General features: G+C 38.5%; 1 protein-coding gene across 4 annotated transcripts; it reads right to left on the bottom strand.

Moving 5' to 3' along the window:
* Positions 1 to 19,138: 19,138 nt before the first annotated feature.
* znf516 (zinc finger protein 516) lies at positions 19,139 to 66,297 on the bottom strand. Of its 4 annotated transcripts, XM_056250711.1 has the most exons (6): positions 63,758 to 64,026; positions 32,947 to 34,889; positions 27,194 to 28,432; positions 23,392 to 23,496; positions 21,506 to 21,569; positions 20,188 to 20,278 (listed from the first exon to the last, which is right to left on the bottom strand). In XM_056250711.1, the coding sequence occupies exons 2-6, from the start codon at positions 34,661 to 34,663 to the stop codon at positions 20,275 to 20,277; spliced, it is 3,129 nt and encodes a 1,042-aa protein (XP_056106686.1). In that variant the 5' UTR covers positions 34,664 to 34,889; positions 63,758 to 64,026; the 3' UTR covers positions 20,188 to 20,274. The 4 variants fall into 4 exon arrangements, with proteins under 4 accessions (XP_056106684.1, XP_056106683.1, XP_056106685.1 ...); XM_056250709.1 differs by lacking the exons at positions 21,506 to 21,569; positions 63,758 to 64,026 and adding an exon at positions 65,992 to 66,297 and having other exon boundaries at positions 19,139 to 20,278; XM_056250708.1 differs by lacking the exon at positions 21,506 to 21,569 and having other exon boundaries at positions 19,139 to 20,278.
* Between the last annotated feature and the right edge of the window lie 5,792 nt (positions 66,298 to 72,089).

Genomic DNA, 72,089 nt, shown 5'->3' with positions numbered 1-72,089 from the left:
TAGAGAAAAGTGAGTTTTGAACCTATTTTGAGAAGGAATTTAGAAAAAAGTTTGCAGTCTTTAGTAGTTTTTGGGCAGTTGGCAGAATTTGTGATGTAACATGATTATATATTATATTTTTTACATTTGTTAATGTATTTAAAATTATATATATATATATATAAAAAATGTAATTTTTAATTTGTGTATATATATATATATATATATATACACACACACACACACACACAATTTTTTCCCCAAAGGCTCACAGGAAAAAGCATACTTTTACTAAAACATAATCAGTTATTAATGTTTTGTTGGTTCTCTCTTGTTTTTGCATGTTCATAATTTTTTTGTATGACAGCATGGTTAAAAATGACATTTTCTAATAGCCGATGGATTTTTTTTTTACATTTCTTTATTCATATATATTTTCTTTTTATTTATTTAAAAAACTAAAATACATTTTTTAAATCTAAAATCTTTTGCTTATACTTTTGGAGTTGTAGATTTAAAAAAAAAAAATCCACAAGCTTGTATTCATAAGACACGACAATCCGGCACGTAAAAAAGCGCAGATTCTCCCAGAGAAAACTCTGTACCGTTTTGTCCTTATGTCCCTCAGTCAATACAATCAGCCGGTGTCATCCAGCGGTCAGTCTCCATGCAGGAGGGGCAGGTTTGTGAGAGGTAGCGGGGGCTTTAAGCGACGCTAATCACCGCGCTCGCTGTCAATCGCCTGCCAATATCAGCCGCCCCGTCCCCATCTGTCAGAAGCGGGCCTGATGGCTCCCTCGTTAGCGCCGATCACCTGCCCTCAGCCGGAGCGCCTGTGCTAACATCCATCACTCACCCGCGCCCATTTTTCCGCCGCCGCTGTCTAATGGCCTTCGTTCAATTGTCTCCTTTAGCTCGGGCGCTACAAAGTTAGTAGAGCGCAGGGGTGATGGGTTGGGGGGGAGGAATGTAGAGGGAGGGGTGCGACAGAAGCAGCTCAAACATTTCAGGCACGCTGCGGTGGTGTAATGAGCCATGGCAGCTGGATATACCTGTGCATGCTTTGATAAAGGTGAGCTGACACACCAGGGCCAGATAGGCACTTTGGTGTCGCAGACATATGTCTATCTATCACCGCAGAGTGCTGGAGGGGAGAGAGAGAAACAGGAAAGAGCAGCGTGAGCGGGAAAAAGCCAATAGGGAGGAAATGGTGTGAGAACAGCTGCTAGTATTTTGTAGTCATCAGTACGTACAAGCAGCGGTCTCCAAATTGGACATTCATGGCTAGAAGGCTCCTGATCTCAGTTTCCCCTCTAACAATCCTCTGAAAGCGGAGCGAGATGATAAACTGCGAAGAACGTCTCCAAGCTATTCCTCTTGTGTGGCCCTCTGCGTCTCTCTCGATTCCCCCATATTCTTCGCTGTTTCTTTCCTTTTGTCCGGAAAAGGAAAGGAGGGAAGCAAACATTTAGGGGTGCAGTGTACCATGCTGGACTGATGCAATACATTCTCTTTGTGGGACCGTAGTGGTAAAGCCGCTGGACTGTGGCTCTGCTCACCAGCCGTGAGATGATTAATTCAAACTTAACACCAGAGAAGACACTAATATTCATCACCTCTGCTGCATTCCTCTCCAACGCCAGCCAACAGCTCTCCTAATTCATCAGCACAGACTACTACACCCCAGCGAAGCTGCACAACAACAGTGTATGCTGATAGAAAACAATGCAGGAGAACTCAAATCGGTGTACATTTACATTTTTACTGCTTTAATTGTCTGCCTGCTTTAATTGTCGTACAAAAATGACCTGTATTGTAGTAGACACACCTGAATATATATATATATATATATATATATATGCAGTAAATATACAGTGTATATATATATATATATATATGTGTGTGTGTGTGTGTGTGTGTGCACATATACATATACAGTCAAACCAAAAATGATTCAGACACCAGATATACATTTTTTTATTATTTTCCTGTGTGCAGGACACTATAGTTCATTTATGTAAGTGAGGATAGCAAAATAAAGTAAACTGTGACATATTATGCTACAGTGGACTACAGTAAAATTAAAAACAGTAAAATGTATAAAAATTTGGGACCAAAAATTATTCAGACACTTTGATCTGACCATGTTTTGCTTAAGTGTTTTTTCTTTAATTGCTATTGCGACCTTTTTACACAACAGACTGAACAAAATTAAGCATTGCTTGGCAATTGGTTGACCTAAATTAGTATTATCTATGTGTACTTAAATTTACCAGCTGACAGATATTCAACCTAATTCATTTGTGAGACAGTCTAACAGAAGGATGGCAAAAACCAGTGAAATATCAACTGATTTAATAACTCTTGAGTTCTTGTCATATTGTATTACCATTTTCTAAACTATAGAGAATACACTGTGATAATGTGAGAAATGTTAAAGGTGTCTGAATAAATTTTGGTTTGACTGTATATGCACAGTGTACCATAATATTCTAAATAAATGAAAACTTTTCATATAATATATATATATATTTATTTTATTTTATTTTTTAATATTTTGTTGTTTGCTACAGAGCGCCCAAAGGGACATGGTGGTGAAAAAAAAAAAAAGAGATGTAGGGAAAATTATTTATCAATGCTTTTGCGTTCTCTCACAAATGTTTTGTGTTCCCCTGAGAAACTTTGTGAAAACTTTTGCTTTCTGACAAGAAACTTTGCATTCGCTCGCAAAGAGCATAAAGGGTTTTCTGAGCGAACGCAAAGTTTGTCGGGGGAAGGCAAAGGTTTTGTGAGCGAACACAAAGTTACTCGGGGGAGCATTTGCGAGAGAACGCAAAAGCATTGACTTATTTTATTGTTTTACTCCCATCACATATTTTTTTTTATGTCCCTTTAGGAGCTCCGTAGTTTGCTGACCTAAATATTAAAGTAATATTTTTACATTTACATTTTTACGTTTAGTCATTTAACAGTAAGTAATCAAATAACTTTGTTAGGAAACATTTTTATTAAATAGATAAAATAAAATACATTTATATAATAATAATAATAAATTATATTATATGTTTAAATGTTTTTTCATCCTAAGTTTACAGTAATTTATTTCTGTTCTAATTTATAACTTTCACACAACATTTTAAGCCAGTTCCATTTAAACCTTCGAGTCGTCTTCGGATGCAAATGCTAAAGCATTGCATTAAGGAAGAGTTGTCGATAATATTACACTATTGTAGCTCTATATATCTACCATTGTGACATCCAAAGATATTTGCAAATATGTGAATGTAAAAAACAAAAAAACAAAAAAAAAACATGCATCTGGAGTTATTTGCATTGACATTTATAAGATGTCCATGTTTGCTTAAAATTCCCATATTTTGGATGGCAGTATATAATTTGAATACAAAGGTCACAGCTAAAATAATCACAATGTAAATAATCGCGACAGGCCTAATGTGATTTCTTATTGTAGTCCGTCCCCTTTTCTTTATTTCCATATATGACGGTATGCTGAAACCAGTGGTCCTGTGCTTTTTGTTCTTTTGAAAATAAATCCCATTAGTCTATGCGACATCATACACTATTGTGTATCTCTTTTGTTTCATGCCATTCAGATGCCTGGCTCGAATGAGATATAGATCATCTGAATCGCGATAGTTGAATGGAAGGATTGTTAGCATGTAAATTCAGCTCTTAAATTAGCACCTTTCATTGTGTAATCAAGTTCTGCTGTATGCTGGAAAATAAGACTTTAAGGTTCTGAATCCTGCGTTGCTATAGAAATCTTTTTTTTTTGTCTTTCTTTTTTTCAGTACAATCCCTCTCCTCATCAGACGGAGAAAATACCTCACTTTGTTCTGTTGTGCTTTGCATTGTTGTTAGCCTTCCATTCAAACAAAGGAGACATTTTATGGTGCAAACGGTCTATTCAGTGTTGCCTCCTCTCATAACTCCTCTCAGAAACAGCCTTTTATGCTAGAGAAACACCCTCATATGTTAAACAGACAAAAAAAACAAATCCCTTCTTCCAAGACGGAAAAAAAGAAACGTGCATTTTGCCGAGAGCTATTTTTCTCGTTTTGTCACAGGGGAGCGAGAGTTTACACGTGCCTCAACATGGCGGCCTTGACCGCGTATGAAGTAGAACAAAAGTGCTGACTTCATCTCCACTTTCCTTTTCTCTCAGTAGCCAGACAATCTCATCAGCACTGCTTCTCTTCAGCATCTGTTTCGGTTATGATGGCCACCTGTCCTGTTGTCCCTCGAGACTAGCAGATAGGACAGACAATTCACACATGTAGAATGCCAAAATATGGTGTTGGCGTTCGCACCAAAATCTTTTGCTTTTTTTTGTTCTCAAAGACATGTATATTCACCTATGGTCTGCAGGCAGGGTGTTTTATTGTTCGCAATATGCCTCGTTCGCTTTTCACCTTGCAGGTTTAAGTGTTTATGCATTATATGGTGTATAACATGACTAAACGCTGCCTGAAGAGAGTGGGTTGCATCTTTAGAATAATTTCATGGTTTGATATATTTATTTTTTCAGATTTGAAATACTGTACTTCAGTTGCAGACAGTAAATATAATGGGATCCAAAAGCCTGAGACCATGGAAATCCATGCAGCATTCAAATTCCCACATAGTTTGCCATTTTCAAAGGTGGGACCAGATGAAATATTTCAAAACAATTCTCATACATTCCCTACGTACATTTTAAATATGTCCTCTTGTTTTAGACCTTTTGACAATTTCCAGCACTGGTAATTTAAAATAATCATCAGATAATGATCCAGGCAGTACAATGCTTTTTAAATAAATAATAATAATAAGGTTTTAATGCTTTTTCACAAGTGTTCTCAGAGTCTTGGGCCCCACAGTACATCCATGTATTTGTGTTTGAATGCGTCTCTTCAAAAGCGGTTAAACATACCTGTAAAATGTCTAAATCTAAGTGTTCCTTTGATACAGAGAGGAAATCAATTCCTGTCTGTCAAATTTCTCTCTTCCACAAGGTTTGTTTAGTAATTTGTTTTAACGTTGGCCGTCTTGACAGCCCAAGAAGGTGAACATGGCAAACTGTGGGACCAGCTGAAATATTTCAAAACGATTCTCATACATTCCCTAAGTACATTTGAAATATTTCTTCTCGTTTTAGACCTATTGACATTTTCCAGCACTGGTAATTAAAAAATCATCAGATAATGACCCAGCAGTACAATGCTCTTCTTATTTATTCAGAATAAATGAATAAACACATTTATTATTAAATAGAGAGTGATTCTCTCCATGACCTTTTTACAGTTTGAATGCAAAGTATCTTTAAAAAAAAAAAAAGAAGTACGGATGGTATTGAGCATTGCATAGCGACTGACTTTCACCTCTGGAATACTTGATTCTGATTGGTCGATCGCAGCATTCTACAATGATGTGTTTTGTATAATGATTGTTTACCTGTATATTTGAATTTGTGCCAGGCAACCAATTTCTTACCTGTAATTTCAAATGATTTTGAAGTATCTTTCTTCTCACATAATAAAAAACGGTTACACTTCATAATAATAAGGTTTCACTTGTTAAAGCTGCAGTCCGTAACTTTTTCCACTCTAGAGGTTAATAAACAGAACTGTATGTGTCTTGCGGAAGAACATTGTGTAGCCAGAGATACTTCTCTCTGTTTATGTCTATGACGAGTCACGCAGGTGGTAGGACCCGTACCAGTCTAAAATAGTCTGAATATAAACACTTATTATTGGTGTACCGTTAGTGATTCAGGATAAGACAAAAAACACTGTTTGGAAAATGGATTCTTGATGTACTCGCTTATTATATAAATTTTGTACATTTTGAACACAGTCGTTATTGCAAAATAAACCCCTCCATGTTGGTTTTATGATGCGAGAGGCTAAAGAATGGCACTTTGGAGCCTGAAGTTTCACTTGATCGCCTTGCATTTCACAACACCATTTATATCCAGTAAATGAAACAATTATCTATTATTCCTTACTTTAACTAGTTTTGTTAGTCTTTCATAGCAAAGCCTCGTACACCTGCTTTTCTCCATTGTTACAGATGGGTCGTGCGCTATCATTCGGCACAATAGCTGCCTTTTAACTCACAGAAATAGCTTGGGAGTGACACATTAACACAGGTGTTCCTCTCACAGCTAAGTGCTCCACGAGGTGAAAGGCCTTTAAGTACCTGTTGATAGGTGACAGGGAGGGACATGTTAATAAATACTGTTAGGCTGTGGAGAGGGGCCTGGTGTAATCGTGTGCAGTAAGTCAGATTGCTGTCTGGCTCTCCAGCAACAGTAAAGAGTTAATGACACGCTGTGCCAACCGCACGCCTCCTCTGCCTCGCCTCTCTATTGTAAAGGCCCTGCGCTACACAAAGCTGAGAAGAGGGATGAGCGGAGAGAGGCGGCGTGCCTGCCGATGAACAGGAAATGAAACAAAGAGAGAGAGGATGGCCTGATAGCAGTGATTATTACCCAAAATATCATATAAAGATGGCAGCGAGCATGAGGGGGAGGACTAGCGTGCCGCCCACTTAGCCTCGCATAATGAAAACGTGCAAGGTGCGAACGCGGGCCAGAATCGTTCTTGTGAACGTGTATGTGTGTGCGTGAAAGAGAGCGAGAGGGTGGGTGGGTGGGTGCGAGGGATAAATGCTAGGAATGCAAGTGTATTTTTCGTGAATCCGGCAGGATATCAAGGTTACTAGAATTCATTTGTCCTTTCGCCATTCTTCGGGTTTACCCTGGAGAGACGGACCGCGGTTCCACCTTTTAAAAAGGTAGTTAATCTGGAACTGAAACGTATACCGGCTCGACGTGCCCTTGTAATATGTTGCTCGAAATGAAGGAGCCGATCAATCTGCTTTTGATTCATGGACATATTTCTCAGATTAACTCTCCGCTGCCATTAGAGTCACCGGATCAGTAGTGAAACGAGGTTAAGACATGCAGGGATAGGTAGCGTTTCCTGTTTATGGTGATATTACCATGCATTAACAGCTCTCGCTCTTCCAAACAAATGAAATCCACAGTAAACTGACTTTAAATCGATAGTTTTCATCTGTAGCCTGCAGAAGTTGGACCGAGTTGAAACAATGCTGCAGTCAATGAGCAGGCTGAATAAATCTTAGGATTACGAGTCGGACGTGCACAAGCTGTGACCTTACTAAAACTGAAGTAAATGCAAGGTCTGTTATGGGGTCTGTTACATGTTACAAATCATTTTGTTTCTGATTGGACGACCTGCACCTGTGACTGTGCCGCACACTCTGTTAATGTGCCGCTATGTTGATTCTTAATTCTGATTGAATTATTCAGATTGATTAGTTTGGTTGATTCATTGAAAAAACAATAGAATGATTTGCTTCTATTATTTTAGAAATGTTTTCATAATTAGAAAAAAAATTGTATATTCACTACCTGTAAAAAGACTTCTAGTCGTTGACAAATTCCTGGCCTTTCCCGGGTAATTTATCAAGTCAAGTCACCTTCATTTACATTGCGCTTAGAAACATAGATTGTTTCAAAGCAGCTTTACAGTGATAATAGGAAATTAAAGTTACAGGGATTGTTTTGGCTTTACAACAGCATAAAGTTATTATCCAGCTAAAGTTCATTTTGATTTATTCACTTCCCTTGCAAACAACACTTCCACGTTTTGATTGATTCACTTCCCTTGCAAACAACGCTTACACGACACTGTTTTAACAGAAAACCCTTAATGATTATTGGAAAATCATTTATTTTTAATTCAGGCTGATTTTTATAATTACGTGAACCGATTTAGTCGATTCATTGAAGAAGAAGAAAAAACTGCCCGGAAGAATGATTCACTCACAGGCTGGAATTCACAATTGCTTCAAGCTATGAAATACAAATGAAATATTTTTAACAGAGCATGCTAGAAAACTATATTCACTATAGAAATTTCCATGACTTTTCCAGGCCTGCAAGCACCATTTCATAAAATGTACCTGATATGTCCAGGTTTTCCATGACAGTGAGTTTGGGAATGACTGACAAAAAAAGTTCCCTGGCTTCAATTTTAACCGTGACATTTTTAAAATTGAAACCTGAAAACTTCCATTTTAGCGTGAGCGTGAACTCCCTCTTTTACCTGCCGTCTGTTCCCGCAGTCTGACCTCCTTGTATAAGGTGTTCTATTATATTTTAAAACGATGGGCAGATTCTATTTCCTGTCCATCAATCAGCCACTTAAAATGTACTATGCTTGAGATTATGACGAGCAAATTACACATACAAGAGCTCTCAGCTTCAAAATGGTTATGAGAGTCGTTAAGAGTGTAATTAACCTTGTGTTAAGTGGCATTTACTAATGATTAATGTGCAGTATTATAAAGGCAGATTGTTTCCTAAAATGAATACCTCGAACATAGCCAGTTTAAGGCTAATTGATTCAGACATCAATAACCTGATGCGGGATCAATTACAGCGCCTATTATCAGAGCGACGGCAGAGCGAGCCAGCTTTTAGTTGACACAAATGGCTTACTTACTTAGTGATATAAATTTATTGTGCCATATTTGCTGACAACACATTGTAGGAAGTCTAGGTTTAGTTGTGACTTGAACTTTGCATCTGGAGAGTTTGCAATGCACCAAATACTGGAATTTCAGTGTCTTCAAGAGCCGTCATGTCGAATCTTGATGAAAAGGGGCAGTTGAGGACTTTGTCTCTCCCCTTGTTCTTTGTCCGCTCCGCTGACCCGCTGTTAAGCTCTGTATTTGTGTAGCTTCTGCTATGTGTTAGGCCTCTGCCCCTCTGTCCCTTTCTTTCTCTCATCCTCTCTGTCTCCCCCTTTTGCTCGCTCTAGTTTTACATGAGTCCGTGCCTGTGTGTTTGTGTGCGTGTGCGTGAGGCCCTGGCCTCTCAGTCTGCCTTTCACAGAGCGAGATGCCTGTCATTCTAATCAGCCGGCTGCCCATCTCTTCCACCACCAGCTGGCTGAGTCAACAAGAGAGAGGGCGAGTGTCTGAGTTGACTGGGCTGCCAAAGAACATATGCCCCTGTAACGGTATCTACTCCCCGAGCCCTGAGCGCTGGAACTCACGGTCTTCTCTAGCTGGCAGGGCCGTCTATGATCCGTGTCTGTTAAACCCATGTCTGACTGACACTGCCAGTGAGCTGGGTCCTGACACGCTGACGCTCAGCCGATCTGACACGCCGAAGCTCGCGCTGGATGATTCCTCCGTCCGGAGAAGCGCGGGTTTTGGAGGAAGGAAAGGCGCAGCGATATTTCAGACACGGGTTTCAACAGGGATGAGATAGAGATGGATGGGTAAAATTACGCTCTACAAACACGAAATGAAAAAATAACCACCTTTAGATGTGACGATAAACTGTTACAGCTATCCGACCATTTTTATTCATTGCTAAACGTCTGAATAATCAGCTAATTTCATGCAGTGCAATTAATGGAAACTGTAAAAGGGATAAAAAAAAAAAACAACAACTGAAAACTGCACAGCGATTGCTGACCTCTCTGAAAATAAATTTCTGGAGGCAGTGTTCTCTGAAACTACCTCCAGCCCTCAGAAATAAGCCGCTCCAGGGCGCTCTGCTTGCCGTTGCGCGCCATCTGCTGGTTGCCTTAGTAACTGTCGATAAGACGCTGCTGGCTCGTTTGATGGAATTTCACTCATTACAAAAATAATTTTCAGTGAAATATTCAGGTTTACTTGATTATCATAGATTAATTTGATAACGTTTCTGTGTTGAAAAACTGTTGTATTTTTGAGAAGGATACAGACTGTGATGGCGCATTCTAACAGTCATCAACATCGTAAATCCTGCAAAGTTTTTTATATTTTCATTATTATAAAAAAAAAATTATGTGCATTTATAACACCATACTTTGGATTATATTACCTTTGCATCAAATTACAAGAAACTAGTTAACGCTGCTGTGAGGGTGATGGGAAGATTGACATGTTTCTCTCTTCTGACTGCCGTTATCAGTCTCTCTTTTTGAAAGTTGTGAAAACAATAATGTGGAGTTTTTCTTTTGCTATTTAAGCAAATGGGAACACACAAAATGTAGTCTCTTAATTCACCGCTAAGTTTACCCAACTACACCTTCGCCTCTGACAAACCCGGAAATGCGAAAAGGGTCTATAGAAAAGTTTTGCAGTAAGTCTAAGCTTATGTTTCTTTGACAGTTTCTCTATACTGCATTTCATATCCCATTACTTAGAACCTACCAGGAATGGGGCAACATATTTTAAGAAGTTAGACCGTCATGTTTGTTTCATAAACTTCAGCTTTGCAATTTAATGTACGTCATTTAGGGAGCATTTAATCCGCTGAAGACAACTGTGTAAAACTCAAGTGCAATGATGGTCGTTATATAGCCGTAGGTTCATTCACCTTCATAAAGTCACTCTTGGCTCATTAAAGGTTCTCCCATTAACAATAATCCTTCAGCATTTGGCTTAAGGTATTTGGGCAAAGGAGAAGCACGCAAATGCTCCGCTTTGTCGACTTTACGGCAACACTGGAATACATTAAACTCCTGCGCCCTTCTCCATAACTGTTTCCCGCTGTGAGTAATTAGCATTTCTGGGGTAAAAGATTCCAGCATGATTGTCAAGTGTATTACAAAAGACTCAAATTACTCAGGTTTTTTTTTTCTTCTTCTTTTTTGCGACCATTTATCTAAGGACTGACAAAGTCTGCTTCTGTTCCTTGTAAAAGAGAAGGGGGGTGGGAATAAGTCTAGGACACATTGCCATGTTATGAGAATGCATACGAGGAAAAGCATATGAGAACCCTAAAATTAATGATATTTTGTACCTTTGGATATATATAGCCTACTTTTGAGGTAATATATAGGCTAATGTAATACTAAATTATTTTATATAAATACATTTCAAAACTAAAAATAAATAGTAATGTTGAAGTAAATACAAACCTTAATGGTGATCTGTGAAAATCAAAACATTGCTCTGTTTGTTTGAGTAGCCTGACATAGCAACACTGGCCCAATGGTGTGAGTTTGGGGGCGGGACTATCTGTTTGTTGACCAATGACTGATGGGGGAGGGAGTGTTCTGTAAACATGTTTGAAAACAGTGTTTGCAGTTCCGTTTGGTACCCCTTAGTTGTGGACAACTTGCTTTTAAGACAGTCACCATGAAGATACTTGGTTTTATTACCAGAGGCCATTCATCATTTGTCTACTAAACATCTAGTTAAATACATCAGCACTTCTACTTATGCTATTGTTAACATCACTGTTTGTTTAGAGAGCTTTCCTCCTTCTTCTAGCCCATTATCAGCTCAATGCATGGGAAGAGGCCTAATCAGAAATTCCACTCCACTTGGTCTGTGAGAGTCGAGTCTTCCTATCACAGTTGCCAATACTGCGGGCTGTGCCTATAAAGAAGTCCCTAAAGAAAATTACACAAGAGTTTAAACCTTCAGGCTAATAGCATTGGCACAGACACTTTGCCAATATACATTTATCACCTTCAGCTCTGGCTGGGCCAAAGGTAGTGGGCCAGAGTCATGTCCTTCTTAGAAGTGTCTGGTTGGAAGATTGGACTGTCCGTCATCATTGGCTCTGCCCATTTCCCATGAGTGTACAGAAGGTTGAAGAGTTGTTTGTGTTGAAGGCAAAGTGATTGAACCATTGTCCTTACACTGTTCTGACTTTGAGAACATCAGTACTAGGACATTGTTAGAGATCTTTGCGGCTCCAGTTTAGAGACCACCGTTGACAGAAGAGGACAAGAGAGTTATAAATGGTACATGAGAATGTTTATAACCGCGCTAGTCCATTCATCTTAACTTGTACTGGTCTAGATGAACAAATGACACTTGAATCTGTTGGGCACACTAGAAGAGCTGTAGAATTAGCACTTTTGACTAATCCCATGCTAGTCGCTTTAGTCGAACACTGGGCGGTTTGTTAAGAGGGCCTGACTGATATCCCGGGCCCTGTATTACAGGATTTACTTTAAACGGCTTCTTTAAAATGTTCTGTGACTGTTTCTCTTTGCTGTTTTGTCCTTTTGTCAAAGAATAGACTATACTGGTGCTCTTGCTATACTTCTGAAGGATTTCTGCCAAAAGCATAGCATTAGTTTAAGCTGTAGGATCCAGCTACATACATCAACTGTTAAGTATCAGTAAAAAAAAAAAAGAAGAAAATTAATGGGAAAGGGGGATGTATGAAATGTCCTTAATGTTAATGCTAATCACTTTTTGCCTATTAAGCACAAATTAGTGAGGGCGATGTTAAATGTCACTGGATGTCCTGGGAACCATTTGCACTTTTGAGAGTGCAGACCTACTGAATAGCTTCTGATTAGCATACTTTAGATATGGTTTAATTCTCTCCTCTGCTGATATGAGTCACGAATCACACAGAGCCATAAAGCTTTGACAATGATGCTAAAAGACAAAGGCTGCTGGCTGTCGGAAAATATGCCGGACAGGTTAATATGTACGATTGGAGTTGTTCTTCTTTAAGGTATGTGCCTGACTAGTTTAAGTGTGCTAGGGAAAACAATGTGATTTATGTTCAGCTTTAGAGAGCAGTTTAGAATGGGTTACTACTGCTGATAATTTGGGGGTGGAAGTACTGTGGCAGTATGATATATACCATGATTATCATTAGTGATGCAATAATATTAAAATTCTGGCTGATACAATAATTATTTTCATGGTATGGCTGATAACTGATAAATGGCTGATATTAAAATTCTATGTTATTTTATCAAAATAAATAACGAAATATTAAAAACTTTTAAATAAATGTAGGCCATACCACGTTATATAAAAATGGATGTTAATTTTGAGATTTGCTTAAAGATTACATTCAAAAGTGCTATTAAATTATTAGTGTTTTTAAAGATTAACTTTACTTGAGCATTCTATGATAGCAAATGTAATCTAAAGATACAAATATATAAAATATCACACTTTTAACATTTAACAATAATCGATTTGGTCCTAACATATTTGTGCATCATTAATAACCATTTTGGTATTTATGTAACTTCAAGACAAGTTAAAGAATATGATAGTACTACCGTGGTATATGTCCAAAAAAAACAGGTATACAAAATCTTTTCTTTTTTCATTTTTACAACTAAAGGGTATAAAATAAAAATGTTAAAAGTTAATCAGACTTTTCAATGTCTTTTATTTAAAATGTCATTCTTTTTGTCATTTTAGCCAGCACGTTTAATGTTTAGAGAATTTCCGTCGATCCATAACCGAGAGCCTCTACATCGAGAGACTTAATTTTCTTGGCCGCCAGCCTCCTGCATTTGACAATGGCGATGCGAGGCGAACAGAAGAGAGTGTCTGCGTCCCTGATGACTAGCGTTCGCTCTTTCAGCTGTTTGGCTGTAAATAATCGTTGATATGCATAAACAGCTCTCTCCATTCATTACTGTCAGCATAGTGAGGGGCCTGCAGGCAGAGGTCGTCCGCCAGGGGTCCGCTCTCCGCTCTCAACCCCGCGGTACCCGTCACTCCAACCTGCTCCGCCGGTGCCCTAAACCCTCCATTAGCAAGGCTCCGGGTCGCGACCTCGCTGTGGCATTTGCAATTCCAGATCGTTTGATTAGCAGCGTATTTACATATTTTCCGCCGCAGACACTGTTGGGGTGTCGGAAACACTTGAAGTGTTGTAATTTTCTCTGGCCTTTTTGTCGCGTGGCGATCGGGGCCCACGCTCACACACAAATATGCACATGCACTTCTTTTCTACTCACCTCCGATGACAGTGACAGCGTCCTTCGCTTTCCTGCACCAACTCTACGTTCCTGCTCTGACCCCCAGAGAAGTGCCCAGTGAAGTGGATCACAATCCCCATCTGAATCCCCCAAAGATGGGTGGCCTCTTGCCTTTTAAAATTTAGTCTGATTAAAGGTACTGAGTTTTTAATGCATGATTCATATTTTACCAATGACTGCACCAGTCAAACCAATTCATGTAATCCAGCTGCAGAGGCAGTTACATTTCTTGATAGGAAAAAAGATCACAAATGAGATCTGTTTAAAGCATTTTCTTTTTTTTCTCCTATTTTATGAAAAAGTATAAATGAAATAAGAACTACGAAGGAGTAGATACTGTATTAGGTAACTGCTTGTTCCAGTTTACAGTAAGTTTCTTGAATATATATATTTACAAGACATGACAAACTTTGTCATGTCTTGCTTTTACCCATTTCAATCCCTTACAGTGCATTCACACAAGGCGTCGGCGTTTTAAAGCTTCTCATTTACTTTGAATGGGTGACGTTTGAATTGTGGGTTCCGTCGCGTTGTAACGGCAGAATTGAAAAATGTTCAACTTTTCAAGTGCAAACGCAAGCGTCAGCCAATCAGATTCCCTATGCAACACCGGAAAAGTAATGTGATTGGCTGTTGTCACTATGACGGTCGGGTCAGCACCAAGCTTCAGACACGCCCTTCGTCAAGCGTTGACGCCTATGCTCCATGTGAATGCAGCGTAGCGCTTGGACCAAGATGGGTCTTGCGCATGTTGTCCAGTTGGGACCCACCTAGTGGCAAGTGCAATCCTGTATGAAATCCATGTGGGCAATTGGCACGGGGCCATTATGGAACCCATGGACAATCCTATATAATGCCCAGTTTTTCAGCCCATTTCATGCCAAATGTACATTCATATATGTGTTGACTGGGTAGGTTCAACTGTGAGCTTGAACAGCGCCCCACAGAGGTTTGTTTCTGGTCAGAGGTCTATTGTGTGGTTAGTAGATCAGACAGACTCCTCCAGTTGTTTAGCAATGTAATCCCAAGTCATTTGTCACAGCACAGAACAGCAGCAGTAGCTATGCATGCACAAAAGGAGATCAATGCAATTAGCAGCCATTTCAATGCAAAGGACTTCAATACTAATGTAAGTGAACACACACGACAGAGAGAGGTCAGAGAGAAAAAGAGGGAGAGAAAGAGATATGTCTGATTAAGTAAAATGCAATTTAGACCATGTTATAATTTGGTGCTTTAGACATTTAACACTTACACAAATAGTAAAGATGAATCTTTACAGTAGATTACAGTATTTGCACGCTGCAATGCAGTATCTTGGATGACAGTGTGCATACATTGACTTTTTATCTGCTGTCTAGAGCAGTGTTTCCCCTGCCACAGAAATATATTCAGAACAACCACTCATTTGCAAGTGGGTTTTTTTTTTTACCCAACGCCTCTATTAACAAAAATTAATATAGAATTATAGCTACCCGCAACAGGGAGTCTTTCCAGGGACTTGAATATTTTGAATCTGGTTGCTAAAAAAATGCATTGCACTGAGTAGGTACGACATTTTAACAAGAACTAACCTTGCGACCATTAAAAAAGTGTGTTCTACATAGTATGAATGCGTGTAGTATGAATTGAATTCGGAATTAGTACATCTGCCATGATGTCACCATCATGTGACTTATGACGTCAGTTGCGTTGCTTCACTGCCATTCAGATCTCCTCTCCCGTGGCCTCATGGGATAGTAAAGTGTCCATTAGATGTGCACTTCGGGAATCTCAGCAGATCTAGTGGGTCATCCGAGTACTTTAGACCTATTTTTTTATGAATATTTGGACATTCTACTATTTTTACAAACTGTCTTTCATCTACTTTATAGTAGGGAAGAAGTCATATTCAGACACAGGGCGAGTTGTTCATGACAGAAGAGCAAAGTCTTTACCTAAAATTGTGGTGTTTCTTAGAAGATCTGTAGATATAAAGAGTTTAAGCAACATAAAATATCACACTATAGAAAAAGACTAATAAGTTTCAATAACGTCCTTACATCATTTTAATTTTGGTCATCATTCATTTTTGCACATATCATCTTTCCATTTGTAAACTACAATGACACGTGGCAAATTAAGCGCATTACATGCTTCCTCTTCTTTAATTGGTCAGCAAAATTGTCCCTCTCCTTCAGTTGTTTAGTTATAAAACAGCGATTAGTGAATGTTATTTCACAACTCGAATGCTATTGGCTCTTACTGTCAGTTTTTAAAGCCAGCAGAGCAGCCATACTCTTCAAAAAGTTAAGACTTTAGTCAGAGCCGATCCTGGCCTTCCTGGGGCCCTAAGCAAAATTCTGTTAAGGGGCCCTCCTGACCCATGTAAACCATTTGCTATTGCCACACAGTCACACCTGACACCCCAGTGCTCCCACTACAATCCTCCCTCCTCTAACTTGTACTAATGAAAATCTAATTCATGATATCAGAAATAGACATTGTTACTAGAAAAAGTACATTCTTAATAACAAGAATTCATATTTTAAATAGTACAAATTGAATTATTGATATCAAAAATGCATCATGAATGAATAAAGGATAAAATGGCTTGCCATAGCATGTCACTGTGTTTTAAATGATAAAAGCAATACTTGATACCTGATTGTTATTATTTACTGAGGGATGTGCATCCATATTGACCAGTATGTCCAGCCAATCAACATTTTAAATGGAATATAGCCTATAAATCAATAGTCAATGTCAATAAATGGCTTTCCATCTTGCTTTATTGCAGAGTTGTAACTAAACTAACTTGGAGACTAGATAATCATTGTTTTGTTTTAAAAGTATGTGCGCCTAATGAGGAGTGCCATCACTGGTCCCCACAGATGTTTTGCTGGAAAGTGCGCGTTTCATTTCGTGCCACGAGCATATGAACGCATGTTAACGCGCGACCCGGTTATCTTTTCCGAGCTGCAGTTTACAAACAAACACCGTTGCCCGTTGTCGTTTATCAAACGTAATAAATAGTTGTATTTCACCCTCACTTTTTTTTTTTGTCAGGCACAGTCACCGAACACAGCCCTGGAAGTGGCCGGCATTAGCAAGCAAGACACAGAAAGACCAAAAGATGCACTGCTTCTAGGTTAGACAGACAGACTAAAGAGAGATGCACATCAACTTAATTTTACTGTTCTTTGCTGACATCATACTTGGAGAGGAGAGAACACAAGTCTACCTCAAGTCTAAGGCAATTCACTCTCATTGTGTTTTTTTCCCCCCTCTCTATTCTTGACCAGAAGGATAATTCCACTTAATTTTCTCATGAATGTTGTAAACTTTGATTGACGCACTTTGACACGAGGGGGAGGCGAGGCCTTGAGTAATTTGCGGGGCCCTACGCAACTTGCGTAGGCTAGTGTGCGTATAGGGCTGATCGGCTCTGACTTTAGTAAATGAAATATGAGTCATAAAAAAGTCAGAATCATCTACGAATGAAATGTCAAAGTCCCAAAGATAGTGGTCTAGCGGCCTAGATCACTGGTTTCCAAACCTGTCCTGGAGGACCCCCAGGTCTCCCTTATCGGACACACCCAATTCAGGTCTTGCAGTCAAAGCCACTTTAAGGCAAGCCTCCAAGGTAAGCAAAAAATAGCGTAATGCTGTGGTACGCAGGGAAGGGGACCAGAGGCTGTTTTTTTTTTTAATCTAGGCCTACTCTTCAACATGTTAGCTCTTAAACATTTGGATTGATCTCTTGAGTTTACATCGAGAAAAAAAAGAAGCTGTTTTATAAGAGAAATCACAGACAATTGTGCGACAGGTATGATTCAGTTTATGGCACTTCTCATTAAATTATATGGTATCCGCAAACAGTAATTGACTGTCGCACAACTCTGAACAAAATTCAATGACATCAAGGCTGGAATGTGATTGGTTATCAAGGCACACGTGATCCAAGTTGGCCGTTACGCTTTCTCCAATGGTAGAGCCAATAATAAGACAATCACAGGCTACATCCAAAATTGCATACTTCCCTACTAATATATATATATTATACATACTATATAGGACGTACTTTTTTAAGCGGCGGTCGTGAAGTAATTGCTTATTCACAATAAGTACCTACTCAAGAGAGTATGCGATTCCGGACGCAGCCACTGTTGCAGTCTCTACTAATAAGCTGATGGTTTTAATCAGGTGTGTTTGATGAGGGAGAAATACAAAATGTGCAGTGCTGGGGATACTCCAAGACAGGTTTGGAAACCGTTGGTCTATAATATTAACACCATTTAATATTTAACACCATTTAGACCAAAGGTAAGGGTAAAGTTTAATTTAAGTGGTTCAAAACTTCAACAGTTGACAATGTATGAGATGGAGATGATGTGATGATGACAGTTGACAGGTTTTGTGTACGTGAACAAAATATATGTGGAGGAGAAAAAAGAAAACTTTTAAACACACAAAATACATTCCATACATTCAACTACTACTTCTATTCAAACCACAAAATTAATAGTGTTACATAAAGAAAAAACAATCCAATTGCAAATGAATTCATAACATGCTATTTAGTTTTCTTAGGTCTTCTGCTCTAGTACTTAGGGGTAATTTAGTAAAAAGCTAACAGGAAAAGCTATTCATGTTTTTTTTTTTTGTGTCCTAGGACCAATTTTAAAAGATTCCTTGATTTACTGTTAGTAAATTACAATTAAGCAGTCACATTTCATCCTATGCAACTTTCAAGACATCAATTGCAGGAACATAAAGTCCCTATAGAACAACCAAGGGTTAAGTGCCTTGCTCAAGGGCAATGGTGGTAGAACTGTTCTCAGTAACTCTCAGTTCCTGGGTCACCACCACTGCTTAGAACATGCAACATGTTACAGTTTGACTGCTGAGCATCAATACAAATGCATACTGGAGGATCTTCTAAAACATAATTTGTAATGTAGGATCAGTTTTCTTGGCTTAGTTTCCAACACAAGGACTTAGGCAATATAAATGCTCTAGATAAATGTTCATTTTTGACTCTAAATGCAATTAAAAGTACACAGCTGTGTGGGACTGTATTTTGTAAATAGGCTACCTAATTACCATATACAACATCCATAGAAATATATGGACAAGAATTTCTTTGCTTTTAAGTTTTCAAACTCTAAAAAATATGGCATTCTAAAGCTTTATAAGTAGCATTATAAAACGCACTAAAATCCCCCAATCTAGTCTTGCTCTAATTACTAGTCTCTCTATGATGCAATAATTTAAATGATTATACAGACAACTTGCAACTCTTCATGTTAAGATTAAAATAGATCCTTCATTAAGAACATCAGCATTTTAACATGGCTTTAAGACCTGATGCGCCATTGAATTAAGTTTTTCTCTTTTCTTGAAATACAATTATTTATAATCCACTGAGGCAAACATATTTGATGGAAAAAAGGAGAAACACATTGAAAATTAAGCGCAGACAAATAATATTCCTGACTTTGTTGGACCAATCAGATGACACTAACGTAAAATATGGCATGTGTCTTTACCTTAAACTCTTCAGAAAGGTTGTTTATGAATATGACACTATCCACAAGTAGAAACCCATGTAACAATACAACTGCGCTTACATAAATACTTTAAATCCCAGGTATAGCACAATACAAAAGTGTTTATAGGACATATTTTGATTATAGTGCCAAGTGTTTGTCCAACCAGTGACAAAACACACACATCTATATTATATATGCCTATAATCAGCAAAACTCAAACTTAAGTACTGAACTTCATTGCATGTCTCCTTCGCGTGCAATTATGCACTGGTGTGAATGAATGCAGGCTTTGGAATTTCATCTAACTCAAGTCCTGAGAAATAGAATGTGGAAAACACAATCGCACACACACGCACAAACTACACTCGTTGCGGACTAAGGCTATTTTGTTGAACAACTAGTCATTCGGGGGAACTCGGAGGCAGCATTTCAAGTTTAGGGGATCAGCTGAAGTCCTTGGGTTTGAAAACGCAGCTCACTGTCATACTCCATCAGCTTTGACCTCGTGTTGCCAAGGCTTTAGCCCTCAAGTGTTTTGCAAGTTCTGGATAAAGGAGGTGTGTAAACATGTTGCAAACATGTCGTCGGCCTGTTCTGCGTAGTTTCGTTTTAATCTAGAGCTTTGTGTCAGGTGAAAATAAAAAAGGAAACACTTCCCATCAAACTAATCTAAAAACACGAACAAATCCAATGCCGTACGTTACACAAAGTCTTCCTTGAATGCCGTATTTGTGCATCAAACAGTTTTTGATGGACTTTTTATAGATTTCATTCTTCATTTGAGCTGGTCGTGAGGAGGTGGGGATGTTCAGTGAGATCCGGAAGGGTCCGTGGGTTCATTGGTAGGGGCTTGGCGGAGTCTCCTGTCTGGGTACTGTGCGTTGTCGAAGGCTAGACGGTGCACGGTCTGGACATGAGTCTTCAGGTTACCTTTCTGCGAGGCGCTGTAAGGACAGTACCGGCACTGGAAAGGTCGCTCACCTGAAACGGACACACAAAAAACAAGATGAGGTCAGAGCCTGGACCCGAAGGTGAGAGCGAATCCGAGTTCTGGAACCAGAGAGGAGAGAAAGGTGACGTGGCGGTGATGTCGAAGGGCTGGCTTTGAGAGCGCTGCCTTCCCTTTTCAAGAGGAAAGAACAGAGGCAGGTTGGGAAGGTGGGGGGAGGGACCGTGGCATGATTGATGGGCTGATGACATGCCATATGGAGACGGTTGACTGTTCCCCCCCGAGGGGACGTCAGCCTTTTGTTTTCTGTTTCTGTCAGCTGTTCGTACAAACACACAAACTCACAGACACAGGAATCTCTGCCTGCCTGCCTTCCCCTGAGCAATAAGACGTCACACCGATGGTAGATGTCGAAAGTCTGGGCATATCAAGTTTTGCAAGGAGAGGCGAACTTGACAACCACACACAGACCTAGTTTCTCCTTCTGCCCATGTCTGTTTGGGGCTCAACACTGGAATAATTGTCAGAGTCCCAGTTTCAGCGTTTAATTAGACTGATGTACAACGTTGTCCTCGCGCAATCGCATAAAAATATCCCCCCACACCTGAGCAAAACAAATGAGTCTGCCATTCAATTTCTCCGTATTATTATTTTTGAAAAATGAATGAATTATCCACTAGGAAATAATTGTCATTCCGAGGGGCTGAAAAAGGGGTATTATCATAAATCATGCCTCATAAAAAAATGAAGACAGACACAATTAATCAGGACTATCTGAGGCTGGGTTGCGCTGGCTGCCTGATAAGGTCTGCGGCACAGTAAGAGCTCATCCAGGGGCACCGTGGTTCCCTAGAGGAGTAGAAAGTGAAACCCCGATCCAAAACAGAACTCGCCAAATTACATTAAAGGTTATTGTCAGAGCATCACCGAGAGGGCGGCACAAATTTAATTTGACCTTTACTCTCGGCCTGCTTTTGCCATTTGTAATATGCAACACATGCAAAGGGGGCAATTCATTAAGGGTGGGCCTCCCCGCTGCAGCAAAGCACCTCTCCGACTGTTAAGGTGGATGCTGGATGTAATCCATTTGATCCCATAACGTCTGCTTATTTCTAGACTTTTCTGCATGGTAACAACGAAAGCAGGTTGAAACTGCACATCACAGAATGTAGAAAGGTGAAGAAATGATTGACAGGACAAAAAAAAAACACAAGAAACACACAAATAATGCAAACAACCGAACGAAAAGTGGAACATACTTGTTTGGGGGCTTCTGTAGAGGATGGACTCCAGTTCCCATGAGTCCATTGGACTCAAACATCACTGTGGGAGCAAGGTGGCCGGGTTAAAAAGAGGAAATCAAATGTAAAAGTTGCAAAAAATTGGAACTTGTTCCCTTTTATTGTCACCCAGCAGGGTGTAAACATTGTTCTTGTAAAAATTCAATACAAAATCAAAATTGATTTATGTTCTAATCATATGTTCCTGCTTGGATAAATAGTCTTGCTAAAAAAAGTCTTCCTTCTGAAATATATAAACCACTTTTCACGGCCCAATCAATTGGGCTGAAAAAATAAAAAATATATTTTTATCTCACTTTTTTTCTCATATTTTTATACCCTGTTTTACTGGCACGTCAAAGTTTCACGTTGACTTTAATGATGTTCCTTCTTTTCCTGGTCAAATTTGAACCAAGTATTGAGCATCCTCAAAGCAGGAATCCATTTTAAAAGCACTAAAGGTGCAAACCAAGAATCCACCCTCTCATCGAGCATTAGCCGTAAAGGCCTTGAATTAGTATCACCAGTTAGCGTGGCCGTGGCAGACAGTGAACTGAAACTACCAATTTAAAGTGACACACAGAGTTAGTGTGCATGCTAATGGAGGCCGGGGGCCCCTGCCCCGCTTCATTTGGAAGCTCACACTGAAGAGAGCAATCACTGATGACGTAGATTGTAAGTCTATGTGCATAGATAGAGAGAGAGAGCGCTTCGCAAAATGTAGCATTTGGCCTCTGTCACTGGGGATCAGTCTGGATAGTATACACAACCTTCACACAGTCTTCAAAACAAAACTCTTTTTTTTTTTTTTTACTGCTAAGAATGGAACATGATATCTTTATATTATTAAAAAGCTGCTACAGTGCATGCTAATGATGTGCAATAGCGCTTTCCCCCTAGTAAAATGGAGGTAAATGTACTAAATACTAATAGCAAAGGTGATTTCTGTTTGTAGAACGTAGATTGAAACAAGATTACAATGACAATAAATCCTAACAAGCCCCTAGTTGTTTATGTAAACATTCAATGGCACACAACCTCATTATAGATTTATTATGGCGTATGAAAGTTTGTTGTTGAACAAGGATGACGGATAGAATCTTATCTGTGATGAAATGAAAAAGACCCCAGATTGAGTAGGTGTGTGTGTGTGTGTGGTTTGATGAGAAGACAAGGGCAAACTGTCACATTTTCTCAGTGAGCATTTGACACATATCATACTGGACTGGTGACTGCTCAGCTTATTAGCATGCACAATTACAGCTCCATAAGTGACATCTGATTAATAATGTATACAATTTTCACAGGTCAGAGTCACACGCAAATATGTTTGCGGCGGAAAGAAAGAAAGACTCTCGGTCAAGGACAGAGAGAAATCGCTCGTTATACATACACACACACTTTGCACATAAACGCATACATGCACATTTAAATATATATGACATTTTTATGGTAATATATAGGAATCATTTAGCAACTTCTGTCTAATCCAACTTGACTTTGGTGTATTTATACATTTTCACATTTTATATGTAATATTTCATATATTTATAAGGAAAAAATTTAAAGTGATTAAAATAATAAAGTATCTTATATAAAATATATTTACAATGATAAAGAATATATAATGTAACATTAAAAGCAGTGTTTAATAGCACTACACTACAATTTATTGCATAAAGTATCTTATCATTTTTAATATATGTATTATTACATTTATAATGATAAAACTGTGACACAAAAACAGCATTTTTAATAGGAAAAGGTATTTTGTGACTGGAGACGCTAATAAAAAAAAAAAGTTAAGTAGTTAGTAGTTTCAGTTAGTTGCTTCCCAACGTTTGTTTTTAGTGTGTGTATCTCACCTGTGTGTGATCTCATGTGTGTGCGGTAATGGCTGGGCTGGTTGAAGCTCTTCCTGCACACCGGACACACATACTCCCCCTGCTGAGACCCTGACCTCGCCAACCCTACAGTTCACAAACACAAACAGAGAAAGAGAAATGGAAATTAATAGGAAAAACATGTAGCCGAACGTACACAGAACAGATAGAGAGGTTAGGAGACGGAGAGATAGAGAGAGAGAGAGAGCATCATTAGTATGTTTTATGTGTCATTATGGGAGGCTACCTTCAGGGCTTGGATGGGGAGCTGTCATGCCGCATCACAAGAGCATCTCTGACAGCCTGACATGAACACAGGCCCATGTGACCGCATAAATTACAGTGAATTAAAAGCCTTGCCCTGTGATGTGCCCCCATCTGCGCTACCATGTCACATGTCAGGTGTGCTGCTTTCCCCTTCCTCCCTCTCTCCTTGTCTCCTTCCCTCTCGCTCTCACTGCTCTTTTCCTGCCCGTCGCTCTAGCTATGTCAGCCCTCGTCCGTGCGAGGGGAATTGCTCGGACACGTGCGCGTCGGTGAAGGACTCGCTGAAGTAACAGGAACGGATGTGGAACCTGAAGCAACCGGCATTCGTTTCCCCTCAGGGCGCTTTAAGAGCGTGAGCTGAAATGCTGTCCCTTTGGCTCCTGTCCGTCACCTGGCACTGGTGGTCCTACCTGCTCCGACCCCTCGGGCCAAGCTTTGTCGTAGCGCTGAGCCGTGACTTAGAGTGTTGGTGGCAGTGGTAAGCAAGGCTACGTTTAGTAAACATGAGTCTGTGAGTTATTACCATACAGGAGCGACGCAACAGGAAAAGCAGCGGACGGCACAAACAAAAGGATAGTCTAATATTGGAAAGGTCACTTTATTGTATGTGACTCAAAGGGCTAAAGAGAGCGCTGATGATATCAGGCAAGACAGTTGACAGAAATTTTCTCTGTCTTTCCGCAGAACTACACTCACTGAAGCCGGCCAACTGGACCACCGCCTGGCAAAATGTCCTTAAATGAAGTGGAATGAAAAAAAAAAAAAAGCATTTGAAAATATTTTTCAAAGCAGCTGGTGGCTTAATTTGACTCCTCTTGCTCTTTCGTACATTCACTCGTTGAGTTGGCTACTTTGCATATTTGTGGCATCGAGGCGCTGTAACCCCTCAGAAAGCGCCCGGCGTGCTGTTACGAGCGTGATGTTTAAGGCTCGGAATGCCTCTCAGCGATAGCTGTCTGAAATGTTTTAACACACTTTCGTAGGTTACACGATGATGAAGAGATTACTCAATAGTTCCATTAACCTTTGCGTATGCGCATGCTGGCACAACGGCATGTGGGGTGCTACGTGCCATTTTAGCCCTCACCGTTCTCATTTGTCATTTCAGCTCAGGAGTAAATGTAGTTAATGTGCCTTTGCTGAATAATTCAGGTACTGTGACCTGACAACCAGTTTTCAGCATGCCAATCTTTACTTGTTTTTCAATGTTACAATGGTCCTGTGAAGTCAGTTTTATTTTGAATAATTCTGACACTTAAAACATTTGTCTGAATAACTTCAAAAACAAAAAACGAAACACTTCAAACTAAAAATCATTTGTTTTTAATGCTACAGGTGAATTTAGGCATCACATCATTATAATGTATGATATGAAAAATGGATTTTCATTTGCATCCAATAAAAGTGTTATTAAATCATTAGTGTTGTTAAAGATTAACATTAGGTGAGCATCAGATGATGGCAAAGGTAATTAAAATGCAAATTTGCGAAATGAGCATGCATAAATAAATATCCAATATTGACAGATACTAATACGTAATAATAATAATAAAAAACTTTAATACCCATACCAATATATTATATCTCTAGATCTAGCCCTTCTAAATAGCAAACATCTTTGCCAATGGATAATATTACAAATAGTAAACAACTGCTTTATATTTTACTTGCAAATTTTTAACAAATGTGTCTTATCAAGTTTCTGTACATCTTATTTTATATTATTCAATTGTATATATTGTGGTGTATATATTGACTTTATAGGCCACCCTGCTCTCTAGGTATTAAAGCTGCAGTCCGTATCTTTTCCTCTTTGTCGCCATCTCTCTGTTCGAAATCTGTAACTGCAGTGATTCGCGGAATTATTATCTTTATGTGGGTTGTAAGTCGGCAAGAAACAGCGCGGATGAACACAGTGCTTTGAGGCGAGTGCTGCTGTCAGTCACCGCGCTGTGTGGATACTGTCATACAGAATCACAGATTCACTTTTTGAAAGTTTGACCAACATAAGAATTTTCATAAGAAAATGTCTTCTGAACAAGTAAGTAAAATCCATTTTTGTTCTGACCAACTAAGGGGGAAAAAGCATTCGACATGATAAGCTTCGTTAGATTTAATCAACGCGATTTACAGCAACCGTGCAAATTATAGCTTACTTTGTTCTCAAATTGTTCATGTTAACAACATCAGCATTGCGTGACTAATGTTAAATTTAATGTGTTTTATGGTTAGCAGCTACCTGTGGTTCAGAATTCATATTCTCCATATAGCAAAACGAGAAAGGCACAACAAAGGAAACTCCATAACTGTGTGAATTAAGAAAACGTACTGTTACACGATTGAACTATTGAAATGTCTTACTTGTTCAGCAGAAAAAAGCCGTCTCTTCTTCCGTTTTGAACCCCTTCAAAAGACGGAGTTCACGCACTTTTTAAAAGCCCCGCCGATGTTTAAATCCTTGTGTTCGCATGAGACGGTTTCTTTCTCTTTCTCTAGCCACCTTAAATCCGAAGTACGAAGTCTTTTGGGTTTTATAACTGCTGAATCTCCAGTTGACACTGATGATTGTTGTTTGGATCTTTCTGGATGCCATAAGTTTAATTATGTAAAGTGCTGCGAGAAAAGCCTATACATCTAAACATCTCGTCACGCGCAGTATAGCCGGCTAGCCGAAACTCCTTCTTTATGTGTACGGGTGTGACGTCATGACGCAAAGACATGCTCGAATTTCCCGCGGAAACCCACCAGTACCACTGGAATTAAAATCATTATTACAAGCTAACCGTTTTGAATCTAGCTATGGCAAGCAGATAGTTTTGACCACTGGCAGAATATTTTTTTTTTAAAGTAATTATTTTGGATTATTTTTAACTTAAAAAAGTTACGGACTGGAGCTTTAATATTGGTCACTAAAAAACTTATACTAATAATTGTGATCATTCTTTTTTTAAGGTGAATAGTTTTTACCTTCAACAATTTCTGTAAATGATTGTGCATCCACAACTGTAGTTACATTTGAAGGTTTTCGGCTCTTGACTGATGTATGTAAATGTAGGATTTGGCTTAATGAATGCACATCTTGCCATGTTTGATGATTTAAGAGTATGGAAGTCCAGTGTGCACTATCCCATTGCAAAGCTAATTGATAAGATTCCTTGATACACGTTTAGTAATCAAGTTTTAGAAGAAGAGAAATAGGCTAAAGTAAAGTACAGTCCAGTACACAAAAATCCCTATACACATGCTCAATGTATCATCATTGCACTGATGTGTCATTACATTAGATCATAAAATCAGACCAAATTGCATGTAAAAAAAAAAAAAAAAAAACTGTATTATTATTATTAGTAGTAGAAGTAGTGGTATTATGTTTTTGTGAACTCGTACATTTTTGAGGGTCCAAATACTGTTTGGGGCCACTGTACATTAATATTAGCTTAATGGAATTTAAAAAACCAGTTAAAACAGCATCCTATCATAGTGGTATACTTTCAAACACCCATTAACAGCCTCTTACCTGCTTGCTCTGCAATGGCGTTGCTGAAGCCCCAGTGGTGGTAGAGGGCAGCTAAATCATGAGGACTGCAGTTCTTCAAGAAACTCATGATGTCCGACACAGCTTCTGGACCATCAGCCTTTGACTGTCTCTTGGACTGGGAGTGAGAGGATGGGCCGCTCGAGCCAAGTCTGCTCCAGGGGTCATACCCAGCCACGGACGGTGTATCCTGAGCTTGAGAATCCGACCTGCCAGGGGTCTGAGGAGCATGGGCTTTGGAGCCCCTCTGATCCGAGAGGTTGTGTTTGCTAGAGAGCATAAAATGAAGTCCTTCTTGAGGTAGCAGACTTCTCTCCATCACTCTGCTTCCTGTCTTTGGGGTTCCAGTCTTCTGAGGACTTGCCATGAGCCGCGATGAGCTATTTTGATGGACGTCTGCTTTGTGTTTACTGCCTGCCAACTCACTCGTCCTGGACTTGCTGGTCTTATGTTTGGACGAGTGAGATTGTGCCCCTGGTGCTGTGGCCGCGTGCCAGCTCTTGCTTTGCGAAGAGCTGGACTCTATGCTACTTGTCTGAGGTTTTGATTTCTTTGTCCCTCCAGGGCTGCAATCAGGTGGACTCGTGCGGGAAGCTCTCATCTGTGGCAGAGACGGGCAGTCCTTACCCTCCAGAAACGGAGGTGGCCCGGTGCGTCTCTTGAAATCAAGAAGCGATTTTGGTCCCTTGAGGCCGTTCCTTGGGGCCCACTTAGGCACCAACGTAGTGCTGTCTACTTTGTGTGCAATTCGTTGGTGGATCCAGAGAACTTCTGGATACAGTGTTGCATAAGAGCAATAAGGACACTGGTGTCTCACCAAACTGTTCAAAAATGTTGAAGAAACCCCTTCTTTTTCGTTCTTATCCACTTCAATGGAGAGATTAAGCAGATTAGCATCCACTTTATCAGTGGAGCTACTTTCTTTCAACCCCTTGCTCTTTTCATCCTCCGTCTTTGAAGCGGCGTCGCTCAGTGCTGCCCTCTCCAGGTGAGTTGAGGTGGTGTAGGGCCAGTAGGGCTGCTGCAGAAGGGCATTTCTCAGCCTTGGGAAGCCTGTGTGGCTCGTTTGGTGAGTTTGGCTTTGGCTGAGTGAGCTGGTTAAGGCATCACTCCTCTGGCCCCAGTCCCTAATCGCCAAATGATGTGTTTGGACGTGGGCAGCGATGGCCGAGGGCTCCGAGGTGCAAAAGTCACAGTGCTCACAGGTGTATGGCTTTTTATCTGTCATGAAAACAACATACAGGGATTTGTAACTATATAACAATAGCAAAAAGTCTCTGAAAGTATAAAAGCTAGCAATCACAATAACACTGATTTTAGATACTGACAGTGAAAACTATTTTAGAGAATCACCACAAGATGGCACCACATAACCATGTAAATTTACAGTACAATGTTCTAATCCTGTACAGAAGTTTTATATAGTGTTTATATATATATTACACACACACACACACACACACACACAATGTTTCGATTTTTTTTTAAAGAAATTAACTTTTCTTCATCAAAGAAGGATGCATTAAATGTATCAAAAGAGACAGTAAAGACATTTATAATGATAGAAAATGCTTTCAATAATCAAATTCTATTCGTTTCCACAAAAGTATTAAGAAGCACAACTTTTCAACATTGATAATAATAAGACATTTTTCTAATATTATGTCTAATAAAACATAACATTTAATGTGTGACATTGAAAAACTCTTTAATGAGTATGTTTATGGCATTGCATAACATATAAATTTAACTAATAATCTACATAGTTACACAATATCAAAAAAACTTAATGGTGGTAGCACAATCGCACACAGTTTGTTTAACATTAGTACAATGGAGAAACAGACTACTGGGCCTGGGAACTTTGCCTGGGACTACCTCTCCTCATCTGTCAGCAAGATGTTTGTTTACATTTAACATGTCTGCAATCTCTCAGTAGCTCTCTCTCTCTCTCTCTCTCTCTCTCTCTCTCTCTCTCTCTCTCTCTCTCTCTCTCTCTCTCTCTCTCTCTCTCTCTCTCTCTCTCTCTCTCTCTCTCTCAAGCCATCTGGATTCCATTTGGTGGCTTACACTAGCTGCTGTGCAACCTTCAATCCACTCTCTCTGAGGTTACTTTTGAGCCAATTCGGAGAGGGGGTCCGCTGAGATAAACCTTACACAAACGTAATGGCCATAACTGCTTCCCTAAATTCTTTCTAGGGATCGACCGATATGGATTTTTTAGTGCCGATACCGATACCGATTTTTTCCCCATCAGCCTTAGCCGATGACCGATACGGGCTGCCGATTTTCTTGAGCCGATATTTGGAGCCGATACATTTTGCTCCCTCAATTTACATCATAAAAATGACATGATGTTAACAAATGTTACAGGTCTCAATTTAATAAAAGTAAGATTTATTTAACGTAAAAAAATCTATATTTAACAAATAGTAAAAACATGTGAGGTAGAACAAGAACAAGTAGATAAACAATATTTAACAAATATTAAAAACATGAGGTAGAACAAAAAAAAGTTCACTGCTGAAAATAAATATTTAAGCATAAATAAAATAATTACACTATTGCACACAGTAGCAACCAGCATAATAAAGTGCACAGTGCACACTGTACTTCATTTTAAAAGTAACGAACTATTTACTGCCATGGTTTAAATTTGTCTACATAAAATAAAATGAGCATGTCTAGTCTCTAATATCACTGCGATGGCAAGGGAGACACACACCACACGCGTCCAAACCTCAGCCAGGTGGTCGCAAAAAGCACGGAACAACGTTGGTATTACTTAATCCTATGACCAGTGTTCGTAACAGCTACCGTACGCATACTAGGGCTGTCAAAATTGTTCAAATGGCGTTTGTATATTCCCTCTAAAAAACATACTTGAGCATATCGTCGTGCATTTGGTCAATGACGCGCATTACGTCAATAACAGGACAAATTAATACAAAGAGACATAACTAATAGTATTAAGTAGCTTATTTGAGTTTAAACATATTTGACAACGTATTACTACAAAAAAAACGAGTAAATCAACTAATGGCCAAGACCGCAGAGCTCACTCTGGCTCGCCCGGACTCGCAGGCGCACTCTCTCTCTCTCTCTCTCTCTCTCTCTCGCACTCACCCTCACGCTCTCCGCGCATACCGGTTTAAATGAACAACAACAAACAAATGTTGAGTGCTGATCAAGAGTTTTGTGCAAGCAATTTAAGGTATATAGCAGGCTTCATTCAGTGATTGAAACAAATACATTAATTGAAGTTTCACAGAACATAGAACCGACACTGAGCGCTCCGAGCGAGCTGTGCTGTGGTAACGTTAGTCTGCTACCGCGGGCGTGTTTTTCCACATTCGAATATTAATTTTCACCTTCAAAATTCAGTTTTTTTTAAACTATTCGAATATATATTCGTATTTAGAATATTCATTGACAGCCCTAATGCATACTGAACGGATAGCCTACAGCTATTTGCAGCTCCCTAAATACAATGGCAAGCAAGCAGTTTTATAGACGAGTCATTCGCGTTTTCCATTTGGACCCACAAACTTGCTTAGCTATATAGTTGCAACCACATAACAGTTATAAAGCAACGTGTTTCCATTTTCAAAGTGTTTGACAATATTTCAGCAGTCAAACAGTTAAAAGATGCTTTGAAAGTTTAAAAGTTACCGTTATCTTGAAGCGCAGGTTGCACTCTGCTAGTGGGGGAGGGACAGTGCAGGGTCTGCACGTGAACTGCAGCGTCTCCAGCAGCACAGAGCTGCCTGTGGACGCCTGTCTATAAATAATGCCGGGAAAAAACTATCGGCGAACGCAGCAGCCGCATATCGGCCGATTCCGATACACGTAAAAAACGCAAATATCGGCCCGATATATCGGCCGGCCGATATATCGGTCGATCACTAATTCTTTCTGCCTTACAAAAGCTACAAGAGGAACTATCATAATCTAAGAATAATGTGGTATGATAATGAATCTTTTAGAGGAGATCAATTGTGTGGAAGACCATTCTATAGTCTTCACACCTTCATTAAAATATCAGCAGTGATTGGACATCTGTTTTAACTCTTACACAATGAAACCTATGTTCTGGAACATTCCATCTGTGTTAATTCCTAAGAGGGCATCTTTTGTTTAAGGCAATTTATTTTTCTCAACCTTGTGGTAACACGGGGCCAATCTCTCAGATCTATAATCTGTTCCTTCATAGACGATTAATACACCCAATAATTTCACTAAATTTGACATGACTTATCAATCATCAGGACAGATTCAGTGCTGGGGCTTATTGGCTTTGTTGAAATACCTGCCATATGCAGTATTTTTGAGTGAGTTTAGTGTTGTGTTTTAACTGAAGGTCTGCATTAAGATGTGGGAAGTGGAAAAAAGACACAAATCTTTAGAGCTTGTCTTCCTGAGGCAGGAAGTCCAGAAATAGCATCATACAAAGAGGGCTGGACACCACCAGCTACAAGCAAAAGATTGAGCAAATCAGAGCCTGGTTTTGCACCTTGATAACTAAACTATGCTATGGTTCAAATATCTCACTTAGTCTGAAGACAGATGTAAAGTGTATGAACAAGTGCTACACAATTGAGACTAAAATGTATTTCTTTTTTTAAATTTCCCCAATCCTTTGACTATAGTCAATAACTAACTGTCTTGAGGTCCTTTACAACAAATGTAGTTTTTTTTTTTTTTTAAATGATAGCTTTGGTGCAGAAGAGTAAAACAAACTATGGGTACTACATATGGAAATCACAATAGTTTTATATGTGATGGGGATTTTGTGCATAAAGCTTAAAATATGTTAATTCTTAAATTGAAATCTACGAACATGCTCTCTATTTGAAATCAATTATGTATTGAAGATTTAAGCTATGCACAAACAGTACAATACAACTGAACACGTTAAAATGTGCAGCAGTATTTGTCCACAAGGTGTCTCTGTCCTACTTCAGAAGCAGTACATCATACAGTATCTGTTAAACCAGCCGTTCTCTTATCCTATTCCTGGAGATCTGCCTTTGGTACCTGGTCTAAAATACCTTTCAGTTGTTTGTTGGTTGATTCGCTGGTTTAAGTGTGTTTGATTACACCATTGTAGGAAGGTGGATCCACAAGAGTAGGATCAATAACTATAAAAGCGCTTGACTGTAATTTCAAAGGTGACTACAGCAGATAAACCTGCTTCATAAATGTTACTGTAATCCTTTACTTAATCTTCCCAGTGTAATTTCTGATCAGGTACCAGTTGTGACGTTTACACATTGTTTGGAGCACTGTCACAGTAAAATTCATTCCAACTGTAAATTAATCGAACACAACTGAAACAACTAATCAAGGTCTTTAGGTTAACTTAAAAAGGTGTTGAACAGGGATAGAAAAGGACATTTCTACAATAAAGTGGATTTATAGTAGCAATACTGAGGACCCATGGTGTACAATACACACTGTAAATAGGTAACCCATGAACAGATTCAAATGATGGAATTGAATTCCTTGTGGTGAATGTAAACATCAGCAATTCAATATAAAGGCAAAAACTATGTAAGCATCTGCACAGCATTGCATTGGGCATTATTACAAACAGGTAGGCAGAACGGAGGTTATGATATGCACTCAAGTGATGCTTGAAGTTATAACAAATGTTCAAACTAAAAACACATTTCTAAGATTACACTTAAATTTTGAACTGGCATTACATCTCAAAATAAGGAAGATGCCCTTACCTGTGTCCCCAAATAACCCTGTCCGTCTTTGATCCCTGAAGTGTCCTGCTGATTCCCCTGCTTTAGATGGGCTGGAAGCTGCTTTACGGAACAGTCCATTTCCACCAATGGTTTCACCCAAGCCACCATGTCTGATGAGCATGTGGATCACCATCTGTTGCTGTGTGCGGAAGCCCTTTCCGCACTCCAAGCACTCTGAGGTTTTCTGGGAATTCTTACGGCTAGGACGAGAAGTAGGCCGGTACTCTGAGTCACTCAGATTCTCAGGGCTTCGCTCACCTGTCAGGACCTGGCTGTTTGTTTCTCCATTGCTGTGCTGATCTGTGTTGGAGCCTTGGGTTCCAGCCCCTCTCCGTTTCTTGGTTGGGATACTCACAGTGGCATCGAGTGATTTCTTCCGCTTGTCCTGTCTGGTCAAGATGTACTCGCCCTTTCCCCTGTCGTATGCTACATCTGCATCGGCTAACCTCTCTTCCCAACCCAGGCTCTTCTCAGATACCTCCACCAGTTTGCCTCTGGTGACCAGTTGCCAAGCCTGGTAGCTACTTACTGGATCGAGCTCTGGAATTCTTTTCCCTAGAGTTCCTTCAATGGGGTTCTCTTCCTTTCCTGCTGGTTTTAAGTTTAGGCTTTCCAAGAAGCTTGTCTTGGTGGCAGATGTGAAGTCCTTTTCACTGCAGAAGGTATTGTTAGGAGGCTGCTCAATATTTCTGTGGACCTGCTCGTGCAGGTGCAGGCTCTGGCGGTCATGGAAGAAGTTACCACACTTGGCACAGAGTTCATACACACACACTTCATTCACCAAGTTGGACTCATCCTGCGCCACCTCGTTGACAGTAGCTGGAAGGTAAGAGTCACTCTTTGGTTTTACCTTGGTGTTGTGCGTCTTCATGTGGCTCCGTAGGAACCAGGGCTCACGAAAACGCCGCCCACAGATCCGGCAACCATGATCCAGACTGTTTTGATGCTTCTTCATGTGAGCTTTCAGAAACCAGGCTTGGGTGAACACCTGGTCACATTGTTCACAAGGGAACTCGCCTTTACCAAGTACACCGTCACCTTCCTCGCTGGTAGAGACTTCTTTGGTGACAGATTCCTCCTCAATAGGATGTACCTTCTCAATGTGATCCTGCAGTTGGTCCTCCTGCAAGGTCTCATAAGGGCACAGTTCACATTGGAAGACCTTGTGAAGCTCCTGCATATGCTGTTCAAGCTCTGCCTGACTTGACAGTCTTTTTCTGCACTGAGAGCACTGCATTGACTGTTTGCCATTCTCACCGGAGGTTCTTTCCTTCTTCCCACCTTTCTTCCTTGTTTTGGTCGCCTCTTCACCGCTCACAACCTTGTTGCAGGCTGAGGTACTCTCAGTCGGACTGGAGCAACCACCTTGATCTTCTGGCACCCCTCCTTCCTTTTCCCCCTCCTCATCTACATCTTCCTCCTCGCCGCCAGTGCTCTGGCTGAGGCCTTCCAGTTTGTGACTGCGAATGTGGGTCTTTAAGCTACCCTTCTGGGCTGAGCGGTGATCACAGTGAGGACATTTGTATGGTTTCTCCCCAGTGTGCTTTCTCATGTGCTGGGACAAGGAACTAAGGAAAGGAAAACTTCTTCCACAGAGTTCACAAGTGTGACCCCGGCTCTTCTTGCCATCCGGGTTGTCCTGTCCACCCTTGGAGAAGGTCTCTTCCTCTGCGACTTCCGGCCGTTCCACCTCCATCTCAAGGCTTGAATATTCCACTATGCTGCTATCTGTTGTCCAATTTATTAGATCCTATTAAGTCTGTCTCGCCTGTAGTCATTCGGTCTGGGTAAAAGTTCTCTTTGTCAGACGTGTCATTGTTGGTAATTCTGTGTTGACAGTGTTGCTTTTGTCTCGAATATGTCTGGAGTTTTTTCTCCAATGAATCATCTTAACAGCTGAGGGTTTGCTTCATTCTGGTCACCTGAGAGAAAATAGAAACACAACAGAAGCAGATTTGAGAACATGACTTGCAAATGAGTAAATAAAGGTTATTCATTAATCCATTAGTCCATTGCAATGGACAAGCTGTTACTATGACATACAGTACACTATGCATATTTTTGTGTAAAATTACTGTCTTAATGATTCTTAATATAAATCAAGTGCTCTTAAAACTGTAGATATTCGAAACTTAGACCCAGTGTTTGAGACCCCCAGCTAACAGAGCCCTTTTATATAGTCATCTGACAGTCTTTTGTTCAGTTAAATCCATTCGTTTAAGGCAGGATCCATACTGCATCTAGCTAAAAAAAAACAGAGGACATAGTACATTGGGTTTTATGCTCTGCACCATTTAAAAGTGAGTGGGAGAGGGACAAAGAGAGAGAAAGACTGCTGATGTCCTCATTTAGGCGTCAGAGGGAACGGCACATCTTTAAGTATTGCAAAAACTCACTAACTTATCCAACAGGCTCTCTGATTATTCCAACAAGACAATGAACACAGATACAGTAAATACACTGCAACATATTCCAACAAGCATACACACCCCAGTCCAGAATCAGGATTTCCTGCCATTCTGTTTTGTTTTCTATCAAATCTAAACATAGCAAACCTTTTTTTTTCTTTTCTTTTTTTGCATTCTTCAAAAATTGTTATGCTGACTGACAAAATGTTTATTGTAATACCCAACCTGGCATTTCCGTTAATATAATAGGCTGTTCAATGGCGGGTTATCATTGTGACCCCATATACTGTAAGTGTGACAACATGCCCCACTATCAAGGTCAATGTATATTCAATGAACTCTTTTTTCCTGGGCAATAACTGTGGAAATGATCAATAGTTCTTTCTTTTTTTAGTCAAGACTTTAAGGTTTGTGTGACAACTTACCCCTGCCTCCCCATAATTGTGTCTGTCTGTGTGTGTTTGTGTGAGTGTTTGACTGAAGGACAACAGTCTCAGTTAGTCTCCTCTCATAGTCAGTATGAACAGTGGTTGTCTGCTCACAGACCTAAATTCATTGTGTGTGTGTGTGTGTGTGTGTGTGTGTGTGTGTGTGTGTGTGTGTGTGTGTGTGTGTGTGTGTGTGTGCTCAGGCGTAAAGAGACTATTCAGTGTTGGGCAAGAGAGGGGCCAGTTGGGATGAACCCTGAGGGCTGGTCCTCTCTCTCAACAATCAATAATCCATTATATACCAACTACATTTCACCGCTGGCCCAGCATCCCCCTCACACAAACACACACATTCTAACGCACTAAAAACACACATCTCTACACAGTTCATCTTTTACGGTAAGTTAACTTGCTGGGCTATAAAATGCCAGGTAAGAAATTTAAAGAAGAGACGTTTAGGAAATTGGAAGTTTTCCTAGAGGTCCCATCATCCATTTATCTTGACTTGTATCCAATGTTTGCCTACTTATCTGGTTTATTTTCTTTGATTATTTGATTTTGTATGTTAGGTAGCGAGTAAACAGTGTAGCCATTATGACAATGGAATGGATGAGGTGCTTAACCGCATAATAACTGAACATGCTGAGCTGGTAATGAATAGTGTTTTGCTGTTTGGCAAACCAATGAGCTGAGCATTAAATCGCCGTAGCTATGATACCAATAGGTTTGGGAGATGTGTAAGGACACACACTACACAAACACACACATACATATACACACGTCAGCAGTGGGGTTATTATTGAAACATGGCTGTTCTCAGAGGGCTTACCTCAGCTCTGCTGACCTACTTATCCCCAGACAGTTCATCTCATCTTGTAGCTCCATCAATGCAGGATCAGTGCATTTTTCAAATTGAGCGCTGTGTGTGTGTCCGTGTGCATGTGTGCACTCAAATCCTAAACTAAATTGTGCATTTTGTCCAAATTCACAGAGACAGTTACCAAACCACTAACAGGCATCAATAATGACAAGAGAAGATAAAAGAGCTCAATTCTCTTTTGTTCTTATTGTGATGTGACGGACAGCAGATTAAACATTTGTTTTTCCTTAAGACTACAACCATTGAGATTTTTTTTTAATGCATAATCTGACCTAAAACAAGCACAATGAAACAAAACAAAGCTTAAATTAAGTTTTTGATTTCCACTCAATGTGCAAATGGCGTTTTGTTTTTATTCCAAATGATTTAAAGAACAAATCACAGTTATCACTGAAGAAGCTCACTTGTTATCCATCATTTTTGCGAAACTCCTTGGGCTTCCTATCTTACTAACAATTTGGTAGTTCTCAAATCCCCCTAAACTACAATCTCATTGTGCCACTCGCACCAGAACTGTCACAGTAGCTCATGTCTATACCTCCTCTGAGCTGCGGGGAGTCCAACATGGCCATTGTTGGATGAAGGGGTCCATCCTACGCTAGAGGCCTGTCTGAAGCATGTCTGGTTGGGGAAGACAAAGGGAAGTCCCTCCCGGTCCCATTTCGAAGTAGATCCTGCCTGGTACCATCAACTGCTGATTACAGCTGCAATAAAAAAGGGGGCCCTGGTGCATGTTTGCACTTGCGAGCATGATAGCAGGTGCTGAGGCTAACGTTGTCATGTTAAACTGCGGAAAATATTCTGGTGTCTACAACAAAAGTAATTCCCCCAGGTTTGAAACCAAGGAACGAGAGGAGCCAAGAAGAAACGGGCTTGGTTGGACATGCTACACGAAATGTCAAGTCCAGCAAAGTTAAAGTCTGTGTAATGAGGAATGCGAGTACAGATGTGGTCATATGATAAAAACTGAACCTAGAAAGAGCACAAACGTTTCTATTCAGCTGAAATGTAAAGCTTAGTGATACAGCTTGCACAGGGTGAAGGGCTCCTTTGTTCTGCAGTGTTTCTGAAATGAAGACACAATGAACACTACTTAACTGTTGCCTGACCACGTTACATACAGTAGGAATAAAACCAGATTTACAACTCGAGTTCTTCAAAAATACGTTTCGCCTATAGTTGCTGACAGTGGTTATGATTAGCTGTCATAATACACATCTGTGGTTACATACACTGTATAATGTAGGCATCTTCAACATAGCTGAATCGATTTACTCATCTTAAAGGAAAGCATTTAGTCACTCTCACGTATCGCTGTTTCAGCGCAGCTTTCAGCAGAGTTCAAACAAGTATGTTTAAAAAAATCACTACACAATGAGAATTTATTATGATCAGGGGATAGTCAAGCTCCAGATAGGACAGATGACACCCTATAATGGTCATGCACTATTTTGCAAGTCTTCCATACAAAAGTTTTGTGTGAGAATAGACCTGAATTAAAGTCACTTTCCACAGTATTTTTTGTCACTATTGTTGTTGTGTAATGATTCCTGTTTCTAATCCACTGAAATATTAGCAGGGGTGAAAAGTAAAATAATAACAATAATAATAATAAATAGACTACTATTCAAAAGTTTGTGGTTATGTTTCATGCACACCAAGCCATTAATTTGATCAAAAATACAGTAAAAAAGAACAGTTTTCAATCTGAACATATTTTCAAATGCAGTTCCTGTAATGGCAAAGCTGAATTTTCAGCATTATTACTCCAGTCTTCAGTGTCACATGATCCTCCAGAAATCATTCTATCATGCTGATTCAGTGCTCAAGAAACATTTTTTATTATTATCAATGTTGAAAATAGTTGTTTTCAAGGTTTTTTTTTATTAATAGAAGGTAGAAAAACATTTATTTGATCTTTTGTAACATTTCAAATGTCATACTGTCATTTTTAAAAATAATTATATATACATCCTTGCTGAATAAAGGTATTCATTTCTACTTTTTTTTTAAACGTACTGACCCAAAAGTTTTGGTAGGGTTAAAAAAATGCTTTTTACTAAAACTAAAACCAATGAATTTACATTATACCATAGCATATGCTTTATGAAATTGCACAGTACGGTGGAGCAAATATGCTTAGCAAAATATATTATTTATCCTTTTTAGTACTGTACTTCTGTGACATACTACTGCTGAAGTAATTAAATCATAATTAAATGATCAATGATTAATTACTAGCCATATGCTTGAGGAAAGTCTTTGCAGAAATGATGTCACATCTTTGTGAGACATGTTTGCACGCCACCGATAAATAAGCAACAACACGTGTGCCCGTAAAAACATGCATAGGCATAAAAACACGCACAAAGACGGCCAGCTTTCAGAGGAAAGAAACAGCAGCACATATACAGGCCCGTATCTGAGAGACACAGCCCTGAGCGAGAGCTCCATTCTTCCCCTCCTCTCTTTTCTCTGGCTGATGAATGGCTATGGCGAATCAACTGTCTGCTCGCTTATTCAACCTGACGGCTAGTCCAGCTCAGCACAAACGCCCCATGCTCTGGACACTACTCCTCTGCTCTGAGCCAGTGTTTGTGGAAGAGAAAAACAGAAAAAGTGCATGTGTGTAAATCCTAATGTGAAAGACAGAGCTAAACCAGTCCATCACACATATGGTTATTCGAACACACCCTGGTTTGAACCATACAACGTGAGCCAAACAGTGTGTGTGCGAGTATGTGTGTGCCCTGTGCACATATGTTAATTGTTGCATCCCTGCCAAACAAACATGTTGCATGTCAGTGTGTGTGTTTGATAAATCCTAAAATACCAAACACCACTAGAGGCCGAGCAAGAGGAGCTGTAGGTTTTGAAACAGCATCACAAACCAATCCTACAATGTGTGTGTTATTGACGTATGATGCTCATCTGCTAATAAGATTACACCGCTGCAGTGACTTCTTCACAAAGCAGTAGTTTTTCAAGCTCAGCCAGAATTCAGCTAATGAATGGAATGATAATGGCCTCAGATCATTGTCATCAGTATTATCAGACCGTTTCCCCAGTAGAGATTGCAGATGCACGAGTCTCCATGACCTCCCAGCGCCGTCACTACAGAACGCCACTCCCTAAAGCCAGAACACGGTTACACAAGCAATAAGCGAGGGATTATTTTCCCGCCAGTGTGCATGATGTCTGATTAAAGAATCTGGACATCCTGAGTGATGATATCAATGAAAAGAGTTTAGGTTGGTTGAAACAAATTAGACACAATTTTCTGAGACTGTAGGTAGAAGCCTTAAAAGTTGCGACTGTATAATGCAGTCCTTTTGTTCAAAAGAAATTATTAAAAAGAAAAGATAAGGCACTTTCTGATTGTAACAATCCTTACAATGTTTGGTGTGAGAATATATATATATATATCCTATAGATATAATAAGTGTCTTTTGAGTACATTAGGAAAATATTTTTCTTATTTCATTGGCAATTTTTCTCTCACTTGTTTTACACTAAGGTCTGTTTACACCTGGTAATAAGATGCGTTTTGGTCGATCGAAACACGAGGGAGACACATACCCGTTTACACCTGGTCTTTTAATCTGTGTCTGTTGTTAACTTTTAGCCGCTTCTATCCTGATTTCTTCAAGGGAGGGTCTATGGGTGGGTAAATGTATCCCCCCCCCCCCCCCCCCGATATTTCGATCTAATGGACAAAATAAGCTCACGCAATTTACATATGAACCCGCCCAGAGACGACGGGAAAACATACGGAGAGCAGTAGCTTTAGTTTCTGCTTTGACAGCCACAACAAGACCACGCTAGCAAGATCTGGCTAGCACTTGATCAGTAGGTGGAGAGTAGTCTTTTGTGGCTGTTCGAACGCTTTCTACCACATGAGCGTTTACACTACGAAAGCCATCTGGCCTCTGGAAGTGGTCGAAAGTGGACAAGCTCAAAACGTTTTAGACCCCGTTTACACTTGCATTTAGTGTTGTGCACTTGTGATCCGATCGACAAAATCGCATCTCAATACTAGGTGTAAACGGGACCCAAGTTTAAACCTCAGATTTAGTTTCAACAAATCTTACAACAATAGAAAAGGGCAAAACACACACGTTATAGTACCTTTAATGCCCTGTAGATGGCGATATCACTTCTTTTGTAGCAGATTTAAACTGCTTCAGAAAAAGTTACGTGCCATGCAAAATGTAACAAGTAATTGCATTACTCATCACAAATGTATTGGAGTAAAGACAGAGTACATATACTTTTTCAAAAATGTAGTGAAGTAAGTTGCTAATAACTATGATTCTCGTAAAACTACAAAGTAGACAAAAAGATACTTAAGAATACAGTAACTTGTTACATTTACTCAAATATTTCAAGTATTGAATTAAATTTATTTTTGAAAGGTAAGTTTATTCAAATTACTTCACATTTAAAAAAAAATCGTATTATTTAATTGTTTAGATTCATTAGGATTCCATCAGCATTCCTTTACTTAAAAAAAAAATATATACTTAAAGAAATGATTTTGTCATCAATTTCTCACCCTCATATCATTCCAAACATCAGTGACTTTCTTATATACGTGTAACACTTACCTTATTTTGTTACATTTTTTAGCTATTTTTATTGGCAAACAAGACAAAGATAGTGATAAAGAATATGATTGCTTTTTGTAGAGATTATAAAGTGATACTTAAGACAGGCAGCTAGCCGTCATATCATCACGATGACATTATAGTGTACATAATTCATGCAGATCTGTGAATGTGGCGAATTGTCATATGCAGTAAATTTGTTTGGGATAAAGGGAAAACGCTTCTTTGTGTCCACAGGTGGATTTGTATGTTTTGGGTGCAAGCCAAAGCATGCAAGTGTGTGTGTGTGTGTGTGTGTGTGTGTGTGTGTGTGTGTGTGTGTGTGTGTGTGTGTGTGTGTGTGTGTGTGTGTGTGTGTGTGTGTGTGTGTGTGACAGCAGTGATAGAGAGATGAGAGAGGGACACCAGCAGTAATGCTTATGTAATATCAGCCTGCCCGAGCCTCTGCAGAACTCCTGATGGCAGTATGACATAACACCTATGCGGCCGTACAATTCGTCCAAGAAACACACACATACACACTCAAACAGACAAATAAGTTGTGTCTGGTCTTGACCAGATTAACATCTTGCTCCTCACTGATTTGAATGCAATCTATTATAATTTGATAGCTGCAAACTGCAATTAAATTCACTGCAATCTATAAAACCGCAATACAATCTCAATATGTCATCATTTACTCACCTTCATGTCATTTAAAATGATATTCAAAAAGTATATTTTGAAGAATATACTGGCTTTTTTCTTTCAAAAGAATGAAAGTGAATGATAACTGACAAACACCACAAATTAAGTCCATACATGAGCTGTATTCTACATTGTATGATGTCATACTGAACCTATGTGAGGGTAACAAGCTGAAATTTAGAAGAAGCGAAGTCTTTTTTGAGAACAAATCATTCTTTTGTATCAGATCTTTTTAATGAATCAGTTGATTTAGTTCACAAAACTGGTCTTAATGATTTGTTCATGAATCAAAATGGAATATATTGGAATATAGTGCATAATTTAAAATTTATGGTTCTTTTGTATCCTTTTTTCACACCTAAGTGTATTAAAAGGCCAGGATATTCTCTGAGATTTTTATTTCAGTTTTATGTATTAAGTTTACATTAGGTTAAACTAAATGTAACTAAAATTTAAACTAAACCCTGCTTTACACTGTTATCACAGTTGTCTTGTTTTTAATTTTCTTTGTGTGACTGTAGAAGTGCTATTGTGACAGTAAGTGGCTTGCAGATACACTAGTGTGGTTGGCGTGGTCTAGAGCTGAACTATAATCTGAAGGCATTAACTTGCTCTCTAAAAAAAGCCCTCTGAACAGGGATTAGATTATCATGGTAAGGCCAGCTCAGGCTCTCTTTCTCTCTCTCTCTCTCTCTTTCTTTTGTCTCCCCTTTTTTGCGAAGCACTTTCTCAACAAATGAAGGTTAAATAGAATAAATCTGGCACATGAACAGGAAAGGCTGCAAATGTGGGTGTTCATTGAAAACGCCCCACATCAAAACCCTGAAATCCATATCAATGTTTCATCTATACATTTGAGCATATGTTATGGCACAAAGCAACCTAAACCTCTCCATTGGGTTTATATCCTGAGGGTGATTGCTGATTGGAGGGGTTGCAGAAGCCCCCTGTGGCAAATCACTGTTAAAGGGATAGTTCACCCTAAAATGAAAATTAAGTCATAATTTACCCACCTTGGTGTTGTTCTGCTACCCGACGGTCACGTTTGCGTGACTGTTATTGCTGCAGTTCACTCCGTCTTGCCCAGAAAAAGCGCACAAGTTGAGAGAAATCACGACACGAAATACAATCCTTCTCTGAGTTGAATATATCAGTTGTGTTCATCGTAACAAGAAGTTATCGCGTTCACATCTGTCAACTGTCATTCTGACTGTCATCAGACAAACGGAGTTTATCGCTTATTAAAGTAGACGGATAATTTTTGTGGATTTCTAGGCGTTGTATTTCGTGTTGCGCTTTTGTTAATCTTGATTTCTCACAACTTGTGTGCTTTTTCTGGCTGAGACGGAGTGAACTGCAGCGCTAACAGTGTCACACAAACGCGCACATCCCATAGCTGTGCAATGAAGACCAATGGCCAAGGTAAGGATTTTCATTAAATAATACATTAAATTTCATATTGTATACCCCCAGAAAACTTGGAATATACAACACGTGTCACATGGGATCATTCTGTGATACTTTTCCGTAAAAAAAATATATATATATGCTTTTTTTTTAAATACACCTTTTGTGGTCCATAAAAGAAAGAAGGGCATAAGGCACTAGAACAACACCAAGGTGAGTAAATGATTAAGTGAGACAATTTTCAGTTTAGTGTGAACCACCCCTTTAAGTTCCTGGCTTTGGGTTGCCAGATCTGCATGAACCATATTAAGAAAAAAGAAAAGAAAAAGTTTACCCTGAAAATTCTGTCATCATTTACTTATGTAACTGTTGAAAACATCCAAATACATCCCAAAACAAGCTAAAATTACATCATTTGATCAATTTTAGATAAATTCAAACAGCTAAAAACAAGCTAAAACTATAACATTCGATCAATTCTTGCGTTTTATGCACTTCACATAGTGCAGCTAATCCCTGCACCGCCTCTATGCTTTATTGCCCTTGATGGCAGCCCAAGTGGGACACTCTTCCTCAGAACCGCCTGGCCTCCGTAAGTATATCTGCGTCCTTGGCGAGAGACGTGATCACGATCGCTCGGTTAGAGAGTGCAGGGCAGCCAGATGTCTTTCTCATTGCTTTCAAAGTATTGTCTCTCCAACTGTTTATTTATTAATGTTGAATTCACACTGTGATAACTCTCCTCCAGCAAATAGTGTTTATTATACCAGAACCGTGAAAAGTGGCAAGTTTTTAACTCTTTCCCTGCCAACGTTTTATTTTTTATTTTTTTAAGGCACACTGTGGAATTTTTGGCCACTAGGGTGCGCTCGACCTGTAATTTTCACGTCTAGTGCCCCTAGAGGCCACAAGCGCCGCAGCATTGTCGCAAAAGTCAACAAACAGTCAACCGGTCAACCTCCCGTGTCTTTATGTGTGTGCAGACGGCATTTGATTTGTATGTTGGAGAAAGTTAATCGATTCACTACTGACCAAAATAATAATATAAATATAAGATTAATAATATAAATCCTATTAAGAAAACAAATTGAATAAAAGTAGCATACGCAGAAAACAATGTCTGATCAGGTAAGTCGCATTGACAAGGGTTACCCAATCCTGCTCCTGCCGATCGTCTGTCCTGCACAGTTCATCTCCAACCCTAATCAAACACACCTGAAGCAAACAATTAACGTCTTCAGGATCTCTTTGCAATGGGTTGGAGATGAAATCGAGTAGTCGGGAAATCGTGTAACAAAACTGATATAACTCACTACATATTTCCGTTATTTGTAGTCTTCAGTTTGTTTTTCCTTTTACACAAATACAAACATATATGAGCTGAAAGGGAAAAAAACATTTACATTTGTATACGGCAGTATGTTGTGACTTATATCAGTTTTGTTACACGAATTCGCAGTAAATATTACATTATATATACACTTTTATGCCGATGTTTATTTTAAACTCTCCCTTTTTCTTTTTTTGGTCTCCTCTGACAAAATCTTTGCTTTCTTCGCTTTCTTCCGAGTAGCTGTTGATTCAGCCATGACGACAACATACAGACGCCGGCAATCAAACGCGAGTTGAGCTCTCACGTTAGAATTTGAGGAAGTTGGGGTGGTGGGGGAAGTGACGTATGCCGTAAAGCGGTCGAATTTTGTAGTTCTTTTTGTGCTCGGGTTCCTACCTGAAACCCGAAGTTACATAGTGCTAGTAAAAGCGATACAGACACCTTCAGGCTTCGGCAGACGTGTCATTCAACCTATTGTAAGTCGATGTTCCATCTCAATGGGTTTTGGTAATATATTATAAAGGTTGAAAAGTTCCACAGTGTGCCTTTAAGTTGACAGACACCGCCAGCTTTTTTGATAATTTTTACAAAACTTTTATGGCACCCAGAATATTTTGTTGTATGAATATCTGAACAACATGCAACATATCAAAAGAAATAACAAAGCCTCTTCTTTAAAAAAAGTTTAATTCTAGCTTCATGCATTATTTTTTATCAACATTTTGAACAAAAAGCTACTGTTTTTTTTTTCAAACACTACAACATGCATAAGCAATGCTTTTATCGCTTGTTTCTGCTTCTTTTGTACGTACGTGTGTTTTGATCCAGAGATTCTGTACTCTTTCACAAGATGTGTAATAGCGCCCCCTACCGTAAAGTCGGAAAAATTCCGTCAATGACGGGGAAGCGTTGTGTCATAAATTATGGAAAATTCCGTCAATGGTGGGAAAAGAGTTAAAGATATAATATATATATTATGAGGAAAATGTGAGTGGTGCTTGCCTGTTCATGGAATAAAAGCCACCATGATGCTCCTATAGTTTTGTGGGTCGTTGCCAGGACATTGCTATGAGGTGTAAAGGGTCCTGAGGTGTTGCTAGGTGGTTGCTAGGGTGTTCTGTGTGGTTGCTTGCTTACCCATCCAAGTTAAAAGAGCCCTCCCCCAAGTCTTTGACATTCTGCTCCCTAGATATGACTCTGGATCATCTTTCTATTAGGTGAAATTCGTTCCTAGAAAAGCAATAGCACATGATTTGAGGTATTATTCATGTCTGAAACAAGTTTAATACTTTGGGTGAAGGGTTTGTTAAAATTCCTATGTATGAGCAATAGTAACAGTGATAGTGATGCTTATTTAGCAAGGGCAATACCTGGGGCAGATCTTGAAAAAAAAAAATTAGGGATTGGATTTGTCCTATAAAGTACATTAAATCCTATTATCTTTACCCTTTGATGCATAATGTCCACTACAGAGAAAAGTTCTTTAAAAGCAATTTGTACCTATTCAGGGTGTGATCTTACATTCAAACTACCATGAGTGATAATCTTTATCCCCATATTTATATATGACAGTCATGTGCTGCATCCCAATTAACCTACTTATTATAGTATGCCCTAAAAGTATGTAGTTTTTGTGAAGAAAAAGTAAATACTTTTGAGTGTGTAGCAAAATAGTTGGCAAGCTTTGGGACAAACTATTTCATCATAATTGCATATTTAAAGGACCGCTCTGTCGCTTATTTACATGTATCCTGTCACCTACTGCAACTGCTCTGTCAATCATCTTGTCAGTTAAAATCCTCCACATTCAATTTAATTTAATTTCCTACCAAATCATGTAGCATGTTGATTTGCCAGTTGCGGGTCTTTCATGCAGATAACTCTCCTCATGTTTGCATGATGCATTTAAAGGTTAATGACCAAACGTATCTTTATAAAAGTTTACAATGTGGATAACATTGAACAAATATCTTTCCGTCACCGTTAGAATCCGAATAATCTCTCAAACCCGTTTATCTAAACCTCTCTACTTAACCGTCATCTTGCAGGTCCACCATATTTGTAGTTTTTTAACACTTTTTATTTGTGTTTGTAGTTCTAATCGAATCCTCGTCCAACGCGCAATGGGTTGTGGGTAGTATTAGCCATTAGAGTGTGCACAGATCTGCACTTCGGATTCTAACCGAAAAAAGTAGACCATCCTTGTATCTTTGGAATACTTATTTCAATATACTACGATTTGGGACACACTAATTCTTATTTTGAATACTATTTAGGACGGATAGTGTGCGAATTGGGATTCAGGTTTTATGACAAGCCTGCCTGACAGACATTTCAGGCTGGATGAAGGACCACCGCCTTCAACTAAACCTTGCGAAGACAGAGTTGCTTGTGGTCCCGGCCAACCCAACACTACACCACAACTTCTCCATTCAGCAAGGTTCATCATCCATAACTCCATCAAGGACAGCCAGGAACCTTGTTGTGATTGATGATCAATTGATCAATTGATGATCAATCCTTGTCCAAGCGCTTGTTCTATCCAGACTGGACTATTGTAATGCTCTCCTAGCAGGTCTTACAGCTTGCACTGTCAAACCTCTGCAACTGATCCAGAATGCTGCGGCTAGAGTGGTCTTTAACGAGCCGAAGAGAGCACACGTCACTCCTCTCCTCACAAAATTACACTGGTTGCCAGTTGCCGCTCGCATCAAATTCAAGTCACTGACTTTTGCCTACAGAACAACCACTGGCTCTGCTCCCTTTTACCTAAACTCATTACTTCAGACTTACGTGCCATCCAGAAACTTGCGCTCTGCAAGTGAACGCTGTCTTGTGGTGCCATCTCAAAGAGGCACAAAATCTCTTTCTCTGACCTTTTTCTGGTCTGTTCCATGCTGGTGGAATGACCTGCCCAACTCAACCAGAGATACTTTGAGATACTCAACACTTGATCCATTAATACTAACACTTTATCTTCTATTGTATATCTATTATCTTTATATATATATATATATATATATATATATATATATAAAAAAGTACATGTATTGCGTTAGATTAAACTGGGAAGGGTTAAAGCACTTGCATATTGTTGTTAGTTGCTTCTATTGTTCTCATTTGTAAGTCGCTTTGGATAAAAGCGTCTGCTAAATGAATAAATGTAAATGACAACATAAATTCAATATGGGACGAAAGTGGTACGAATACTGCTGGAATATTTACCATTATTATCTACAATTACAATTATCTACATTCAATGGACAGATATACAACTCTATCAAAATTATTGACAAAATACAACATTTTTGGGAAAAAGTCATTAAAAAATAAATAAAAACTACTTTTTAAAATTAAGATATATGTTGTTTGGAAATAAAAATAATAATGCTGGGCAACAATTTTTCACATTTTCGCATCCAAAATAAAAGTTTGTATTTACATAATATATGTGTATACTGTGTATAGTTATTTTGTATATATAAATACACACACATGCATGTATATATTTAAGTGCTATTTATATATAATATAAATTATGTATAAATATATATACAGTATATACATGCAAATATTTATTAAATATACATTCATATGTGTGTATTTATATATACAAAATAATTATACACAGTGAACACATATATTATGTAAATACAAACTTTTATTTTGGATGCGATTAATCGCGATTAATCACGATTAATCGTTGCCCAGCACTAAAAAATAACCATTAAGAAAGTATTTTGTTGTTTGTTTTTTTCTTTTTCTTTTTTTGACTTTATTATTTCATGCATCAGGGGATTTAATGCAGTAAAGAATATGATTGTATGCTTTAAGGTCATTGTCACAGTCTCTGAACAAGCTCAAGTTTCTTAAAACCGCTGGTTTCTCTCACTCTGGTTAGTTCAGAGAAGGACAGGTAATCTAACACCATGAAAGCCATCTCAATCGCTCTCTTTCCCTGCCTCTTCTCTGTTCTTCTTTTGCATAGTAAGAGAAGATCTGTCTCTTTTTAATGAAACTGCCCCGTCACACCCATCTCCCATCTGGTATGTGTGCATATATGTGTGTGTGCTAGATGCTGGGAGGGGGAAGCTGGTGTGGTTAGTGTGTGAGCATACATATAACCAGGGGAATAAGTACATGTGTGTGAGTGTGTGTTGTCATTTCAGCAGGAAGCCTTTACTTTGATGAGAGGTCTCACTTCCTGTTTATAGAGCAACCACTGGAGCGCAACAATAGCTGGAATTTTGATGGATCGGCAGAGAGGACGCCCAACTCACACCCTCCAGAAAAAAAAAACTCCAGTTGCTATTGCTGACAACAATACAATCTGTTCTCATCCCAAAAACGATTTATTTATTATTTATTTTTGAGTGAATCATCTGGAGATTTCTTACAATTTTCGTGAGATTCAACCATTTACTATTTTGGTTGTTTACTACAGCTCAACTTTAACAATAGCCTCTCATGTTATTGTATAAAGGGCTGTTTTGGCTCAAGCCTGATCAAAATGGTGGTGTCGAGCATTCCCCTCACTGAGGGATATGTCATGTCGGGCTCTCTGGGATTTGAGGTCAGTCCAGCTGGACGTCTGGTGCAAAAATGAGGTGGATTACACTCTTTAATCCCAGTCACCCCAAGGAAGTGAACTAAAGCTGTCAGCGTCCTTCTCCAGACCACAGACTTCATTCAGCTGATCTTTCTGAACCTCTTTAAACAAGCTTGGTGAAGTGTAAGACAACAGTGCTACTATCCCTTGTCACGATACAAAAAAAAAAAAAAAAAAAAAACAGATGTAAAAGGGTTTAGCCCTTAGGGGAACAGCAGCACCGACTGTCAAGATGAATTATATATTTACACTGTATCATGTGACGACTGTTAAGAATTAAAGCTTGTCAGGAAAATACATGTATGATACTTCTGTCCATTCCTTAGAATTGACTAAATGAGGATGTAAAAAGTTTGGTGACAATTTTACAGTAAGTTTGTATATGCAAACATCAGCTAATGGCTGTTCTTTGTTAGTTAATGCATTAACTAAAAGTATAAACTTGAATGTCAAAAATCTATCAGAATTCTACAAAATAAATGCTGTAAATTGTTATTGTATAAAACTGCACAAAAGCTCATAAACAGCTTTTGCATCTCTCTACAAATAAAAGGGCTACGACAACTAGGTGTTTTGATCACACTTTTTTGTAGCACAACATATTGATTTCAGATACAACACTGAAAAAAACGAGTTTACTGAAGACTTTCTAACTGGTAGTATAAGTATGCACTTGCACAAGAAACAGACTTCAACAACTTGAGAAATTTGAACAGAAGGGTCGCACTGTTTTGGATATGAGAGGTTTGGCACTGAATGCTTTAGCTTTATTTTTCTCAATAAGCGAATTCCCTCGAGCTCGAGCTATTAATAATCTCTGAGCTCTTTCTCAGAGGAACAGCTGTTGGGGAAGCTGAAATTTGCAAATATTCCCAACCTAAGCTCATTGGAATTTTTTTTTTTTACCTATACATACAGTTCATTGCATTTTCCAGGTGAAAACTAGTGACAGTAAAACACTGATAACTTTTATTTCTGTTCACACAAATTTTAGGATTAAAGATTAATGAAGACCTATTTTCTTCCTGTTCTTTACACAATACAAAACACTTTTACCATAGCGCATGATTTGTAAGCTAATTTGACATTTGCATCCCATGTATGCCTTCTGACATAGTAAACTTGCTCAGTACCTCAGTACTCAGCGTTTGGGTAAAATCGAAACACAAGACCTGATGAAAAAACTCAAAGACTTGTCGAAGCAAGCTAATATGACATGTGTTTTTATCTCACATTTCCTTGTTAACATTATTGGTTAGGGTTAGGGTAGGATTTAGTGTTGGTGGCAAGTTATTTTCAAATGCAATTAACCTTTTACTTCCACTCACCAGGCATTCCATTTTCAAATTGCCATGATATGAACAACATCCAAAGTAATTAAACATTTTCAGATTCATATTCATGTTTCAGATACAATAACGCGCTTTTAGTGCCACACACCCGATAATTCAGTTTAAAAGTGCCACACACCGGATAATTCAGTTTAAAAGTGTTGAATGTGCAAGAAGCAACATAATACCATTTTGCAGAAATGCATGTTTTTTCGACTGAGCCTGAATATTTCAGATTGTTTTTCCACTTTAAAATAACATAAAAATCATTGGCCACCCACATGACCAAGGCATACTCTCCCTTCCCATTTACACAATCATAATCCTTTCAAAATAATATTTACATAAATACATTTTTAAAACAACGGTCGATCAAAGCATGAATTAAATACGTTAAATACAAAGTACACAAATGAAGATATAACGTGCTGTGCTTTTCGACATGTTGTTTTACAGACAAACTAGACTCTGAATAATTTACAGCAGCAAGGCCTTGACATCCACAGGATCCAATTAGTTGAAATCCACATGCAATCAGTCCACAGGAAAAAGGCACAACAGGGACATCTCCAGAGAGACGAGACACTATTAGCAAGTTTCTAAAATACAGAGGAGTGCACTGCATAAAGAGGAGAGCAAACGCACCGCTGCTTTAACAGAACATGGGATCCTTGAAATCAGATCAGTGAACAAAGAATGTGATGCTCGTATACAAATAACTCCGTCACTCAAACAAACCTCTGATAAGACTGAGTAACAGCTGGGCTTTAAATAGCAACATCTGTAGACAGTGTTACATATTCCGTTTGATACAGTATAGTGTATGATAGTGCAGTATATATAGCACTATAGTATTTATAGTATAGTATGATCTGCCAGGTCATTTGCTTGTGGTTTTGTAAAAATGTCATTTTTAAGTTATCCACTAAAGTCCCTCAAAAATAAATAAAAGCATCTGATTGTGAAAGGCAAAACCTGGACCAGATGAACGTTTGTCTTTCCTAAAGTTTTAAAACAACTCATGTAAAGAACTATTCAGCTCGTTAATGGTTTCCTTTGAAACAAAGATTCTATGGCTTTGTTTCTTCTGCTGAAAAGTCAAGTCACCTTTATTTATATAGCGCTTTTAACAATACAGATTGTTTCAAAGCAGCTTTACAGAGATGATAGGACATTAACGGAACAGAGATTGTTTTGACTTTACAGCAGCTCTAGAATAAAGTTATTGTCCAGCTAAAGTAAGTTTTTGATTGATTCACTTCTGTTGTAAAGATCATTAGATATTAACTCAGGCCCCGTCCAGACTACTGCGTTTTCGTTTAAAAACTGAGACCTTTTGCTACGTTTGCACCTCCCGTCCCGTCCACACTAAAACGGCAAAAACGGAGACCCAAAACGGAGAAGTTTAGAAACGCTGCCGATCCGTTTTTCGTTTTGAATCTCCGGAGGGCGTTTTAGTGTAGACGGGTCAAGACGGAGGACTTTAGAAACGATGACGTAGTAGAGGCTCACGCTCGGCTCTATGATTGGGTGTCATCAGTCATGGCGTATATCTTTGCTAGCAGCTGTTGTACAAGTATATTCTGCATTTTACAACGCTATAACTGCCTACATGCGCCGGAGTCAAGCTATTATTCGAGCGATCTGTGACAATTCCCGTGTGCAGCGGCGGCATTGACCGTACATGGAGCGCCGGTTTGGGGTTAACCCAGAGCATGGTGGGATAATTGTATCAATGAAGTTGTGTTTACACCGGCACGCGCATGCCCAGTGTTGGTGAATGGTCACGTGATCCGCGTTTTCAGTCGTTTTAATGTGGACGGAGATCAATTCTAATACGCAGCTAAAACGCTGGTGTGGACGGAGATCGTATTCGTTTTAATTCTCTGTTTCTAAACTAAAACGCAGTAGTGTGGATGGGGCCTTAGGGGCCGCTAACACAACACTGTTTTCAACTGAAAACAGAAAACTTTTAATGGGCGTTCATTTGCACAACAATGGTGTTTGGTGTTTTTTTTTTAAAACATTATCATCTCCGTGTAAACTTAAAAAAACGTGAATCTGTGAAAACGGTGACGGCGTGCATGCATATTACGTGTTTAGTCTAAGGTATGCGCGTTTGAATATATGTGTGCAGGCTTTCTTCACAAAGTGGCATCGCCAAAATACTTGTCTGTACAGATTTTTTTTGTCGTTTCCGCGGATCCATGCGAATTGGGAATCATTTTGATAACGAAAACAAAATAACATAATCTGAAGAATGTTTTTGTGCAGGCAATGAAAGTCAATGGGGTCTGATTGTGTTCAAAAATCCATATAAGTTTAGATCAACACAAGAGTGAATAAATGATGACAGTTTTCATTCTTGGGTGAACTATCGCTTTAAGAGTTAATTATGTATATATATATAAAAAAAGGTATCACTAATCTAAACATTGAGGTTGTTATGGCGGTTACAGCTGTCACTAACAGTGACACGTGAGAGAAAACAAAACTAACAAGGCAAGTCTACATAGCAGAATCTGTCCTAGACAGTTTACAAAGCGATTCCATAGCAGAAACTACCTATGTGAAACTTACTAAAATTCCTGGTGACATTATCAGTCAGATTGGGTGGTTTGCACTTTGCATCACAAGCTCAAGAGAAAAAGAGCTGTTTCGGTTCTGTCTACGGGTGGAGTCACCACAACTGTTTGTGTGGTTTCCAGCCAATAGCAACAATGACTTGTTTCTAATCTCAAATGGAACATTTGTTAGACAGTGTGTGATTTCTATGCACTACTAAATCACCAAGCATCAAAAAGGGTTCTTAGCATAGTATAGTCAGGTTTGGTCTAGTTTGGTATTGTTATGTCTTGATGTGCTGTGGTTTGGAGAGTATTATGTTCTAAATGTACATGATCTGGTTTAACCAGGTTTGGTTTGGTGTCTAATTTGGCCTTTCATGGTATCATATGATCGGTCTTTGCTGCGGAACCATCTTTCAGCATTGCTATGGTCTGGAAAGGTCTGGTCTAAGTTTGATATGATATGGTTGTTTATGCTGCAATGAGATAAAGGGGACAGCTTACCCAAAAATGAAAGTTGAGAGTCGTAATGATTTTTTTAAATGTTTCTTATGCTCACTAAGGCTGCATTTCTTTAAGCAAAAATACAGTAAAAGCAGCAATATTGTGATATGTTATTACAAGTTATACAATGTTATTTTAAAATGTTCAAATTTTCAGCATCATTACTCCAGTCTTCAGTGTCACATGATCATTTGAATATGCTGATTTGGTGCTCAAAACATTTTTATTATTGTTATCAATGTTGAAAACTGTTGTAATTGTTGATATTTTTGTAATGCATTTTTTTCAGAATTATTTGATAAATAATAATACGTTTAAAAGAACATTTCATGGAAATATAAATATTTTGTAATTATGTAAACGTTTACTGTTTCAATTTAATGCATCATTGATAAAAAAAAAAAACTTTCTCACAAATAAAAACAGATAAATAAATCTTACTGACTCCAAATTTACTCCAAATTGACTTTCTCTCTCCTGAACCGAACGCATGATGAATTTTTAAAACATGAAGAATATACAGGCTGGTCTTTTCCATATGATCAAAGTGAATAAGAACCTAAGCTGTCAAAGTCTTCAAACAATGAAAAAAGCACCATAAAACTACACAAACAACATCCACACAATATCTTTCAGTAAATAACAAATTAAATTGTTTATTTCTAACACAAAGCTATTGTATGGCTTGCAGGCTTGGAATAGGCTATACAGAGTTTATAAGCATATTATATGTTTTTGTTGGAGCTTTACAGCTGCAGTGCCCATTCACATTCATTATATGGTGAAACAAAAAAAAATCATACAGGTTTGGAACAACATGATATGTGTGAATAAATAGATTTTTGTGTAAACTATCCCCTTAAAAAGGCAAAGGACCATGGCAGTGGTTCAGAAGAACTCTACTAAGTACATGCTGAACACAAAGGCAGTGAGGTCATGGTCAAAAACAGGGATGTGTGCAGTATACAGTACCAACCTGTTCCTGTTGGAACGTTGGACAGGAAGATACACACTGCCATCACTTGTTGTGCTCTCTTGTGCCAAAGCTGTGCCCTGCTTAGCTCTCTCTGTCTCTCTCTCTGCCCGCTGATGCCAGCTCATGCATGTGCCAAGCCCTCCACTAGACACTGGGCATTATGCACGCCCAACACAGCTGATACACACACAAATCCTGAATACAATCATTCCAAAACAGTTTTTATGATCAAAACACATTTGTATTTACTGCAAGTAACGTACACTCATGACACCACCAGCCGGTTTTTCCACTATGTGATGCTGATTAGTCAGCATTACTGAATTAAAAGATAAGGGATCTGCCATAACTTCAGGTTAGTCAAGACAGATAGTATCCCTTTGTGTATGTATAAAACAACACATGGGCATATTAAGACATGTATTCCTGCCTTAACACTCCGGAAAAACAAGTACAGAAAGTTTACTGTATCTTACTATACTGATTGATGCCGTAATCACTGCCATCAAAACACAATTACAAAACAGTATTACTTTAATATGAAGTGGAATGACATTTTGTAATAAGTAAATAAAATATTTTAATATTAATAATTCTTAAATAAAATGTATATTCATTCATTTAATAAATAAAAATACAGAAAATATGAATGTGTTATTTTTAAAAATGTATTTATTACACCAAAATGACATTCCATATTGTTTATACTACATGCAACATACTTAAAAATGTATTGCATTATATGTCAAAATATTGAACCAAGTGGACACAATATTGATGCTCGACACTTTTTAGAATGACCTTTTCTGGTCTTTGGATTTTTTTTTTTCATTTATAAATTCATTTCACACAGGTGTCCTTGCACAGTTGTAGATTATCACATAAACAATGGACATGATCCGCAAGACAACTAGAACATGTCTAAATAATTATTTTGCGAAATCTAAGTCGAGATATAAATGGCTTTAAAATAAACGGCACTTGGGTTAGATATTTGGTTATGTAATGCAATGACATTCATTTTGGAGCACCTGTATGTAGCCTATCTAACGCTATATTATAAAACACTGACCATTCAGTGCCCAATCAAAAACAAACAAAAAGCACAAATAGGTATATAATCAAATAAATATCAACCAATTTCGGAAGACATCTGTTCACTCTTAACCTGGACGTCTTAACTCAGCAAATTAAATTCTTCATGCGGAGTCTCTCCTCCCCCTCAGCTGCACTTAATCCCAGTGATTAAATCATTTTTCTTCAGCCCTAATTTTGCCTGTTACAGGGCTCTGATGGAGGATGGGCGTGCTCTCTATTGATTGGTGGGTTGAGCAGATTACCCTAATAGCGGGATTACCGCCCACATGTTGACCACGCGTGTTGGAGCTGCTCGGCTGTAGTGCCAGCTCCCCATCAGATGGCCCGGGGGAGCAGCGAAGACATAACACACCACTCAATGAGAGCGTGTGTCTGTTCATCTGTCTGCAGGGTGCGCATTAACAAGTATTTGGCAACTCATTAAGTTCTCATATTTGCAAACTCATTAGTCATTTCAGCTGCGTTGTCAGTTAAGATGTAGTCAAGTTCACCAATGCTATGATAATTATCACGTATAGCCGCCTTAGAACTTGACGACTTGCTTGGAACATAATGGGTCCTGTGACAACCTGTTTGAATGTTAGAACGTTAGCAGGTACAATAGCCTCAGACAGCCATAGGATGTTGGGTAAACATCTGATTCATAAGGCACACTAAATGAGTAACACTTCAGGAGTTTTGAAGTTTTCATACGTTTGGTTGAATTCTACAGGATTTCCAGGTACATGTGTGTCGCGTTCTTTAACGGTCCGTCTGGAAACAAAGCTCTCGTGTCGCCAACCCCCCTCATGGACAATGAAAACTTGTCAGAATCAACTAAATGCTGGATTTTCAAAAGTATATGAAGTTTGCGGCGCCACTTTTGCAGTTAACTTGCACAACGTTCTTGAATGAATAATTTATTAGATGCACGACGGTATCGTAGGGACATCGACTTTACATTTTCACTCCCCTAAACATGGTGCAGAACAAAACAAACTGTTATTGGTTGCTTTACATTTTGGTCAGATGTCCTCTTGGGCGGTCCTTGGCCAATGAAAGCTTCTGCCATCAGTCTGAAGGTTTGGCTACATGAAACTACTACAAATGTAACCTAAAAATGTGCTGTTCGCTAACAATATACTACTGGTCACGTATTTCTCACTTCTTTTCACCCCATAGCGAAAATCGAAAAATAACTTCGCTGTGAGTATATCGGGACCTTTAGTCTGTTTTTTTTTTTAAAGTTACTACTTTTTTGGTAGATGGTTCAGAGAACATTCCCATAATGTTCAAGTTCCCATAATAGTTCCAAAATGATAACACAAAGAAAACATTCCCTTAATGATTTCTCTAAAGTTCACCAAGAACCAAAAAAAAAAAGAATTAAAAAAAAAATTCTGAGAACGTTCAGAAATAATGTTATCATAACTTAAAGGAATAGTTCACTTCAAAATGAAAATTCTGTCATCATTTACTCACCCTCAAGTTGTTCCAAACCTGTATGAATTTCTATCTTCTGCTAAACATAAAAGAATATATTTTGAAGAATGTCGGTAACCAAACAGTTGATGTACCCCATTGACTTCCATCGTATTTTTTTTCCTACTATGGAAGTCAATGGGGTGCATCAACTGTTTGGTTATCGACATTCTTCAAAATATCTTCCTTTGTGTTCAGCAGAAGAAATTGATACAGGTTTGAAACAACTTGAGGGTGAGTAAATGACGACAGAATTATCTACTATTCCTTTAATAGGAATGCTAGCAAAATTTTCTTAGAACATTAACTCCTTAAAGGTAGTTCATGCTAAAATGAAAAAGTATTCACTGTCATGTTGTTCCAAACCTGTATGACTAAAAGAGTAATTTATGACAGAATGCCCAAGCTGCTCTTTTCCATACAATGAAAGTGAATGCTGAGCGTCTTATAGGGATGGGTGATACAGCTAAAAAATCACTATATATAATGTTTCATATCATTTCATTCAGTATCGATACTTATTGATAAATGTTAATAACTTTTTTTTTTAAACAAAGACCAGTAGAAAAAGTTTGAATTTAACCATTGTATTTTTAATTTACCCATTTTTCAAGGAAATTAAATCATTTTGTTTTTAACAGTCAAAAACTAAATAAAAATTAAACAAATATATTCTTATATCTTATATAAAGATTAAATAAATAACTGTTAAAGAAACTCTTTTACTTACAAAATGTGTGCAATGTAAAAGTGTAAACAGAACAATCAAGGTAAACTTTTAGGTATATACAAACCTCTAAAATTCAAACAAGATAAATATGTTATAAATAAAACCAACTTCAGCTTTTAGACTGACCAAACATCAATATGCAATAACCTATATTAACAGATAATAACTATACACATAACAATTTTTTTTTTACAAAAATATCAAGTAGTACTATTCACATTTAAAACACTAAATATATACTCTCAAATAGTAATATTCACACATACATGGCTTCATTACAAATTGTGAGCAAGGATGACAAGTTGGTTATATTATTGTATCATTTGGAGGATTTCTCATAAGGCATTGTTGCCGAGCACCTCTCCATCGTGGACTGCTTTTGGTTTTGTTTGTTGAGGTTAGGTAGATGTAGGCCGTGAAGGACAATATGATGCATATTCCAAAGGGTGAAAAGCGGTTAAGGTGATGAAATAACAGAAAGGTGATGAAAAACATACAACCGTGTTCTGATGTTGGCCGGACGTAAAGAAACCAAAAAACTTCCACACTTTTGAGCTGACGTCCTTTTTTTATTCACAATCTCTTCATCGCCGGCAAACACGTGACGGCACTCATTTTTGCATGTGCTCGTGTGTTCTTATGTCACATGGCGATGGTGCAACCGAACCCCACAGCAACGTAACTTGTTATTGGCTGTTTGCTTGTCACTCATAGCATGCTCCTTTATCAAGTTGTATGAGGCTGTTTATGATCCAGGGACGCTTGAGGGTTGTTCGTGCAACCAAACTTAATGTCTGTTATCGATAAAGGTGAACCGTCTTATTAATACCGATACCGTTTTATCGCCCAGCCCTACCGTCTTATGCATAGTTTTTAGTGAAAAACAATTTAACCGTATGCTTTTCGATGACGTAAAGGGTTAGTTCAAAATGAAAAGTATCCCATATTTACTCACCCTCAAGCTTTGTCTTTCAGACAAAAACAATCAGAGTTATATTAAAAAATATCCTGGCTCTTCCAAGCTTTATAATGAGAGTTAATAGCACCTTAGAATTTGAAGCCCAAAAAAGTGCATCCATCCATCATAAAAGTAATCCATACAAAGCAATGCATTTTTGTAAGAAATGATCCATATTTATAACTTAAAGCTGCAGTCCGGCATTTTTCCTCTTTGTCGCCATCTCTGTTTGAAATCTGTAATTGCAGTTATTCGCGGAATTATTAACTTTGCGTGAGTTGTACATCGGCATGAAACAGCGCGGATGAACACACTGTTTTGAGGAGACTGCGCGTCTGTCAGTCACCGCGACGGTGTGGATACTGACAAGTAGTCATAGTGCTATGAAATAAACGGTTTATGAACTGAATACCTGTTATGCATAAACGTGTTTTACATAATATAACTCTAATAATTTTTGGGAAAAGGATCATTTTCACTTTACCGATCTGATTCAGATCCAATGCTTGACAATGGAGGAGGCGGGTTTGGTTTTCTTGGAGTAGAGGTGATTTGCTCCCTCTCATAGCTAGCACAAAATAATTCATATTTACCATAATAGCAAAACGAAAAAAGCCACAACAAAGGAAACTCCGTAACTGTGTGAATTAAGCGAACAAGTGTGCTACTGTTACACGATTGAACTATTGAAATGTCTTACCTGTCCAACAGAAAAAAAGCCGTTTCTGCGTCCGTTTTGAACCCCTTCAAATCACGGAGTTCATGCCACCTTTCAAAAGCCCTGAAAAATGTTAATCCTTGTTTTCGCGTGGGCCCGGTTGCAATCTCTTTTTTTCTCTACCCACTCCGAAGTCCGAATTCTCTTGGGTTTTACCACGGGTGAATCTCCAGTTGTCACTGGTGGTTTTCGTTTGAACCTTTCTGGATCCGCCATGAGTTTAATTATTTGAAGAGCTGTGAGAAAAGGCTAAAAGCTTCCAACTCCAACATCCGCTCACGCAATATAGCCTAGTGGCCGGGACTCCTTCTTTATGTGTACAGATGTGACGTAATGACGCAAAGACATGCTCGAATTTCCCGCGGAAATCCACCAGTACCACTGGAATTAAAATCATTATTACAAGCTTACCGTTTTGAATCGAGCAAAGGTAAGCAGATATTTTTGAACACTGGCTGGTTATGTTTTTTTTTAATGATTATTATTTTGGATAATTTTTAACCCAAAAAAGTTACGGACAGCAGCTTTAATAAACTATAATCACTGGCCTCCGGTAACAGCCGTACGCAAGTTTATTTCCAGCGGAAGAGTGACCTACTGTATGATCCGACGCATGACATATTGACGAACGCGGAAGCACAGAGGTTCGAGCAAAACAAAACACCGGTCACGAATTAGAAGTCTAAAACGTGAATTTTTAAAGAGAAGTGTCGGAGGATTTCGATATGAGAGGAGGAGCATGAGTTTGTTGCCCAGGCCTATTTTTTTGAACCGCGAGAGGCGTCTACTCTCACCTAAGCTTACGCTACTCCTACATCCTACGTTATACGGCGGGTCAGAGGTCACTCTTCCGCCGCAACTCGACTCACGCACAGCTGTTACCGGAAGCCAGTGATTATAGTTTATAAAGTTATAAATATGGATTATTTTCCTTACAAAAACGTATCACTTCACTCCAGAAGGCCTTTATTAACCCCCTGGAGCCGTATGGATTACTTTTATGATGGATGGATGCACTTATTTGTGCTTCAAAATCTAAGGTACCATTCACTCCCATTATAAAGCTGGGAAGAGTCAGGATATTTTTTTAAATATGACCTTGATTGTGTTTGGCTAAAAGAAGAAAGTCATATAGATGGCTTGAGGGTGAGTAAATTAGGGGATAATTTATGTTTGGGTGAACTAACCCTTTAATATAGAGTGCACAAATAATATAGACTACTTTTATAATGCTTTTCTAGTATTTTTTACGTCCTCTTGGGAGCTTGACAGCCTCAGTCCCTATTCAAGTCCATTGTATGGAAAAGAGCCGCTCAGACATTCTGCTTAACATCAACTGTGTTCTACTGAAAAAAAAAGTCATATGGGTTTTAAATGACTTGATGATGAGTAAATGATGATTGTGTAAATGATCCCATTAAGGTAACAATCGAGCATTTTCATTTAACTCGCTCGCCGTAATTCAAACCAAAGGTAGATTAAGACCACAATGGAGAGGATTCAGAAAATTTATGGTTATTTCATTTCAGAATTATTGCTCCTGAGGATAAATGGCAAATGACTTTGCCTCTCAAACTGATCTGTGTGTGTGTGTGTGTTTATGAACACCATTTTCCTGATTATGATTCTATTAGACTGGATGTACAACATTCAGCTGTTTATCAAACAGACAGTTATTCAAATTAATCCACAACAGGTAAAACTGCACTTCAGTTGATGACATATACATGACCCAATCCTCCAACCCTCTCTCTCATCTATCTGTTTCTGTACGTGGGTGTGTGCATGTGAGTGTATGTTTAATTTAATGAGCAACGAGAGGTAATGATGCAGCAATGAAACATTTAACAGCTTTGTGACATACTATAATACACATTAAGCATACTGTAGCAATAATGCCAACTCGTTAAATCTATTTCCCTCCTATAAATGTTTTAATAATCAACAGAACGCATCATAAAACATTACTGCACACACTTCACCAAAAGGATCTTACATTTGCGACACTCGTTATTACAGTATGTCTTCTGAATGCAAATGACAATAATGGCTAAGCAGCCTCATATTGCTTCAGTATAACAAAGGCATTAAAATATTAAAGTTGCAAATGTAAGCATTTCTTCTCATGTGTCCAGATGGGGGAAGTAGAAGCTTATTCAGGCCATGGAAAAAGAATTCCAGTAATCTACTGCTGATCCTTCACAATGCCACCCTTGTGCCTTTTGTTTTAGCCTCCCTATACTGCCTGTACTCAAAGCCACTGATAATGTTAATGGTCCCTTCCTCCAGCTAGCGGATCTTGCGCTATTAGGGGTTGCGAGAGGACTGGAAATGCTTGTTAAGTCACAGTAGAATGTCGAGGGTCAGTTTTGCAAGGTCACCACAAGTTCAAGCCATAAACCTCAAGCAGAAAATAGACTGGTGACAAAGGGAAATGTCAAATTAGGAATGTTATTTAATCCTCTGAATTTACACGGAAGATGCATAAAATTTCCATATTGCGCATTCTAGGTAGACTTGTACTATTAAATCTCCAATATTCAAATATTTCAGATATCTGAGTCTTTTATAGTCACTATATAAACAGTTTGGGCTCCATTTCAAATCAAAAGGACAATTCGGCCATCACTGTTTTTAACTTCTTTGAATTTAATAAAAAGGCTGCTCTCTCCATTCTCATTCAGAGAAAAGTATCTTGAAATACAAAAATACCACATCTTTCGACACTTAAATGGTTGAACCCAAGCCCCCTGGCCCTTTTCAGAAAAAAAAAAAACAAATAGAAGAAAAAAAAAGCACAGAACATCTTATCACTTTTCCTTACATCTCAGAACAGTCACGGTTGGGATTTCATAGGTTGCTTAGGTCTCTTCACAACTCGAACAAGCAGTACAACACCCACTCACTCATTCCCGAATGAACAGGCTGTTTGATTTGCACTGTCAAAAGGTGTGTAGTGCGTGAACCGAAGCCGTGTAAACAACTTGCTTCATTGAGGCTGAGCACAGTAACCAGCTGCAAATAAAAGGGAAGTGACTTTAGCAAAGGCTTATGCAAATATCTGGTGCTGCAAGGTAAGGCTTTTGTCTGTCAGCGCAGAACACAAGAATAACTGTTTAGTGTCATCTGCACCTTTTTAACCCACCTCAAATAAATTAGCTAACACAATAAAATATGCAGTTACTTTGAGGAGTTAATTATTTTCACATATCTTCACTAACTTTTTTTTTTTTTCAGAAAAAGCATGCAGTTTGTTCCTTTAGGTTTAAATGACACATGCGCACAGTACAAATAGGGGATTAAATTAATTAATTAAGATGTTACCAAATGAAACACCATTTTAGGTCACCTGCCAAAACGTTATCCCACAAATATTGCACTTCTAACCATACGAAGCCATACTGTAAACACTTGCAATATACGTAAACCAGCAAAGCCAGAATACTCAGAAGTATCCCGTTCAAAGTCATGTTGGCCAGAAACAGACCCCTCATCACAAAGCAAAGGGGTATTAACTAGTATGCTGACGCCATCCCCGCAGCAGCCCCCCAACAGCCCTTATGCCAGCAAATTCACTCATAATACAACAAGAGAGCCCTGCACATGCCTGTTGGGTCATTTACCACAAAAACCTCCCTCAAGTTATTTGACTGTTACATGAACTTTCAGCTTCACACAAGCAGATGTTCCTTGGCACCATGACAGCCATGATAATGATAATGCACACACGTATTACCCTCCTCCCCTTCATTCTGCTCATTATCATTATCAAACAACACCAGTTTAACAGTTTGTATCGAAACTAATAAGCACAATAAATAAGAAACCTTCCTTATATGTAAATGAGCATGCTTAAACCCCTAGTTACAATAATAAAATAAATAAATAAATAAATAAATAAATAAATAAATAAATAAATAAAAAACACAAGATTAGGACTAAAGGTTTTCTCAAGTTTAGAGGTTTGTTGAAACTGGTCATAGGGTGTTTATTAATCAAAGTTTGCTGGATAATCACATACTGTATAATCAATATGCACACTAGGCCTAATTAGTTTGATTAAGTTTTATAACTGTAAAATGTCTTACCATATGTTTTTATTTATTAAGTGTCCTCATGAAAAATCAGGCATGCACATTCTTTAGGAAGCACGAACATCCTCTGCTGCTTTTCAAACGCTTCATTCATATAGCCTATTCCTTATCCCCGTATAGTGAAGATCCCAATTCAACAGGACCGTTATCCAAAAATTCCCTGTAAATCGCAGTCCGTCGTCCTCCAAAGGCTTTGAGCCTTGATAATGGTAAGCTAAATGCGAACTGACAAGCATCCGACAAGCTTTCAGGGAGAGGGGAGGGGAAAAAAACTGAACAAAACAAAAAAGTAAAGCACCAAAGCCCCGCCCTAGACTGTAATAGCTCTGAAAGTAACATTGGGTTTAGATTTAAGACCATACGAAGCAACTGATCGCTATTGTAGCTATATTATAAAAAAATCGAATAATAGATCATGTTGAACGTAGGCCTAATCATGTCGGAAAAAATCAATAGGAAGATTGAAGATAGCTGTAACCTAATTTAATGCCTGGCATTGCATGGTATATTTTTTTTCCTTCTAAAATAATTGGTTTTCAGTTATGTAGGCTATCATGTGTTGCTCTGCATCAACAAGTTTATTATTTAAATGCACGGCTGTTTTCCTGAGCTTGGCTTAATCATAGTTAAAATATTAACGATTTGTGCAGAATTAATGCATTTATACACGATATAGCTAGTGCATTGTGACTGTTATTAAATTAACATGAGTAAAGAGTCAATAAAAGCAAGCTGGTCGTTATATCTGCGTTATAGATATAAAGGTTATAACAACACAATGTAGCCTAGGCTAAATAAATTTGGCGTCAAGTCGCCTAAAGTTCAAATACAAACGAAACTTCGGCTTGCCAACTCAAAAGCTTTTAACATTTCTGAATGATGACAGATGTATTGGGAACCGGTTAGGAACAGGTTCCAATTAACAGTAGGCTACTGAATGGTTTTCACAACGTTAAGTTCTTGAATGTGCAATCTTAGAACACTGCTGCACTGATAGCGTTAACAGCTGTTTAAACAACATCGCTACTGAATGTAGGCCTACAACGTTACATACAGCAGACAGCATAGTCCGATTCCAGAATGATTCTCTTACGAACCGGTTCTTTATCATGAATCAAAAAATACAACGCAACTACTGTAGCCCGAATGACTCTAATACGAGCCGGTTCGTTATAGCGGACTCTTACGAGTCTGTTCAGTGAATCAAAAACATACAGAGCGATCAGTACAAAATGGCTCTTATGAGTCGGTTCTTTTTAGTGAATCAAAAGCACTTTAATCTGAGTCATTTTACTAAAACCACAAAGCCTGGTTTCTCGTGATTATAATATGCAATATAAGTAGGCCTAGTAAATAAAATAAACAAATATTTTATTTGTTTATGTAACCTATAGGCTAAGGTTAATAGGCTACTGGATTGTAATAGGCTATGCATGCCACCTCTAAAAAAGTCTGTGGAAACTCCTTAAACACACACTTTGCCAAAAATATATGATATTTTATTTAGCCTAAGTAGCCTAGTAAATAAAATAAACAAATATTTTATTTATGTAGGTCAATTAGGCTGGGTTGTAGGCTATATGCCACCTCTAAAAAGTCTGTGGAAACTCATTAAACACACTCTTTGCCAAAAATGTATTTAATTTATTTCTGATTTGTTATAGACTACATGCTATGTAGAAATCTGAAACGATCTCTTCGATCTAACCAGCAACAGACTGCTGAGTGCAGCACATCTACAATTGGAATTTCTTACTTCAAAAATGTCTTCCTCAAAAGTAGCCTATTAAAAGACTCGTTGATTTGAATTATGGAATGATTCGTATGAATCAGAATGATTAAATTCCTTCCGATTTATTTCCATACAGATGGTTCAATGTTTGAAGCTCTTCAGAAGAGTAACTTCCTAAAATAGCGCATGGACAAACAAAATGGGATATGGCAGAGGTTATAGCCTATGTGAGTACGAAACGACAGGCTATTTACATTAAAGAAAGGGATAAATCAATGTGTGACTATCATTAAAGTGAGTTACCAATAGAATGATCTCTAATCTTAATCTCAGTTACACCACCAGCGCTGAAACAATGCCTATTCACATCACGACAGCAAGTCCAAGCGAAATCTCTTCGTCCAATCTCCCTTCAAAGTAGCGAACTATTATTAACACACTACATGATCCTACTGTTTAAGGTCGATTCTTGCTCAGAATTCGATTCGAAACTTACCTCGGTACATATAAATGACGTAATGAAGTTGTGGGGCAACGGCACAAACGCAAGGTGACACTCCGAGATGATGATGACAAACTGAGTGGCATCCGCAGTTTCCAAATGACTACAGCGTTGAAATTGCGAATCAAAGCGATCACATCGTCTTGGTTTGTAGATCGAGGAAACAATGTGATGACATCGACCGACGTTGATCCAGATCGAGACGGATCGACAGCGAAGTGCCCCGTGTGTTTCGTGCGACACCTGGAGCGGCAATGGTTCCGTACCTCCCTCTTTCATTGACTATTGTTTGTTCAGCATAAAGTTAGGTGATGCAGAAGTCTGGCGTTCAGAAGACTTGTAATGGTAATAGTACTCTGTAATGGCAATATCTGTCTGGCAAACAAAGTGATAGTATGTGATGACTGACAGTTTATGATTATAATGAAATTATTTGGGAAAAGATATAACACATAAGGCTGTTTGGCTGTTGTTATTTTTTTTTTTTTCTGTGGATCTAGCTATTTGGCTTTTCACCGATTCATTTTAATATACAAAAAAACAATAAATAAATAAAAATAGTCAATGTGGGAATAATTAAAAAGTAATTTTGAGTCAAAATAATAGAAAATATATATGTGGTGTAACTAAAAAAGAAAAGAAAAACAAAGTCTAAAAACAAATTTGCCTAATATTATTGTTATGTAGCCTATATTCATTTTATTTTTGAACGTGAACCCCTTTTGTTTTGAAGTATTAACCCCCCCAATATATATATATATATATATATAGGCTATATATATGCGTGGGTGTGTGTTTGTGTGTGTTCAAGGTGCAAAGAAAATAATTTAGTTACTTGACATTTCTGGAGAGTTTTTTTTGGCAGAAAAAAATATTACATAGGTTTATCATCACAGACATCCTATTTGTCATTGAGTGACATAATGCATCTCAAAATTTAAAAGGGTGCACATGATGTACACACATGCAGGCTTTTCTATATTTTATAGAAGTTGCATGTAATGGTGTATTATCATCTTGTTGTAATCTTTATTTATGTTTTTATTGAATTACTAGTCCTTTACTTGAATGAACTGATTTATTTTTCATAGAGCTGCTCCTTTAAATGCTTTTTTTATTCACCACACTTGCCCTTTAAAAAAAAAACAGTGCAATTTAAAGTCAGTAGTCAAACTTAATCGCCATTGTATAATTTCAGCTCTTCGTTACATAACTTGCAGGCCTGCCATGCAGAAGTGGATCATGCAGTAGTTGTTTGGCTGGAGCTGTTGCAGGACACCTATGTGAAGAGTGGTCATTAGTGGCTCTCACCAGAGGCTGTGACAGCTGTCGCTTGTGGCTGCCGCTGGGCCCCAGTGCCTCCCCCTCGCCTGCTCACAATGCTCCAGTATGAACAGTAGGTCTGAAAAGACATGCAACCTGACTCCCTCATCTCCACTTACCCATCTCATATTTAATCCCAGACTCACCCCTGTCATTAACCACCAGCCACACTACCTCAGGCCCACAGCTTTGATCATTAATCAACGCATTCGCGCAATTATCGAACGCCACAGCTGCCCGCCTGACAATGTGTGTTGTTTTTTTCTCACACATTTCCTATCATATTTTGTATTTTAATACATCATTCATTCTGTCTAATCCTCTTGTGTGAATGCTTGACAATTAGTGGGGTACAATTAGGCCTGGTTCGTTGTAATCGGGACTGTCACCCTTTTAAGGGCTTGTTTTTGAGATGGAAGTCCATGAGCGAGAGTCGATGGATTTTTTGGTTGTGGGGGAAGGGCAATTCTGAACTCTTTCACCCCACAATTCCTCTCAGGCACACACAAAACCTCACACACAGGAGTCTGGACACAAGGGGGGAAAGATGAGTATAAATTATCACATGTGCAAATACAAATTAAATATTGAGTTTTATAACAGGAGCACGGAAAGGCCTGAGAATGTGTGTCAATTTAAATGTTTGTTTCCAGACCAACAAAATATGTTCTAAGGACGTTTTGCCAATGTTAACATTAAGTATAGAAAGCATCATTTCTGAATGTTCTGTGAACTTTCAAAACGTCCAGCTTTTTCAATGTTTTAAAAACATTTTTTTTCTTGGTTATGCAAATGCTAAGTGAACATTCCATTTTATCATTTTCCAAACATGGGAACGTTTCTTTTGAATGTTTTCTGACCTTTCTATAAAAGATGAATGACCAACTAAAACATTTCAGAAAAAAAAAACATTCCATGAACAATGTGTGTTTTTATGTTAACGTTTTGAGAACTTTATTAAAGACCAGATAGCATTGAAGAACCCGTTCTATTGGCGTTTCTGGAAGAATGTTTGAGAGAACCTTTGCCAGAACGTTAGCCAAAGTTCTGAGAAGGTTCCCTGTCAGCTGGGTTGTTGTTGTTTCAAAGTTTTACATTAAATGTATCCGTTAGGCTGCAACCTATTCAGTTTTATCCCGGGTGTATTTGCATTGCAGACACACTTTGCCCTCACAAAGAACACTTGTTTCTTCTCCTTCTATTCTTGAGGTGTTTGCATTCTGCAGATTGTGTTTGCATTCTCCTCTGCACTGCAGATTCTTCTAAGTTATTAAACATAATGATCTGAAAGCAGCAACCTGTTGTTTTCCACAGCAGAACAACTTTGACTCTGAGAGGTAGTTTATAGAGAGAGAAGTGGGGGAGGATGCATGTGAATATTCTTCCAGCAGGTCAGAGTTCACGGGCTCCATCAAGAAGTGTAGAATGCTTTTCCTGTTCCCCTCCAACTGTGCGGTTTATAGAGACAACAGAATTACACGTTCAATCAGCTGGTTTAGAACTTGGGGCACTTGAGGTGCAGCCGTTTTATCCGAAAACGACTCGTAAGATGTTTTTTAACCGATGCCATCTCTTGGCACTGTAGTGAAACAGGAAGAATCTACTTTAAATCTGGGACATATAGTAGCCTATCAGTGACATCAGTTACTCTCTGAAGCGGAATATGATGCATCTTTTTGTATAGAATGTTGCAGGAAAAGGAAGTCTAAAAATAGGTCAACCCAGCACATGCATTTTGGTTTCTCATTGGTTAAAACATTTCGAACCTGCATTTTATATACTTAACCCCTCTGCTTTAATCCCTTGTTTTGTGATTTGCGGTGTCAGGCCTGTTGCTTTGACAACAGCAGAATGTGGTGAATATTTCATGACGGGGGGAGGGTGAGCGGTGGCCCGCCAAACTTTGACCTGGGGACTAATCTATTCAGACAAAAAAGAGGCAGACAGGAGTTGAGTCCTGAGACAATTAAGGTGCACTGTGGTCAACTCTTTGTGAGTTCTCTCATTTAAGTGTTATGTTTACACACCGCTCCTGCTGATTTTTCAGCTTTAAAACATTGTTCAGTTGGGTTTTCTGTAGCTACTTCTGCATTCTTATAAGGCAGTCTCTTTTGTTTTGGGATTCACTGTCTTACAACAATGAAAAAGATATAAAACATTTGAAGTCATGAGGTGCTAGAAATGGTTTCATCAGAACATCAAAAATCTCATCAAATCATGTCCTGAACGATTTTATTGACTTGCTTTTTAAGATACTGAAGCACTGATAAAAAGCATTAACATTACAACATAAACATTAAATCGAAACACCTCGGAGATTTTTGTCAATAGCCTTTAGCCATCTTTGATATGATGTTTGATTTTCCTTCAATTTTTTTGCCTTTTGAAAAAATCTACAACAATCATCAGATGTTAAAAAGAGCAGTTAAATATTGTTATATGTTGGTTTTGAGGTGACGCAAATCAATTTTACCTATGAAATTGAGCAAATATTGCTAATGTCAATTTTACCTTAGTGGAATTTTAGTAATGCATTTCAACATTGGGAATTTTTAGAATGGTCTCAATTATGTTGAAGTTATTTATGTGATGATGATTATTATTATGCAATTATTTATTTATTTGGAAGTATATATAGTTGTGTTTATGTACAAATAACACAGATACAGTTTATGTTTCATGTGTTTAATCTACAGAAAGTTGAAAAAGAGTAAATAATTAACTCTTAAAACTGACTACGGTTGTGGCCCAGACAGCAAGATGTGGGCCGGATCTGGGCCGACACTATGTCGCTGTGTGGGGGTATAATTAAAGGTATGGTAGGCAATTTGTTTGATAAACACTTTTTGGTCTAAAATAAACACATCCGCACACCCAGCTCGCACAGACATCACATCAGCGTGTTCCGTTAAGGCTATGGAGAGACAGACAGCCACCGATTGCCAAAAAAACAGCAGTCATCCTTTACAGTTCTTCCTGAACCAAAACAACGAGCTTATGTTGCGTTCACACCATATCCTAACCGTAATTACGAGATGGCAACCCGTGATGTTCCTCCCAGAGCCTCAGACTCGGATTCATGTCAACGCTGAAATAAATCTGCAGCAGTCAGGTGGTACAAGTTAGAGTTCTGTAAGTTGTTTACGTTCATTATTATTGCAATGTTATGTGGTTTGAGACATTTAAGGTTTGAGAAGATTTTGAGGTAATTTAACGCCATCTCTCATGACGCTTTGAAGACTCTGCTGTGTGCGTAATGTGTTTTGAAGCAGGTATGGCTTGGGAGACACTCTGAAGGGAAGGTGGGATCTCATGCTTTCAAAGCTAGCTTTCTATTGCTAGCCACTCTGAAATTGCCTACCCTACCTTTAACTAAGATTGATAAGGTTGCCAAAGCCATATTGGCTTTTTTTTTTATGTAAAAAAACAATTTGGAAATATTCCATTGTTAGACCATAATGGGTAGGCCTACCACAGAAGGTTATAAGAATACTTTTTATCTAAAGAGATTTTCTGTGCACATACTGTAGCAGGGAAGGTCCCTCTGGACCACCTTAAGGTTAAGGGCCTTGCTCAAGGGCATTGAGCAAAAAGAGGATCTCAGTAACTCTCCAGGGCCCTTCCTAGTTTGCAATTGAACCTGCAGCCTTTGTTTTCCTGCCTGGATCCTTGACTTGACTCCTCCACGGTGGTAAAAAAAATCAAGGCTTATTCAAAGACTAACACTCCCGAACAGAACTTGGAGATGCTGCAGAAACTCTTCTGTCGTCCATTACTGTGCAAATCACATTTATTTGGCCTCTCATCATCCATCAAAGCATAGGTGCTTTCATCTGGCAGTGTCTCTTTGTACCTGTAATTAGTTTTGGGACAGGAGATCGACTCTATTAAAACAGCATAAAAAGATAATAAAGAGGTTTGTGCTTCCTTGTCGTGGATGCTCAGGAGCTCTCCTTAATAATGGCTGATAGATTCGTTCTGTCAGGCTGTAGAGAAAACGCTAGTCTGGCATGTTTATGACATTACCTCAGAGTAGGACCAGGGCTGGAATCAGCCGCTCATGGGCGAAAGGGGTTTATTATGTGTCTGCTTTGTGGCTCTGACTACACAACAGCTATTATCCAGCTGACAAAAAAATATGTTCTAAGAACGTTTTGCTAATGTTTCTATGAAGTTATGAAAAAATTATTTCTGAATTTTCCATTTTAATAAAAAAAAAAAACATTTCATTTGATCCCTTTGCAAACATTAAGGGAATGTCACTTTTGAATGTTGCCTGAACATTCTGAAACAAGTAGTTACATTTTTTTTTATGTTAGAGGAACATCCAACTGACCCAGCTTAAAAAAAAAAAAAAAAAAAAATCTTAGAACATTTTGCTAATGTTTCTGATTTAGTTATGGAAACGTTATAGTTCTCTATGTATTATTCTCTAATGTTCTCCGAACATTCAAAACACCCAGTTTTTTAAAAGTTTATATTTTTTAAAGTGAACAATAAGGCAACATTCCATTCGATCATTTTGCAAACATTATGGGGACTTACTTTTGAATGTTATGTGAACATTCTGAAACAAATACACTGTAAAAGATTATATGAGTTATTATGACTTATTGGATTTACATTGCTTTATGGTTTTACATTGCTTTAACTCATCAAAATAAGTTTCAACTTGTATATTAGTTATACAAAAAGTTATACTCTGTTTATTTAATTAAAGTTGTAATGACTTAATCATCAAATTGATTGTACTTAAACATTTAAGGCAG

This window comes from Rhinichthys klamathensis, unplaced genomic scaffold (genome assembly GCF_029890125.1).
Source record: "Rhinichthys klamathensis goyatoka isolate OS25496 unplaced genomic scaffold, OSU_Roscu_1.1 h1tg000073l_1, whole genome shotgun sequence".
In the NCBI taxonomy this organism is placed as follows: Eukaryota; Metazoa; Chordata; class Actinopteri; order Cypriniformes; family Leuciscidae; genus Rhinichthys; species Rhinichthys klamathensis.
This window is presented reverse-complemented; position numbering and strand designations above follow the sequence as displayed.

Coding starts and splice junctions, on each gene's coding strand:
- znf516 (XM_056250709.1), bottom strand. CDS start 34,663: ATGGAGGTGGAACGGCCGGAAGTCGCAGAGGAAGAGACCTTCTCCAAG. Junction 28,433..32,946: donor AGGGTTATTTGGGGACACAG/GTAAGGGCATCT, acceptor TTTTCATGACAG/ATAAAAAGCCATACACCTGT. Junction 20,279..23,391: donor ACACATGAGATCACACACAG/GTGAGATACACA, acceptor TGTCCGTTTCAG/GTGAGCGACCTTTCCAGTGC.